This window comes from Pseudopipra pipra, chromosome 28, assembly GCF_036250125.1.
Source record: "Pseudopipra pipra isolate bDixPip1 chromosome 28, bDixPip1.hap1, whole genome shotgun sequence".
Classification (NCBI taxonomy): domain Eukaryota; kingdom Metazoa; phylum Chordata; class Aves; order Passeriformes; family Pipridae; genus Pseudopipra; species Pseudopipra pipra.
The window spans coordinates 1,926,099-1,983,743 of NC_087576.1; the positions used below are offsets into that span (position 1 = coordinate 1,926,099).

Here is a 57,645-nt window from a genome sequence, read left to right on the forward strand (position 1 = left end):
ACCGGGATCCCACCTGGAGCTGCGGGGTGGTGGTGGGAGGGGGGCACATCCCGGCTGGTGATGTCTCCCCTCCTTTCCTGTGGGGAGAAGTGTGAGGTGCTGGTGGTCCCTGGAGCCATCAGGTGTCCGGGATCCCACACTGTGGCCTGGATTGTTGGCACTGGGACAGAGTGGGACACAGGGAGAGCAGCCAGGTTGGGGTGGGGGTCGTGTGTGCCCCCCCCCCTCCCCAGCAGTTCAGCAGCGTGGCTTAGGAGGAGGAGGAGGATGGCAGAGGCCAGGGCTGTGTTTTTGGGAAGCAGCGACAACGCACTGCGGTCGTAGGAACATCTCTGGCTGTGGGGACCCTCTGGAGAGGGGTCTCTGGGCAGGGGTGGGGCTGTAACCCCCCTGTGGCAACAGGGAGAGTGGCCTGGGCACGGCTGGAGCTGCTGTGGAGCAGCCCGGGGGGGGGCTGGGAGGGTGGTGGGCTCGTATGTGAGGGGTGGACACCCTGTTCTGCACCCAGGGACCCCCCAGCTGAGACCCTCCCATTCTCCCTCGCCCCGCAGATGGTCCCTGGGAGACGGCCGAGAGCTGCATCGTGCGCACCTCCGCCAGCGTCTACCGCCGGCTGCAGGAGAGCCCGCGGCAGCCCCCGCGGGGCATGAGCACCCGGGGACCCCCCCCGCGGCCCCCCAGCAGCCCCCCGGCCGGCGGGAGACTCCTCAAATCCGAGTCGGAGGACTCCGGGGTGGAGATGGCCAGCAACGAGCACTCGCCCTGCACCCCGCTGGGCTCCGAGAGCAGCTTCTCCCTCGACGGCTTCGCGGCGGAGAATCCCCCCGGGGAGGAGCCGGGCCCGGAGCCCCCCTGCACCCCCCGGAGCCGCTCTGCCAGCAGGAAGCTGCTGCAGGCAGCGCAGCGGAGCAGGAGGCAGCGATGCCCGCGACAGCTCAGCCGGCGCAGCGCCAGCACAGCCGACCTGGCGGAGCCCCCGCGGGACCCCCGGGAGCCCGAGGAGCCCGAGGGGGCGGCGGCCCCCGCGGCTGGAAGGGCTCGGCCGCCCGGCAGCCCCCGAGACCCCCGGGCTGTGCCCGACGGGCAGGGGCTGCGCTACCTGGAGCACGTCTGCCAGATGCTGGAGCGCCTGGCGCGGCTGCAGCAGGACAACAGGATCCTCCGGCAGCAGGCAGCCGATGCCCGGCGCGCCCGCCCGGGCACTCTGGTGAGGGCCGGGAGGAGGTGGGATGCGTGGATGGGGAGGTTTGGGGGTCCCAGCTCACACCCTGCCTCTCCTCTCCTCGCCCACAGCCCAGCCGGGAGCCCCCGAGGCAAGATTCGGCGGCGTGGAGGGGTGAGGGGTTCCGGCCGCGCTCCTGCTCCGACAGCCAGGCACCAGGTGAGAGGGGTGGGATACGGGAATGGTGGGATCAGGCACCGGGTGAGAAGGGTGGGATACGGGAATGGTGGGATGCGGGGATGGCGGGATCAGGCACCAGGTGAGAGGGGAGGGATGTGGGACGGCAGGACCCCAGACCCTGACAGCTTTGTCCCCCCCGCCCCGTGCAGCCCCCGAGCCGTGCCGGAGGATGTGGGGGCACTCTGCCAGCTCCCCCAGCCTGCTGGACCCCTCCGAGAACGGGGCGGGTGCCCCGGCACCGGACAAGGTACGGCCGGGGGGGGTCGGGGCGCGGCGGGCGGGGGTCCCGCGGGTCCCCCCCCCGCTGACTCCCCCCTGTGCCGGCAGGACGGGCGCTCGCACTGGGGCCGGGTGAAGGTGCTGCTCACCCGCCTCACCCGCCGCTCGCTCCGGGGTGGCCGGTGCAGGTAGGACGGGGGACGGGTCCCGCTCCCACCGATGCGCCTGGATGGAGGGACCGCGCTGTGCTATTGCGTCACACCCCGCCCTACGACGTCACGCCCGCCCGGGGCCGGTCCCCGGCGCACCCCCCCCCCCTTCACCCTTTTTTTTTCTTCCCCCCTCCTCCTCAATAAAGTCTTTTCACTGATAAAGAGGTGAGGTGCTGTCGCGCGTGACGTCACTCCCCCCTCAACCCGCCGTGACGTCACGCGAGGGCGCGTCACGGCCGCATCACTTCCGACGGCTTTTTCCGCCCCTTTTGTCCGACCGGGCCCGTTCCCACGGGCCGTTCCAGCGGCTGCCGCCCCCCCTTCGAGCCCCCTCTCTCCGAGCCCCCTCCCCCGGGTCCCTCCCTGACCCTCCTCCCAGCTCAGCCCCGGGCCTGGGCAGGCTCCCGGGGGGGGGTTCGCTGCCTCGGGAGGGGGGTAAAGCTTGTCCTTCCTGCCAGACCTCCCCCTCCAACACCCTGCTCCCCGCTAGCTGCCGGTGGGGAGGGCGCGCCGGAGCTGGGGAGGGGTGGGGATGATGCTCCCGGGCTCGTCGCGGGTGGGGAGGAAGGAGCGGGTGTCCCTCGGGGTGGTACCCAGCCCGCAGGGGTGTTTTGGGGGTGGGTGAGGAGGGGGTCGGGCCGGGGGTGATGCTGTTTTGGCGCTGCTGGAGCCCCTCATCGTGTCCACGGGTCGGGTCTGGCAGGAGAGGAATACGCAGGTGGTCTCCAACCAGGTATCCCGTTATCCCTTCCCTTTTCCCCCTCCTCCCTTTCCTGGTGTTTTCCTACCGTCACTTGGGCTTCTTCCTTCCCAGCGGCGAATCCCGCAGCCTCTCCAGAGCCCCCCCCGGCACCGCTCCCACCCGCACACCCCGGGGGCATCCTCGGAGCTCCGATCTCCTCCATCCCACCGCTCCTTCCCGGGAAACGTGAGTGCTCATCCATCCTTATGGCAGGGGATGGATCCGGGTGCTGGGGGGGGCAGGGGGTCCCTGGCAGTGCCCCCCGGGAGGGTCGGCCGGGTCACAGCCTGATGAGAGGCTGCTGAAGGGTTTTTGGAGCACCCACACCTGGGTGGGGAGTCGCTGTGTCTTATCCTTGTTCCCCCCCTTCCTGGCATCAAAGCCCTTCCCACTGCCCTCCTCCACTCACCTGAGCCCCCCGGGGGTGAGGAGCAATGGGCACGAGGGACTCAGGGGGTGGGAAAAGGACAGGGATGGGCTGGATCTGTGGTGGGATGGGCATCTGGGCACCCCCCTCCCCTGCTGCCCCTCTGTCACCTCCACCTGGGCTGGCTGGACACCTTCCCCCTCACCTGGGGGACCCTGTCTGCATCCCACTGATCCCAAGGATGCTGAGGCTGGTCCGGGTGATGCCAATTCTCCTTTCAGGACCCAGGTGAGGAGGAGGAAGAGGGAGGTCTGAGCCTTTCTCTCCCACCCCGGGATCACCCAGAGCACAGGAAAATCAAGGTGTTGACCCAGGTGTGTGCTGGTGCTGGCAGTCCTGGCAAGGGTTAATTCACCCAGTTTTTGGGGGAAAAACCTTTGGGATTGGTGCTGCTGGACTGGTGGTGGGATGGCATCTGCTAAACCTCTCCCTGTCCCCTGGGGTCTTGTCCCTTGGGGGCTTGGGGGCTTCGGGGAGGAAGGGGGACAGTTGAGGTGCTGGAACACAACTGGGCTCACTGGGAGCAACTGCTGGGGAGGAAGGAGGGTGTTCCCATCCTGACCCCGTCCCTACAACCACTCCCATGGATCACCCTGGAGCAGTGCATCCCTCAGTGTCTCAGCTGAGAACATTCCACATCATAGAGTTAATTTTCCCTTCCTGCCAACTCTTCCCTATTAACGCCGGGATCTTGTGGGTGGTGCAAAACCCGGTAATTATCCGCTTTTTACTATAAAAGATGGAATTCTCCTCCCCAGCCAGTGTGGAGACTACGCAGAGAGAATCCCTGGGAATGCTGGGGTTAAGTTTCCATGGGTGAGATCCCTCTCCCTGAGGGCAGGAGGAGCAGGAGCTGGGATTTGCCAGCTCTGGATGAAGTGGGATGCTGGGGATGAGGTGGACGGGCAGGTCTGGCTGCCCTGCCCAGGGTGACAGAGTGACACAAACCAAGCCACCAGGTGGGGTTGAATCCAGTGAGGAATCAACACTTCCAGGCCACGGAGAGGCTGCCACGGACTTTTTGCCTGCTTGGGAGCCATCCCAAGGTCTGCAGGGCTCAAGATCCCGCCAGGAGAACGTGCCCCTTGCTCAGATCCCAGGGGAAAACGTGCCCCTGCTCCTGCGTGGCAGTTAAATACATATAAATATATATATTCTATATATTTAGCATCCCTGCTCCGGGTAACCATGGCAACGGGGTTTATTTTGCTTAAACCTGGCCCAGCATGTGATGCAGTTGGGAAGGAACAGCCGAGGGCAGAGGGAGGGATGAAGTTCTCCGTGCTGGGAGCTGGGGAGGAGCCGTGGCACGGGATGTGGCACGGGGTGCTCTCGGGGGGCCTCGCTCTGTCCCTCCAAACAGCCCCACTGGGGCATTCCCATGGCCTGCCAGGGCTGTCCCATTCCCTTTGCTCCAGCTGGGAATGGCAAGTTTTGGGTTTAGGGGTGGGGGTCCAACTCCCTGTTCTCTGCTGGTTTCCCAGGACACCCTGTCTTGTGCAGGGTCTGGTTTGCCAAATCCGGGCACTGGCGGGAAGAGGGGGTGGTTTTCCCGATGTCTGGAGCCGTGTGCCCTCACCTGGAGGCGCGGGAAGCCTCGTGCCACCCCCAGGCAGAGAAGGGACCCCCGTTACCTCCATCACAGCGTGCTTCCAGCCCCTCTGTCCCATCCCAGGCTCCCTGCAGCGCCTGGAAAGCGCCAGCTCAGGCCCAAATTCCCTGTGTTTGACTGGAGAACTGCGCTCCTCGTGCTCTGCTGACGCCGTTTCCTCTCCTCGCCTCCTTGGGGAGGGATGTTCAATCCCCCTTTTTTCCCTTCCCACCCCTTCCAGCCTTCCCTGGGTGCCACCCCCGAGCCCCCCCGCGTGTGCCACCCCCCCGGCAGTGGCGGGCGGGTGACAGCAGAGGGCGGCAGCGGCCCGGCGGTGGCCCGAGGCCACGGCGATGGGCACCGACAGCGACCGGCGCTGCGCTCCCAAAAACTTTATTGGAGAAGAACGGCGGAGCCCCTGTGCCCTCCCCCGGACACCGAGGAGGGGCTGCAGCATCCCCCCCCCCCACTCCCCCAGTTTTCCTTGGATTTTCTCCTAGCTGGGGAAAAAATCCTCCTTTATGGATCTCTCTGCGCTGGGCTCTGGGCTCCCCCTCCCTGGGCACCCCTTGTACCCCCCCCCCGGCTGTGGGGCAGAGGCATTTTGTGCCACTCCCATGCAGAGAGGCAGGGATGCTCGGCACGGGAATCATCACCCTTTCCCTCAAAAACAAAAATGGGATTTCAGCAATTTTTACCCTCCCCTGGGCTCCTAAGGCACAAAATGAAGGGGCATGAGGGTGGGGTGTCTCATCCTCCTGGAGTGGGTCTGGACTGTGGGAGTGCCTGGAAAAGGCCAGCAGCCCCCACCCCATTCCCACCTTCATCCACATGGGACACCTCCCTTCCCTGCTCCACCACACCCCCCAATTTAAGGCAAAACCAGTCTGTGGGGGAGGCAAAACCAACCCAGACGCTGGCAGGGGATGACCCCCGCTGTGCCCCCCAACCCCTTGTCGGGGCAGGAGGGATCCATGCGGCAAAGGGAGCAGTTCCAGCGCCCCAAATCCACCCCTGGGCTGGGAGCTGGGGTCGAGGGGGGCCACCCCCCTCCTCCCCTCAGTCATCAGCCACGATGGAGAGCGCCCGGAGCTCGCTCAGCTTGGCGTCGTTCTCCCTCTCCCGCTGCTCATCGCTCAGCCCGGGCCGGTCGATCTGCGCCGTCAGGTCCCCAAAAATCTTGTGCATCTCCGTGTAATACACAACCTGTTGGAAAAGAGGGATTGGGGAGGGGAAGGGGGAGGGCTGAGGGGGGTCTCCTTCTCCCCCGTCACCCCCCCCTGCCGCGGGTGCCCTCGGCAGCCCCTCTCCGGAGCGTTTGTGTCTAAAATAGCTCCCTCCCATGTGGCGATGCCACCCCCTTGGATTATTACAACTCAACACGTTTTAATAACACGCTGCCCTTCTCCCCGCTCGCTTCCCATCTGGGAGCGGCGCGTGCGGGGCTGCCACCCGGGCACCCGCCACCCTCCTTTTTGCGTCCCCTCGATTATCCCCCCCGGTGTCACACCGGGCGCCCATCCATCCATCCATCCACCCGCGCCGCCGGGATGCTCGTGGGGCGAAGGGTGGGCACGGTGGGTGTCACGCCCGGCAGCGCCGTGCCCCGCCGTGGAGCACCGGGAGGAGGAGGAGGAGGAGGAGGAGGGGTGTTTTAATAACGTGCTAATTAGCACCGCCAATTATCTCCCGGCAGCGAGCAGCGCTTCCCCGGAGCGGGAGCCGGTGGGTCAAGCGCAGGCAGATGGCAGCGGGTTGAGCTGCCTGGGAGAGGGGCTCCGAGGAGGGGAGGGGGCCACACAGCTCTGCCTGCGGGACCCCCGGCGCTGCGGGACCCCCCCGGGGCTGCCTGCGGGAACCCCAGAGCTGCGGGACGCCAGCCCTGCCTGTGGGATCCCCCCCGGGTGTCGTGGGACCCTTGGCACTGCAGGAGCACCAGCCCAAACTACAGGACCCCTGGGCGCCACGGGACCCCCCCCAGCACCGCGGGACCCCCGATCCTGCCTTGAGGACCCCCGGTGCTGCAGAACCTACGGGTGCCACGGGAACCGTGGCACTGCAGGACCCCCAGTCCTGCCTGTGGGACCCCCCTGGCACTGCAGGACTCCTGCTGCTGTGGGACCCCCGGGCACCACAGGACCCCTGGCACTGCAGGAGATGTGGGATCCTGTCCCGGGCATCCCCCCAGCGCCGTCAGGGAGGGACGGGGAGCGTTGCCCCCGTTTCCCAGAGGGGCACAAGCGCAGCCCCAGCATCTCCAGCAGCACCAGTGCGGAGACACACACACGGTCTCCATGGAGACCAGCTCCCCTAATCCTGCTCGAAACGGTGCTTCTTTTGGGCAGGCCCGAGGGGGGGATGTTGGGGCCCCACAGGCCGGGGCTGGCTGCCTGTACCCCCCTCCCTGGGTGGGTCCGTGCCGGGGGTCCGGGCGCTGCTCCGGGGTCTCCCCACACAGCGGGATCCGGGTGAGTCACAGCTCGTTAACACAGTGACTAACGAGCCCTGCGCAGGGCTGAGCTGGCAGGAGCCCCCCAAAATCCCTGCACCCCACCCCCCAAACCACAGCCCCGCAGTCAGACGACCCCAAAAAGCCTCTCATGAGCAAGAGATGCCGAAAACAACCCGTCACCACCCAGATCCCTCGGCAGCGCCGTGGGTGAGCACGGATCCGGGCTGGAGGGGTGCCAAGCGGGTACCAGAGCTCTGGAGCAGCCCCCCGTGTCCCTTGTCCCCAGCCTGGAGTCAGCTGGGCTCCCTTCAGTCACATATGGCCCAGTGGCACTGCCAATTCCGGCACGGAAAAGGCGCCGGCACGTTGGAATGGATCTCGCCGGGGCGGCAGATGCTGCTCCCCAGGACTGACCCCCAGGACTGTCCCCCCACCAGGACTGGCCCTGGGATTGCCTCCAGGATTTCCCCTGGGATTGCCCCTGGGATCCTCCTCAGAATTGCACCCCAAGATTAACCCCCAGGGCTGCCCCCCCCCAGAATTTCCCCCACAGTTGCTCCCAGGATTGTCCCCCAGGGCTGGCCCCTCTAGAATTTCCCCCACAGTTGCTCCCAGGATTGTCCCCCAGGGCTGGCCCCTCTAGAATTTTCCCCACAGTTGCTCCCAGGATTGTCCCCCAGGGCTGGCCCCTCTAGAATTTTCCCCACAGTTGCTCCCAGGATTGTCCCCCAGGATTGCCCTCAGTCCAAACTCTTTGGTGCTGCTCCCCCCCCCACCCACCTCCCGCTGCCACCGAGCCCTTCCCATGGGTGAGCCCTTCCCGTGGGACACGCCGTGTCCCCAGGGCCTGGGGGGTGTCCTTGGGGATGCTCCTCTCCCCCAGAAGGCCCCTGTGCCAAACCAGCAGGGCCACGACCAGCTGAGCCTCCCGAGCTGCACCAACAGAATCCCACTGGCACCGATCCCCCCGTGCTTTGCTCCCATTGGAATACAAGTAAAAACCACCCCTGCCTCCACGGGGGGTCCCAGGGAGGGGCTGCACCCCACACTCGTGGCAGTGACAGGGGGGGACCCTCTGGCTCCACAGGCAGCTCTCCCTGCCCTACCTGCTCCCGGCAGCCCAGTACTTTTCCAGCTATGGATACCATATGCTCCGTCCCCATCCCATCAAATCCCATCTCCAACTCGCCTTTGAGCCCGAGCCAAAGGCCCCGAGTCCACCTGTCTTGAACTAATTCTGTTTGGGGACACGGTGTTCCACGGATTTTCTATAGATCCCGCTCACAACGGCCCGGCCGGGAATGGCTGGCTGTGTTTGGGTCAGCCCTACCCAAAACAAACCCGGGGTCACTGCCAGGGCCGGGCTCCCCCATCCCACAGCAACCCCCCCAGCCTGCCAGCCCCATCTTTTCCCCCCCCCATTTCCTTAAAAACCAAAGGAACATCACGTTTTCTAGCTGGAAAATAAAGCACGAAAGCGGGAAGGAAGTTTGTTCACGCCTCACACCAGCTCCAAAATCCCCCCCTTTCATCTCCGTGTGGCCACTTCAAAGCCCCCAAGCCAGGGAAACATTTGCCTCCCTTGGCTTGGCCCGGGCACGTGGGTGGAGGGAAGAATTTGGAGTTGAATGTTACAGCCCTGCGAGCTCGGGACATGTCCCGGCGTCAGGAGACACCGGGAACGCGGCCAGGCTGTGCCATGGGAACTCGCCCGCCCGGAGAGGAGGCTCTGGAGGGTCTCCTTGGGTCAGAGCCATGGGGCTGGTTTGGAGCAGGGTCCTTTGCCATGGGACAGAGAGGCAGCTGGGCCCTTTCCCAGCCCTTCCCGGTGTCACCGTCACACTCTTGTCTCACTGTAACCCTCCGATTTCTCCAGGGCCAAAAAAATAGGGAAAACTGCATAGTTTTGCCTTTGGATGGTGGGTTTGACCCAGGGACAAGCAGCCCCCAAGTCATGGCCACCAGCACGGTGGCAGCTGATCCCAGCCTCCCTCCATCCACCCCTTTCCTTCAGGGATGCACCTCCAGCCCCATCCCAACCATCGCCCCTAGGAAGGTACCCAGAGGAGAGGCTGAAAACAGAAATTCCATCGAGGAACATGCCCTCCCCCTGAGGTGCTAAATCAGCTCAAGGAGGCATGGAGGGAGGGAAACCCGGGATGAGCGGGGCTGGCTGGGAAATATTCCCACGGGGAATGGGGATGCTCCCGGCAGCCCCCCGGCAGCCCCCGGGATGCCCTTCCCAGGCAGTTGCCCGCAGGTGAGCAGCTCCCCAGGTGAGTCAGGGCTCTGGGTGCTATTCCTGGCTCGCCACTGACTCGTTCCCTTGGGCAAGTCATTTCCCTTCTCCTTAATATTTAAGCCCCTTCGATGGGAAAACTCTTCCCAGAGCTCCTAAAGCGGCAGAGGGGGACACACATTCCGAGCCCTCCTCCCGGCATTCCCTCCCCGGGGGTGGAAGGGTGCAGCCAGTGCTGGGGGAGAGGGATGCAGCTCCCATGGAGGCTGGCAGGGAGGGAGGGATGGGAGCTGCATCCATCTGGGACCAGCTCTAGTCCAGCCTACGGGAGATGCATCAGCTTTGTTGTGACGCTGCCTTTTTTTTGGGGATTAAAAACGGGATTTCGCTCGGCTCTCCTGAGAAACTCCTCACCTGAAGATAAAGCAGGCTGGGAGAGAAAACAGAGGATTCCCGAGGAAGAAGAGGGATATGAATGGAGAGTCTTACAAACAGCCCCAGCAAGGACATCCTGCTGCTCCCTGCTCGCATCCCTGGGTGCTCCGAGCACATCCATCCCAACGTGCCCTCGCCCCAAACTCCCTGGGAATCGGGATGCAAACGGAGTGAGGGACATCGTGGTCAAAGCCAGAGGGGCAAAGCTGCTCTCTGAGGAAACTCATGGATGGCAAACACCCGGAGATGGCAGAGAACCTTCAGGTTTCCAGGTCTCATCCGTGTGACCCGGAGAGGGTCTGCAGGGGGAAAGGGCCAGCGAGACCCCGCGGTGGCTCTGGGAACTGTGGTTATTCCGGCTGTGCCGGGCTGGAACAGGGAGCCCCGGGGCCCATCGCTGAGGGAACAGCAGGAACAGCATCCCCAGCTCCCACCCTGCGGCGCAGGGAGCATCGGCACCATCTGGTAGGTGAATCAGCCTGCAGACAACTCGCTGGCAGCTCCGCGCAGAGGCCCCCCCAGAGTCGGAGGTGAGATGGAACACGTGCTCCCAGCACCTCCCTGCAGCCCCCCCCGCCCGGCACCTGTGTCCCTGCAGCAGCTCCCTTCCCAAAAATACCACCGGGAAACGCCCACGGAGGGAGCAGAGCGAGGTTTTGTCCTCCCCTCCCAGCACGGGATCACCCCGTGACCCGGGGCATGAGGTGCTGGAGGTTCAAAGGTTGAATAGATCCCAACCCTGTCCCTCTCCAGCCTCAGGAAAAGGGCAAAGGGAGAAGGAGAAGGAGGAGGAGGAGCAGCAGCAAGTCCCCAAAGGAGGCTGGAGGATGGAAGTGAAAGCTGTGGGTTATTTAGGCCACTCCTTTCCTGCAAATCCTCAGCATGGAGATGTCCCAGGAGCCTCCTCTCTGCTCACCAGAAGCCACAAGAGACCCTTAAGATGAGCCCTGAGCATCTCAACACCTCCAACAAGATCCAACCCAGAGCTCAGGACTACAAATCCAAGGGGATGACATGCCCAGGTGGATAGAACCATCAAATCCCAGCGGATTATGTACAGCCAGGGCTGGAACTGCAGGACAGGACATGATCCACGTACCAGGAGTGTCCCAGATCCATATAAAATTCCCCTCAGCTGTCCTTTCTATCCAGCACTGCACCACCTGTGCTGGGCCAAGGTCCATCTGAACTCCCACCAGCCATCCCCCTGCTCCCCGTGCCCTCCCACCGGGGTGATGGAATTCCTGGAGGCACTGCTGCGAGAAAGCACCTTGCTCCCAGTGGAATCCCCACCCTGGCGCTCTGCAGGAGGATTCCCACCAAAGGATTCCCCCCTGGCAGTGCCCAGCAGGCAGGAACAGCCTCTCACCTGTGCCCGGACCAGAGACTCAAAGCTGGGTTTGAAGTAATCGATGCGGCTGCTGTAAAATTTGGGCATTTCCTCCAGGAGCTGCTTGTTTTTGGCTTCAAAGTCCTCCTTCACCGGGCGCAGCTCCTCCCGGGCCTGGGAGAGGAGAGGAGAGGCTGTGAGTCAGACACCTGGGAAAACGCTCTTCCTTTGGGAATGCCTTCAAAGAGGCCACCCCGGGACAGAGGAATGCTCTGCTTTGACCTGAGCCTGGTGGGACCCATGGGATCATCCAATGGAACCTGGTGATCAGCTACTGGGACCTGCTGGGAAGCGTGGGACAATCCAACACAGCCTGGTGGGACCCAAGTGACCACCCAATGGAGTCTGGTGGGATCAAGTGACCAGTTAATGGAATAATAGAACCTGGTGGGACTCAGGTGACCATCCAGTGGAGCCTGGTGGGATCAAGTGACCAGTTAATGGAACCTGGTGGGATCAAGTGACCAGTTAATGGAGCCTGGTGGGATCAAGTGACCATCCACTGGAGCCTGGAGGGAACCAAGCTCTGACCCTGCAGAGCCCCGGGACACCCAGAGAGGCTCTGAGCCAGCTGATCTTCCCTCCTTTGGAAAAACATGGACAAAAACTATCCCTAAAGCTCAGTCAGGCTGGAGAACATCCCTGGCCATGGCCATGTCCCCTCTCCCTGCAATTCCCAGGACCATCTCCCCAGGATCCTGCCCCCACCACCCCTTTTGCCCGTGACCTTCAGCTCAGCGTGTCCAACTGGCTCCTTCCAACAGAAGCGTGGGGAGAAAGGGAAATGTCTCAGGGATGGTGTGGAAAAGGGCAGGAGGGGGTGGGCTGTGAAATACTAGACTGGTTCAAGTCTGCCACTTAATCCCGGTGCCATTCCAGAGGGAGGGGGGTGCAGGGGATCCGAGCCCGGCCACGGCGCCGGCCCCGCTCCCGGGGACAGGGACGGAATTCCAGAGGGATGGAATGGGCAGAGCTCCGGGCTGGCAGAGCCTCAAATCACCCCAGCCCCAGAGGCAAATTCATCGTTCCCCACGGACATTGGAACTCCAGGGATGGAGCTCACGGAGAGCAGAGAACTGGGAGTAAAGACCTGATTAAACCTGCAGCTCAATAATTAAACACCTGGATGAGACGAGGCCATTTCCCATCAAATCTGGGCCTCTTGGATACCCCGGGTTTGGGATTGCTGAAGGCTCCCTCCCACAGGTGTTTTAAGCTCATGCAGTGTTTAGTGAAGTTTTATTATTTTTCTTTTGAGGGGGGGAGTAGAATTAGATCAGAAGTTCATTAAGGGGAAAAAATACATTAAATAACTAAACCCTGCTTAATCACCAGGACAAAAGCATTCCCGTTTTTCCAGCCCCAGCTTTAGTCACCGAGGCTGAGCAAAATAAGCTGCTTACTGTTAAATCAGAGGTGTCTTTTGTTCAGGCTGTTCTTTAACACAAAACTTCATTTTTTTTGGGGGGGGGGGGAAACTCATCAGAAAAACACATTTTCTCTGACGCTGGGAATCAATTGTTCCTCCGAGGATCAAGCCACGTGCTGTCGGAGCCCACAGATTTGGTGGAGAAGATTTAATTCCAAAAAAAAAAAAAAAAAAAGAGAAACAAACCCAAACCCCTAATCGTGATTCTGCTAAAATTTGGGAGAGAGGAGGGGGGGGGGAAAAATAAAAAAATCTGGCACAACTTCCCGTTAACCAATTACCGGCGATTTTTTCCAAGACGAATTTTTCGGAACAGGTGGGAAACATAAAGCTGGGGGAATGCTCTGATCTGTCCCTTTTCCCATCCAGCTGCTCCCTCAGACGGGGAGGTCGAGGGGGAGAACCCCCCTGTGCCTCAACCCCGAGCACCCCCCAGCTCCTGGGGGGGGTTTGTGTTGGAAAACATTCCCTTTTATCTGGGAAAAGCGGCTCTTTCGCTTTAAAATCCGCATTATCAACCCGGGGATTTTTTTTTTCCCCCACTGGTAAAAGACACCCTTCCAAACTGTTCATATGCTGCACGGGTGGCCAGCTGCCAAGGGAAAAGCTCTTCCCCAAGTTTTCCCGGGAATGCCGGGTGAGTCTCCCGGTACCTGGTGCAGCTTGGCCAGGACGGGGCCGGTCCTCTCCTTCTCCTCGTATTTTTCCACCTTGGATTGCAGGCGCTTGTAGTCCTGGAGAGTCTGTTCCCGCCTCTTCACTGCCATGTTCAGGCTGGGGAACACGCTGCTGAACCTGGAAAAAGGGTGGGAAAGGCCTTGGGATGGCATATTTTGGAGGGATGCAGCGCCCAAGGCACCCTGGGCCAGGTTCCCACCCAACCCATTCCAGGGCTCTGCGATGGTCACACAATATACTTAATTAATGTGGTATTTTCCCCAATCCCCCTTTGGAAAGGGAATGAGCAGGCAGGGAAGCTGAATAAAAAGTCCATGAAAAAATAAATATGAAATATTAAGTGCAGCCATTTTTTTTTGTCATTCTTCTCTTTTATCATTAATTTTTTTTTCCTTTTTTTTTTGTTAATTTGCTTTTTTTTGGGGGGGGGCAATTTTTTTTTAATCTTTCGCTTAATTTTTTTTTTTTTAATTTTTGGGAGGGCAAATTTTTTTTTTTTTAATTTTTGGGAGGGCAAATTTTTTTTTTTTTTTAATTTTTGGGAGGGCAAATTTTTTTTTTTTTTTTTTTTTGCTACTCTGGGGCAATTCTGGGGTTGCAAACCCAGCTCTGACCTCTCCTCCCAGAAGGATTAACAGCATCCAACAATCAGCCAGGCCACGGGAAGATTCGTGTTACTAAAATGTGTTACAAATTGAGGCAACAACGAACATCTGACGGGGGAGAGGAGAGAGAATAGTTTTGAACGTGACAGAAAAGGGAAAAGCAGGAACTGGAGCTTTGCTCTTGTCTCCCAAATTCCAGTAAATCGAATTATACCAGTGGGAAGCAGGGCTGGGCTGTGGGTTCGTAGCAAACGGGTGATGCTCCCTCCGGGGGATATTAATTTAATATTCATAATTTACAGGGTGGTTTGGGGGAGTCAAAGCCAGGAATGGGTGGTGGAAAATATATCTGAACAGCCTGGTGATGGATTTTACCTCCAAGAGGGAACAAACAGCTTTTCCACCTCTTTAAATGTTTTAAAAAAAAAAAATATATATATATATATATATATATAAAGTGACTGGGGGGCACATTAGCAAGAAGAAAAGACACAAATATCACTTTATGAGTGTAATTTGCTTTAGATGTGACCTAAATCCAGGGTTCAGCTGAAACCACGGGTGTTCCCAGCCGTTCCATCCCCTATTAAAATCCCATTTTTTCCGCCGCCACGCTCGCTCCAGAGGGTGCTGATGTGCTGGACTGGGGGGTGCCCAGGGAAAAACTTTTATCCCTGAGCAAAGGGCAAACGCCAGGAGCGAGGGAGAAGTGGGAATATTTGCATTTGTGTGGAGCATCCCTCGCTGAGGTGCTGGAGAAGGACGTGATCCTCCAATCCCGCCCGGTCCCCGCACGTTCCCCCCCCAAGGCTCTCATGCTTGGCACAGAGCAAATATATACAAATATATATTTATCCCATGATATTCTCCCTCTGACCGATGCTATTGCGACAGACTGGGGCTGTGGCACGAGGAACAACCTGGAAAAGTCATCAGGGAGCTTCTCCAGCTGCCCAGGGTGGATCAGATGCTCTGCCCTGACATTGCTTTTTATGGGCACCGTCCCACACGGCCCCATTATATTTAAATGGGTGACATGTCCTGGAGGCACCGGGCTCCAGGCATGGCCTCACCAGCTCCTGGCCTGCTAAAATATCTCCTACCTCTTCATAAAGTCCAAAAATACGCCGGGAGAGGGGTTAGAGGAACAGGGATGGGAGGGAAGGAGGGTGTGGAGGATGGGAAGGGGTGGTCAGGTTGAGAGGTCTCATAAAAAGATGGTTTGGTTTCATAGAAACATGGAATGGTCTGGGTTGGGAGGGTCCTTAAGGACCATCTAGTTCCAATCCCACTGGCAGGGACATGCTCCACTGGACCAGGAGGTTCCAAGCCCAATCCAACCCGGCCTGGAGCACTTCCAGGGCTGTTTTTAAACCATGTTTCCTCAGTGTGGATGTTTTTTGCCAACAGCACAGACTCGAGGTCGCAGCTTCTGCAGGGATTTCTCCTAATTATTAACGATGGATCCCACCAGGCCAGGGGCTCTCTTGGCTTTTTTTGATGTTCTATCCCTGACTGGGGAGGTTTGCTGAGGACACAAACCCTCGGACCTAAAGCAGGGCAGGAGCAGGGAATAAGGGCCACGGGGGAGAGCTGAGCTGCTCCTCCACAGTGAGAATCCAGGCATGGGAACAGCAGAGGAGATGGCCTGAGGCTGGGAAATCCTCCCTTCTCTGCTGTGCAGCAAGGTGGTCACCACCCAGCACGTCCTGGATGTGGCCGTCACCTCCTGCGCATCCACCAGCTCCTGGAAAACACTTTTAAGAGACGTCCCAAAACCACTGAGCCTTCTGCTGGCACCTAAACCCAGCTTTTGGTGGTGTTCTCCCGGTGGCCCAGCCTTTCCCTGGCACATCCACGGTGCTCCTGCATTCACAGAGCCACGAGACACCGGAGGATCCACACCCATCCACTTCCACCCGCAGGGAAGAGCAAACCCTTTGGCTCAGGGAAGCAGTGAGCGAGGACGCAGGAAGATGATCAGCCACACAGTTTCCATTCACTTTGAAGTCAAATCTGGCTTTTAAAGAGGGAAAACGGCTCGATTTTGATTTTTTTTCTTTTTTTTTTTGTTCCCCTTTCTCATTCCCGGCATCAACCGGGAGCGATTTGGCAGCCCCGTGATGGGAGGACACTGAGCTCCGGCAGAGCTTTGTAAAATATCTACAGGGCTGCATCTGAAGAGGCTGTGACTGTGTAGGCACAGCAACTCCTGTCTCACAAGGAATTTTAATGCACAGATTATACGCTGCATTTCAGAGGGAAGGGGGGGCTCAGCTCCCTGGATCCGCAGCCGTGCCCGGCTCGGAGAGCCCTGAGTTCCTGGGAATCATCGAATCACGGAATGGTTTGGGTTGGAAGGGACTTGAAATCATCTTGTTCCACCCCCTGCCACAGGCAGGGACACCTTTCACTAGACCAGGTTGCTCCAACCTGACCTTGGGCACTTCCAGGGATGGGACAGCCGTAGGTTCTCTGGGAATTCCATCCCAGCTCCTCGCCGCCCTCACAGGGAAGGATTTCCTCCTAATATCTAATTTAAATCTCCCCTTTCCTAGTTTAAACCCACTCCCCATTGTGTCAGCGTGGTGATCCTTCACCTCCAGTGCCAGCAGGAAGGATTGGGTCAGTTGTGGCTCCTCTGGACACCACCAAGGTGCCACCAAGCTGTCCCTGTGCCAGCCAAGCTCTTCCCATGCCCACCAAGCTCTCCCTGTGCCAGCCAGGCCACTTGGTTTAATTTTCATGCAGGATTAGCTCAGCTCAAGCAGGGCAAGATGCTCCTTTCCTTGGACTGCTGTGGATTGAGGCAAAGCTGCCTCCAGCTCCTGAAGGAACGGCTCCACCTAAATTCCAGCAGCTCTGAAATCCCCTGGGATTCACAGACAGCAGGTTTCTTGCCCGTGCTGATGTCCTGCCCAGGTTTTTTCTCCCTGTGTGGACAGAAATACGACCCCAGGGTGACAGGGAGATACAGTGCCAAGTTATTCCTGCGGCTTCATCACTTCACATGTCGGCCCAGTGCCTTCCCAACCATCCCATGCATGTTATTTCCAAATGCTGCTGGTGCAAAGCCTGGCACAAAGGCGCCTGCAGAGCTCCTGCCATCCCCAGGCACATCCAAGCCCTCCAAGAACAACCCCACGGGGATCAAAGATGTTTTCCAAAGCCTCTGGCTGAGGAGTGTGAACCCTCCTGGTGGCAGACGAGGGACAAGGACCAACCTCGGTGCCACGGGAGGGGAGAAACCCCCAAACAGCACCAGCCCCCCTGGAAATGGAGCCTGAACAACTAATCCCAGGATTTTAGGGAGCTGGGGAAAGGCACAGGGAAGCCTCACAATCAAATCCTGGTTGTTTTACTCCCCACCACATGGAGCAAGGGAGACAATCCCTATCACTGTGAGATCCACAGGGGAAAACCCTGGAGCAGATGCGGGAATTTATTATGGAATCAAGGAATCATTAAGGTTGGAAAAGACCTTTAAGATCAAGTCCAACCATCAGCTCAGCACCACCACCATGTTCACCATCAAACTGTGTCCCCAAGTGCCACATCCACGTTTTTTGAACACTTCCAGGGATGGTGACTCCACCCCTGCCCTGGGCAGCCTGTTCCAACAACCCTTTCCATGAAAAAAAAAATTCCTAATATCTAACCTTGTCAATAATCCCAGCACTGTCCTCCTCCCTATGCTCATTCCATATGGAATGAGGGGGTCTGACAGCCATAACCAGCCCCAAATCCTCACCACTGCCCTCTGCTGCTCGAGTTTTAATTTGTTTTACCACAAAACAAAGAAAAATCAAAGCCGACTCGAGTAAAATTTGGAGGGAGCGGTGGTGAAGTGAAGGTAAAACAGCAGCACAGGGGTATTAGAGCCCCAGCCACGAAAGCAGCTTGTGGAATAAGCTGCTGTTGTTCCCTGTCACTTTTTAGGGAAGGCTGCTGAGAGGGGATTACAGCCCAGGCGGCTTAAGAGGAGCAGGTGAGGGGAGATACGCAGGGATAACGAAAAGAAAATACAAATTACTATCTCCCTGCTGCCACGGGGGGGAGAGGGGGAACCTGCCGGTGAACTCCTCTGGGGATGACAGGTTATCCTTGGGAAAACATCTAAATCACCCTGTCCTCTGAATTATAAATCATGCTGCCACCTCGTCTCCACGCCGGCCTCCCTTCGGCTCCCCGTAATTAAAGGATGGGGTTGGAGAGACGCTGCCACGGGAGATAAAAGTGCCCCCCAGGACTCCTGGCACTGCTGGATCTGTTTGTTTGTCAGCCCAGCTGACAAGCCTGGGGCTTGCAAATTGAAAACTTCTTCCCACCTCTCTGCTGGGAAGGCCAGGATGGGGATGGTGGGGACGCTGGAGGAGCGGGAATGTCCCATCACCTCCCTGCCTGCAGCTCTTCTCCTCGCTCTCTCCATCCCAAATCCTCGCCCCATGGCTCCCTCCAGCCCCCATTTTTGGAGCCAGCAATGGGAAAGAGGTGCCAGGGCTTTGGCACAGGGCAAAAAATAACGGTGAAGCCTTTATTTTTTCCCGTTTTCAAGTGTCTCAAACGCTCCTGTTGGCAGCCTGGGAGCTGGACGAGGCTGGCACACAGGTGGCTCTTCCCTATGGCATTATTTTAGGGATGATGGCTTGGATAATGAAAGAAAAAGGAAAGGGGTTGGTGTTGGACAGGGGGGGAAAAAAAAAGGAATAACAGAGCTGGGAAGCCAAAGAAAGTGATGGGAAGCTGGGAGAGGCACCGGGACGGCTCAGGGGATTCCTGCCATTCCTCAGCCAGTGCCCACACGTCCCGTCCACCCACCAGGAAGGGGGAAATTAAAACCAGCCCTTCCGAGGGGAGGGAGAAGGCACAGGCCGGAGGGGGCCGGGCCAGGGGAGCGGCACAGAGGGGGATTAGGCGGCGCAGGGGCCATGTGGCTGCTCTGGCCTCCAAATCCTCATTAGGGGCTCGTTAAGGACATGAAAGCGGCTTTTCCTGCTTCCGATCCCGACACCCCTGGAGCTGCTCGTGGCCCGTGATCGGCTTCGCCCGCCGGCAGGAAAGGCAGTTTATGGGGTTTATGGGATGGTGGGGTGATGGGATGAAGGGGGTGATCCCCTCCCCGGGGATGCCACGCACTCCAATTGAATTTATACATCGATCTGCTGCTGGATCCCACCTCTGGGATGTCCCACGGGGCTGACACACACCCCTGGGTGGTGGCACCCGGGTGGCAGCACCCTCTGGGTCACCAGGACATTCCCGTGGCCAAAACCTCTCCAATTTTGGGAGCATGTACCCACCACAGGGATGATACTGTGCTGGGGTGACCATGACATCCCCGTGGCCAAAACCCTTCCAATTTTGGGAGCAGGACCGTGTACCAGCCAAAGGGATGATACTGTGCCAGGGTGACCAGGACACTCCCATGGCTAAACCCTCTCCAGTTCCCAAAGCAGGAGAATTGTCCAAAGGGGTGCCGGGGTGACCACGACATCCCTGTGGCCAAAACCCCTCCGATTTTGGGACCAGGACCATGTGCCAACTGTTCTCAGGAGCAGGAGCACACTCCAAGGGGGTGATGCTGTGCCAGGGCAACCACGACATTCCTGTGGCCAAAGCCTTTCCAATTTTTGGAGCATGTACCCACTAAAGGGATGATACTGTGCCAGGGGGACCAGGACATTCCCATGGCTAAGCTCTCTCCAGTTCTGGAAACAGGAGAATGCTCCAAAGGGATGATACTGAGCTGGGATGACCACGACATCCCCGTGGCCAAAACCCCTCCAATTCTGGGAGCAGGACCATGTGCCAACCATTCTCAGGAGCAGGAGCACACTCCAAGGGGGTGATGCTGTGCCAGGGCAACCACGACATTCCCATGGCTAAAGCCTCCCTGGTTCTGGGAGCTGGACAGGACTCCAAGAGGACTGTGCCATGCTGGAGTGACCACGACAAACCCATGGCCAAACCTCCCCATGCTCGGAGCCAAGGGAATGGTTCTGTGCCAGGTGACCATGACACCCCCTTGCCCGGGGAGGTTCAGACAGAGGCTGTTAAATCAAGACAGTGGCCCCGAAAATCAGCTCTGAACATGAAAGGCCCTAAATCCTGCAGATCCCCAAACCACCTGGCTGGTTTTAAGCCGCTTCCTCCCTTAAATACGGACGCACAGCGTGGAACACTGAGGTGACACCACCAATCCCTGCCCCTGCCCTGGCTGCTCACCCAAGCCAGAGTGAAGAACTGGGAGAGGGGAAGGAAAAACCAGCTGCTTTTTCTCCCTCTTTGCCCCCCAAAATCCGCTGATCTGGTGTGAAACTACGCAGGCATGTCCCAAAGAGGAGCCGATCCCTCCCGCCCCTGCCCAGCTCCCTGCCCAACCCACCCGCTGAAATATGCAATATTCTCACTGGGCCTTTGCTCCTTCCCCGAAAATAAATGAGTAATTCCCAGCCAAGGGGCTCGAAAAGCCAAATTATGAATAACCCTCCGTCCCCAGAAGGAGAAGGATTTAAACAATACGAGCCTCCACCTCCTCCCCCCCCCCCTCTAAATCTACCACTGCTTTTTTCCAACATGGTTTAACAAATTCCCCAATATTCGCCTGAAAACTCCAATCCCTGGACAACTGAATGGAGATTTTACAGCCCATGTGCCTCTGATTACAATATATTACCACTAATGATAATTGTCTGGATTAAACTTATCTGTTTCTTTGGCTAATAAACTATAAAAGACCACCAGTGAAGATGTAATAAAATGCAGCTGTTGGAGCAAAAAAAAAAAAGCAAAAAGCCTTTTTTTCTAGGTCAAAGCAAATTTGGGAGAGGCTGGGGAGAGCTGCCTGGGCGAGGGGAAGGAATACCTAACTGGAAATGAGAAGAGCTCCTCAAGGCAGCTTTCATTAATCTGGAACTTTTATCCCAGAAACGTCGCTGGGGTTTTATTTGCCAGCAGGACGAGGGGAGGTGCAAACTCTGCACTTCTCTCTCCTGCATCTCATTAGCCTCAAAATGGACCCTTGGGCTCCTCAGAAATGTTCCTGGCCGGGGATGCACCTACAGAGGGAGGAGGAGGGAAGGGAAGGATGGGGTTTTGTGGAGGTGCAGCTTCCCCAGCACGAAACATGAGCTGGTGGAGGGCACCCAGGGATGGTTTGCAGGTGCCGGAGGGCAGGAAGGGGAGTGGAAAAAGGAAATATCGTGTTCTAGGCCAATGGAAATTTAGGAAGTTGGAGAGAATTGCCAAGCCTGGAGAGCAGCCAGGAGGCTGGAGAAAACACCCTTGTGTTTAACTGAAGGGCTGGACAGATAACTGATGGTCCCGTGTCATGGGATCATGGAGTGGTTTGGGTTGGGAGGGATCTTAAGGATCATCCAGTTCCTACCCCCTGCCATGGGCAGGGACACCTTCCACTAGCCCAGGTTGCTCCAAGCACCATCCAACCTGGCTTTGGACACTCCCAGGGATGGAGCATCCTCTGGGAAATCCATTCCAGGGCCTCACCACCCTCACAGGGAGGAATTTCTCCCCAGTATCACACCTAATCCTCCCTCTGGCAATGGGAAGCCATTCCCTGTGTCCTGTCCCTCCATCCCTTGTCCCCAGTCCCTCTCCAGCTCTCCTGGAGCCCCTTTAGGCCCTAGAAGGTGCTCTCAGCTCCCCCTGGATCCTTCTCTTTTCCAGGTGAACCCCCCCAGCTCTCCCAGCCTGGCTCCAGAGCAGAGGGGCTCCAGCCCTTGGAGCATCTCCATGGCCATGGACACATGGAAATTGCCTTTATTCCCCTGAGTTAACCACCCCAGGATTTAAAACACAAGGAAGGTTTGCAGGGGAAGGGATTGTCTTTCATTTCACCAACTAACACAAGCTGGAGGAAAAAAAAACACATAGTATTTCAGAAACACAAGTTCTTCCAATTTTAACAGAATGCTGGAAGAAAAAGTTAATGTATCTTTCATGAGGACAATCTAGATAATAAGCAACAAAAGGCTGGGATTTTTTTTCCTTTTTCTTTCTATCTTTCTTTCTTCATTTTATTTTCCCCCCACCCTTAAATAAGGAAGAATTTCTGGTCGTGGAAAGATGACCGAGGTAAAACTTGAGTCACCAAAACATCCCCCAGACAGGAACACACTGTAACCTCAGGTGCTAAGTGATCCAGGAGCTTTTACTTTCAGATTTGGGCAGAAAACAACAAGTTAAGGGAAAAAAAAGAAACCAAAAAAACAAAAACCAACCCCAAAAAACAAAACCACAACAACCCTCTGTGTGTGTCAAACCTGAACTACAATTGTTATTCAGCAATTTGCAACACTTACTGTCATATTACGGTAATTTCATTTTATTTTTTGCTCCCTCTGCTCTGTTCCTGTAACAAAACAGCAAATCTCAGGATATCAGAGGGTACTGGGGAGAGAACTGAAGGGATCCTTTAAAGGTTTGGGGGCACAACCTGTGACCCTGGGGAAAGTGGGAATTTTGCAAACCAGGGTGACAAAACTGTGGGGTTTGGGTGTTTTCCTCTCTGTATTTCCCACCTCTCTGGCTACAAAGGTTCTGCAACATCTCTCCCTTCGTTGCCCAGATATATTAGTTATTATATATATATATAATATATGTATATAATATATATATGAAATGGTGCTGGTACTTACTTTTTCAGAGGCTCTATGACTGTCTTTTGGATCTGATTCACCTGTGGAAAGCAAAAGTGGACGGTTGGAAAAGCCAGTTTGCACAGAGCCCACCCCGGGGTGGTTTGGGATTTGGGGCACAATACAATGTTCTTTAACCAAAAAGGAGCAGATTTGCCCCAGGTGCTCGGGGTGAGCAGAAACCCCCAGTACAACCAGCCAGGAGGATGAGATTAGAGAGAAACTTGTGTGGGAAAAGCCTTGGGGATGATGATAAAAAGGGAAGGAGGATCTGTCTGGAAGGGGAAGATACAAGGACTCCGGACAAGGGATGGAGGGACAGGACACAGGGAATGGCTTCCCACTGCCAGAGGGTTAGATGGGATATTGGGAAGGAATTCCTCCCTGGGAGGGTGGGGAGAGGCTGGGATGGAATTCCCAGAGAAGCTGTGGCTGCCCCTGGATCCCTGGAAGTGTCCAAGGCCAGGTTGGAGCAGCCTGGGACAGCAGCAGGTGTCCCTGCCCGTGGAAGAACTGGCTGAGCTTTCAGATCCCTTCCGACCCAAACCATTCTGGAATTCTACACCACCAGCACACCCCGCTCTCCCCTCCTTCAGCCCAAGCCAGTTCACCTTCTCCTGGTTGAAGGAGTCCATCCTCTTCATGGCCGTGTCAAAGGCCGTGACCATCTCCAGGAATGCCGGCTCCTGCTCGCACAGCGGGTTCGACAGCAGGTCCGAGGAGATTTTCACAGCAGACTTGGACATGGCTGGAAAAGAAAAGCAGAGAGGGTCATGATGCCTCCCGCTGCCAGGGCTGGCACAAACATCTGCACAGGGCAGGAGGGGCAAAAATCAGGCCCTGCAGCCACCCAGGAGGAGTTCAGCACAGCCTTCCAGGGAGACGCTGGCTGGTGGCTGAGGGAAAAAGGAAGGAAAAGCCACCAATTCATTCATGTAAACACCCAGAGAACTGTTTTTATATAAGTTAAGTCTGAGCCACTCCAATGTGGAGCTTGTGACGCTGCCAGAAATAATCCCAGACTAACAAAAGCGCTGTTCTCTTAAAAAAAAAAAACAACTCCTAGATGGGGGTTTTTATACATCTTCTCTCGACAGACTATTAAGTGTCACTCTCAGCCTCACTACAGCTCTTCCACAATGAGAAAAATCACAGTCCATTAAGTCTTTCAAATGGCTTTACAACCAAAAAAAATATGTATTTGAAGTGGATTTAGTGGGAAAGGACCAGGCTGGCAGGGCTGGAAGACGAGGCTTCTCTTTTCCTCTCCAGCAGCAGGGACACAAGTTAAGCATTTCCCCCCAATAAGCCTAAATTTTGTGCCCGTGGAGAACAAGCCAGGGGTGAATGGAAAGTCCCTTTAGACCCTGGGAGTGCCACCAAGAAGTCCAGAAGCACCAGGTCACGCTCTGATGGGCTTCAGCTCCTGTCTCACTGAGCTTGTTTCCCATCAGACACACCCCTCTTTTTCCAAACACTTGGTCTTCAAAGGGAAAATTCAATCCCTGTGACAGAACCACTACAAAAGAACAAGAAATTAGCCAAGGTACAGAATGGAAAAAAAAAAAAAAAAGAGATGAATAAAAAGGAAAGCATTAGTATAAACAGGGATAAAATAGACCAAAAAAAAAAAAAAAAAGGGCCATGAGTACTTAAAAAAAAAATAAAATGTTCTTTTTCCTCGGTGCTGGAAGTTATTCCAGCCTGAGATCAGAAAGCCAGATGCTTGAGCCGTGCTACGGAGGAGCTTTGGAAAGGCTCCTACTGTACTGCCTCAGATATTCCAAGTTAAAGCCATCTGAAATAATGGGGCTTAAGATCATAAATCAAGGGGTTAAACATTCCGATTTAAAAGGTTACACACAATTATACAGAGAGCTCAGAAGCTGCAGAGCCGGGGAGCTCAACAGCAGAACGAGCCTCTAACTACGGAATAACAAAGCTACCGTATCCATCTATTATCCAAACATTAAGGCTTTAGGCATTTAAACCTTTAAACAGATGGGATATAATCCATATGTGTGACCACATCTGAGGAGGGATTTGTGCCAGAACGGGACGGAGTTGAGGACGGCACAACTCCTTTGGCTGCAGGAAAAATTGAGTTTCCCCTTCACAGGAGAGAGGATTGCAAGTGAACTGCGAGGGAGGGGAGAGGCTGGGAGGTCAGGAGTTGGAGGGAGGGGGATTGGGAATGTTCAAGGGGAATTTAGGTCAGGAATTTCCTCTGCATCGCTGGCCTCACCTGCAGGGTGCTGAAAAGGGGGACGAGGGGGGGTCTGAGGGTCCCAGGGCAGAGGAGAGGAGAGAGAAGAAAGGAGAAAGGAAAGAGGGGAGAGGGAGAAGGGACCACCTGTCCCTCAGGAGTGTGTGCACCACTCTTTGCTCATGCAGCTCCAGCCAAAGGAATTTAGGATTTTACAGTCCACTGCTCGTTTGAGTCGTGACAAAAGTAAAGGAGAAGACTGAGGGCAAACCTGAGCCACAGGGATCCAGTGGGTCACCTGCACCTCCTTCCAATGAGCCACAGGGATCTAGTGGGTCACCTGCACCTCCTTCCAATGGAGACCTTTTATCTCCAGTTAAAGAACATCCTCCTGCTCCTTAAGATCCTGCTTTCTTTGGAAAGAGGGTGGGGAAAGGGGTGAGTGATCTCTCGCCACGGGACAGGGAGTGCTGCTGATATCCCATTCCCTGTTCCAGTCACGCTGCTGCAGCTGGAAGAGCCTCACAGGGATAGTTCTTGTGCAGACGGAGGAACCGGTCTTGTTTTTTGGGAAGAAGGTGGAGACTCGAGCCACCAGGTCCAGTTTGCCAGGGAGTGTTTGCAGGCAGTGAATAACCAACCCCCTCAGCACAGAGGGACAGGACAGGAGGACACAACACCGTGGATGAACTGCCAGCCCTGTCAGAGACGGGGGCTGGACGTTGGCTGAGCAAGCACAGGGATGTCCCCTTGGGAATGGGCACTGCCAGGTGAGGAGAGCAATCCTCAGGGATCCATCTGATCCACCTCCCTTCCCCTCAGCCATCCCTCACCAGACTGTGCTCTGACATCTTCCCCTACACTCACGATTTCATGCCTTTAAATGAGAAATCAGATCCTCCTGGATCTGGCCAAGGCTCATTTGTGACTCTGCCATGTAGCAGAACGGAAAAAGAAAGTCCTCCCACAGCTCCTCTGGGACTTGAAATGCTCCATATAAACAACGCCCACTGCAAGGGAGGGGAGGGGAATCCTTAACAAGGAAAAACTTACCAAGGATCCCTGACAATGACCAGAGTCCTCGGAAAGGGCAGTTTTCACCCTGGAAAAGAGCCCTGGCAGTGCCTGTTTCTGGTGCCTTTCCCACCACTCTCCCTGTGCTGGGAAAGGGTGGGAGAGCACGGCAAGCGCCCGGATCCGTGTTTGTGTCTGGCATATCCGAGCACACACACACACACAAACACACAGGTGAGTCTGGATCATGGGAAGCCCCAAACCTGCCAGCTGGTGGGGCTCCTTCCCACTCGGCTGCCCCGCTGTGACCCCAATCCCACGGGATGAGTGTTGGCCCGGCCCAGCCCACCCCTGTTTGCTCTGGTGCATCAGCCCTGGCTCCCGAGCTGTGGGGGCCCGGCACAAACAGGGACTGCTCCAAACCACATGCTGAGGAAAACCATCTGTGTTTAAAGCAGCTCTTTGCTGCAGGTTCCTGCCCCGCTCTGTTCGATAACCGGCACCCAGTGAATCCAGCTCCCGGTTCCCCTCCAGCGGATCCGTGTCCATGTGGTGTGGGAATGCTGGTTCCTGACTGGAGAAGCTCTGGAGGGAGCAGGGAGGCACTGTGAGGTGGGACAGGACACCTGAAAGGGCAGATGTCACCCCAAACGTGCAGCTGTGTTGGGAACAGGCAGAGCTGAGCTGTTTATTGCTTCCTGCGTCGCCCACTGCCACGAGGAGAAGCCAAAGGAAGCGGCCACCGAGGGAGTGAGAAGGGTTATTCCCGAATGAGAGCTGCCAGGTCAGTAGTTCCTACTGGAAACACGGACAGCCTGTGCTCTGCAGACCCCCCAGAGCCTCGTCCCACCCTCAGTGCCCTTCCCCAAGCAGGTGAGTTACACCCTGCTGACACAGGAGGCTCAGCTGGAGCTGCTCCCGCCCGGCTGATGCGAGAACTGGAATGACGACGCCTATTTTTCACTTTGCAGAAACTGAGGCAGAGAAAACAAAGGGATTTGTCCAAGGCCACAGAGCTCAGGAGACAGGGAGCAAGCCCAGAACACGCTCTGTGTTCCCTGGGCTGAGCTGCTGCTCGCAGCCCTCTCGCAGATGGCCTTGTAACGAAGCAAACTGAGTGGGACTGAGCTCGGGATTTGTTTTCCAGGCTTGTCACACATTACTCATGTGATCTCGAGAAAGTCACTTCATCTCTCTGTGGCCAAGTTCACAGTCTATGTATCCTGCAGTCACTTACCCAAGTCTGCATCTGTGCTTTTCTTCATATCCTTCTGAAGTTTTTTGGTCTGATCTTCCAATCTGAAAGATGGGAGAAGAAGGCAAAGTCGGAATCTTGGAAAGAAAGAAACCCAAGTGTATCATACATGCAACAAATCATTTACGGGCTGAATATGCTGGCTTCTGGTGGGAGTTAAAAATATCCAGGCAAGGCTCTACGAAGTTCAGTGCAGCTCAACCCTTTTGGGTTGTTTTCAGATGGTTTTTTAACCTTTTCAAGTTGGTGATCTCTTATTCATAGCTCACATATTTTCTTCAAGTCCTCACACAGCACAAATGGCAAAGCCAAATGCTTCCAGATGATCCCTGTGAGCTCCTGTGACACAGCCAGGATGGCAAAGCCACTCCTGACCCTCAGAGATGTCGGGCTGTCCAGGGAGCCCACGGTTTCCTGGGAATTTCACACTCTTTTTTAGAGCTGCCACAATCTGCAAACCTCAACCCCACTGCAAATACTTCTTAGGACACCTTCCAACACTCAGCCACCAGAAAAACTCTGAAGAATTAGAAATTATAGGGCAGTGAGTGATTTGCTCCCTGGGAAGAGCATAACTGGCTAAAATTCCCTGGGAAGATGCAGTAAGAGGACAGGAGAGAAGCACGTGGCCGGTCCTGTTTGACCAGTGTGGTTGATACTCACTGCTGCAGCTTTCCATATTCCCTTTCAAAGTCTCTCTCCACCTGTGGAAAGAAGAGATGGAAATCAGCTCCAAGAGACTGCAGGGGAGCCTGGAGTGGCAAACCTTTGCAGGGAAACCTGTCCCTGGGAAATGCCGGCCTGAACCCTGGGAAGCACAAGCTGCAGCTGTAACGGGTTGTTGCTCCAAAAGGAAATGGGGTCTGGGGGTTTTTCAACTCCAGACTCTCTTGGAGCAAAGTCACTGCCACCAAACGTGCCAGCTCGCTCCGAGGATGTGCTCCAGCACATGAACTGGAAGCTGATGGAACAGGAATGCCCTAAAAGCAGGGAGATCACAACTGAGCACAGCTCGAGAGGTGCTGGGGGGACGAGCCCACTTTCTCTTCCAAAAGCTGAGAGAAGCTGCTTCTCCTCCAGCTCCAAAGGACCCCGAGGTGGGTCTGGCCATGGCTGGATGCCAGACCCCCTCCCAGCTGCTTCTTCCTTCCTCATCCTCAGCAAGATGGTTAAACTGCCCCTAAATCCCTCAAGCCACTACTGAGCCCTCCCATCTCTGTATTATTCACCCCCTCCACAGGCTCCTTATCCCTGCCATGGCTCCCTCCCATGCAACCCTTCGGCTGGAGCAACGATCCAAGTGGACTGTGACACCTCAAAAAGGGAGGGGAAACCTGTGCTGGGAGCTCAGAGCTCAGGCACAGCCTTCTCCCGACGCTCCCTCAATGACTGCTCCCTCCTACTTGCTATCTGGCAGCAGATCTCCAGCGATGGGAGATATTTTAGGGAACTTTTCCTTCCATGCTGACTGTTTTAACACACTCGAAACATTCATTCCACACCTCGTCAACCAAAGAAGCAAATGGATTTCAATTGACCAGCCAAGAGTAAATACATGCGCGTTTGTTGTCATGGGACCAGCACCGGGTTCACTTGTGTTGTCAAGCTCCTGTGCTATTAAGGAAGTGTGGAGTGCTGGAGGCAGCCAGGACTAGAAGGATCCAAAGGTTTGTTCCAATTCTCCACGCTGTCCTCGGGATTTCAATCCCGGGCTCCACGCGACACCCGAGCACTTAAATGGGGACGTTTCAAGCGAAATTAAAAGACCCGAATTTTAAGATGGGAGCTCAGAAATCCCAGTTTTCTTGCAACCTCTATTCCTAAGTCTCTTTTTTTTTTGAGGGGGGGGAGGGATGGCTGCACTGGAGCTCCTCCAGCCCAGTGTGAAGGCAGGCAGCCACCAGCCCCGTCCCAGTGGCCAGCTGTCCGCACCATCAGCTCCCACCATCCGGGGGATGCGAGCTGGCTCTCCCTGCCTGCAGAAAAAAAAACACAACAAAAAAAACCCCCACGGTAGCTCCAGCTCCCTTTCTGTGCTGCTAAAATTGGTCGCTGGAGAACGGGAACGGAGCAGTGTGGGGGCAGCTCACACGACTTTGTGCCTGGTGTTCGCGGAGCTGCAGAAATCCGCGGCAGCTGGTGCCGGGAGGTCAGGTAACCGGCACGGGGGAAAGCTCACCCTCCATCCCCGTGGCTGTTCCGGCTGCTAAAATAACCAGGGAGGGCTGCACTCTATTTATAAGCCCTAGGTGTGAATTGTTTTGGTTGCAAACCAGAGAGGGTCGGGCGCGACTCGAAAATATGCCCTTTGAAGGCTGGTGGGGTCGTTCCCTCGGTGTGGAGCTCCAGCCTTCTCCACCTTCTGCAGGATCTTCCTGGTGTCTGCTCGGCAACCAGTTCCTCTAAAAAACTGGAGGGTTTGGTTATGAAACTAAGCTACCTGCAAATACTCAGGGTATCTGTCCCTTCTTGCTGTTAGATTCCCTCCTTTCTGTGCAATAAGCAAAAGGCATTGTTGCTTAATGGATATGGGGCACTTCCAGTGCCTGAAGGGGCTCCAGGAGAGCTGGAGAGGGACTTGGGACATGGGCCTGACAGGACACAGGGAATGGCTTCACACTGCCAGAGGGTTAGATGGGATATCAGAAAGAAATTCCTCCCTGGGAGGGTGGGGAGGCCCTGGAATGGATTTCCCAGAGAAGCCGTGGCTGCCCCGTCCCTGGGAGTGTCCAAGGCCAGGTTGGAGCAACCTGGGATAGTGGCAGGTGTCCCTGCTCCTGGCAGGGGGTGGAAGAACTGGATGAGCTTTAAGATCCCTTCCAACCCCAACCATTCTGGGATTCTAGGATTCATTCCATAAAGGCAAAACTTCCCCATAAGGTGCTGTGAACCCCCAAACCTTCCAGGCTCCCCCAGTCACCCCATCCCAGTGCCTGTGTGCTTTCCACATGGGATCGAGGTGGCTCCACACGGAGACACTTCAGCTGCCTGGCCTGACTCACATCCCCAGCCCATCTCTCCAGAGACAGCTGCCCATGGATTGCTCTTATTTTTCACGCCCACAGGCAGCAACTGGCTCCCAGTCATCACAGTCTGGGAGCTCATGGAGCCTCCCAGTCACCGCCGCTCCCGCCGGCGTCGCGGGAGCCCAGATATCCCACAAATCCAGCCGGGAGCAGAGCGCTCCGGAGAGGGAAAACCTCCTCTCACAGGCTCCCACCGTGCAGACTCCCAGGCGAGGAGGCCAAGCTGGGAACACTCCACAGAGCACACGGTAATTCCTGCTCCCGGGAGCTGCCAGTGGTCACACGCAGCCGACACTCACGGCACAAGGCCGTGGAGAGGATTGTCACGTTAAGAGTAACGAGAACAAGAAGTACAGGCAGGAAAATTACAATATCCTGAAGGGAAGTTTCCGTGATATTAAAATAATCCCACTTCTCCACAGCCTCTCTGCGAGAACTCAAGAAATCAAACCGTGTTTCTGCGCCGAACCTTTTTTTTTTTCCTTCCTTCCAGGCACAGGGAAATGTAAAAAAATCGCTCGACTCGGGGGTTCTTATTTAAATCTACATAAAGAACTACGAGTTCTTGAAAGCTCTGAGATGAAACAACGTCCTTCTTCACCCAGTTATTTTTTGTTTGCAAACACTGGGCCTCCCACCTGCGATAACATCCCTCCTGCTTTAAGGGCGGGATCATAATCACCGCCACGGTTACGAGGCAATGAACCAAGACCAAAGCCAATACTACAAAGAGATGGAAATAAGGGACTGTGATGAACCCTCCTATTCCCCTGAGGTTTATTTTTCTCTCCTGGAGGAGGAGGATGAGCTGATTTCTACATGTTCCTGTGGTCTCAGCCTCTTCGTGGGTCTTGGGAAAAAGAGGAGACCATGTGTTTCTTCTTCCCTCCTCTCCAAAAAAAAAGAGAAACCCATATAATTAGGCCAGAAATTCTGTTATAACCTGGAATTTCTGCTGAGCTTTTGCCATCCCATCAAGCTAGAGATTCAAGGTTAAGCCATGTGGGTGAATATTCACCCTGCAGGGCCCTGAGCCAGAGCAACGCTGCAGAATTCAGGTGGGTCTGGGATGTCATGGACTTCACCCAGCAAGCTCTCCAAACCCCCACTCAGAAAGAAAGCTTTCCAGAAAAGTGGCAGAGGGAAAAAGGATGCACCTCCCAAATGCAGAGACCAGTTTGGTCCCACTGAAAATCGAAGTGAAAACCAGTAAAATGGTTTAACCGGAGTCACTTGATCTCACCCCACCATTTCTGCGACATTCACTCCATTGTTTTGGGATTTCCAGCTCACTGGTGGAGCCCAATGGAAAGGCACCGAGGGCCAGCAGCTGCAGTGGAATCCTCCTGCTCATGGAGCTCCTCTGTCCCACACCCCTGGGGAAGGCAGAGCTGCCGGGATGAGTCAAGGAAGGGAGGTTTGGCAGCTCAGGTCCCGCTCCCTGCCAAGCTGACTCAGCCCAGGTTGGCCAGCGAGGAGGAGGAGGGAGAGTGGTCTGAGTCAGCCCAGGATGGAGCAGGGATGAGGGAAGCAGGGAGGGAGAAGGGATCAAACCCGGGTGATGCGAGGGGCCGCGCTCCGGGCCGCCCCATCCCGAGCACTGGCTGGCTCCCACAGGGAGCTGCACAGCCGGCTCTGCTTCCCTGCTCCCTGCCTGCTTGGATAACCCCAGCCCTGCTGAAGAGCAGGGAACAACCTCGGGGTGACACGGGTGAACTTCAGCGAGCTGGAGCTGCGGGAGAGCTCGGGAGACAAGACAGCTCCGATTCCGTAACCTCCGCTCCGACCGGAGCTGTCCCGAGGGAGGGGAGAGCATCTCCGTGTTGGGTCAGAGCAATAAACGTTGTGCAGAGAGATGTAATTCCAACAGGTTTAACTCCTATCACCGGGCATTAGTTTAATTGGGCTGTGGGGCTGTGTCCTGTGCTGCTCTGCTGACAGCAGGTCCTCGCTGCGTTAGATCCTCCCACCCGGCTCCCGGCAAGCCCGGTGACAGCTGCTCTTTTCAGGGAAGAGGAGGGGAGAGATTATGCTGTCTGGAATTGGATTTGCCCAGGTTAAGGTGGAAACAAAGCAGAGGCATGTCTGGGGAGTGGGAGATCACCTCGGTTCACCAGCTGATATTTTCCAGGGGGGTTTCCTCCTCCCTGAAGAGCTAAACTGTGGCTGACACCGTGCCCTTCTCCAAAGGATCAGAGGCGAGTGGGCCCAGGGAGTCATGACTAATTCCTCGGCAGCCCAGGCAAATTGCTTTTCAGGACTAATGTCGGCCTGGATTTGACACCAGCCCCAGCATCGCTTCATCAAGACAACAAAAAAGCCTCCTGGCAAAGCCACCCCCCTCTCCTGACTCCAGTCCCAGGCCTCGTGGAGAGCCAGAGAAGTCAGATCCTAACAAATGCCTTTTTTTTTTTAGCTTCCCCCTCCCCACCTCCCTGATCCTCTTTTGTGGTCCAGTCCCTGTGAGTGGGAGATCCTCTAACCCACAACCACTTCCCTTCTGATGGGCTTGGGATGCAGCCCTGGAGATGCCACACCTTCCCACTTCCTGCAGCGGGCTCCAGAGCCCAACATCTGGAATATCACAGACCTTGGCTGCTACTGCTGCTCCCAAAAGCCTGCACAGATGGAGCATCTCAGCCCGCAACCAGGAGGTGAATTTGGGGGCCTGCAGCTCGCTGAGGCTACAAAGCAACCCCATCCCTTCCACACCACGACACGGAATGCCTGATCCCGGGGGATATCGGTGGTTTCCTGCCATTTGTTCTGCTTTGAAGAGCTGCACTTTACACTTGCTGTGAAGTTCCAAGGCTTAGGGAGCTTCCTGTTTTCTGCTTTCCATGAATGTGCTGCCTGGAGAGCAACATCATCATCATCATCATCACACAGCAAGTGGAAGCCACTTAAAAATTGGTCTCCAACTTGGGAGTCCTTGACACAAAATCTTGTTCCTGGGGAGCTGAGGAAGGAAGGAAGGAAAAGGAGAAGGCCTGGGAACGCTCTTGCTGCTGAACAAACCTCTGCCTGCCGGATATTCTGAGCTGTTCTATTTAATACACACACATATATATATAAGCAAAGCCTGCCAACTGCTTCAGAACAGCACATTCCAGCAGCTCTGGGGAAGGGAAGATCTCGAAGGTGCCACTGTTCATCTGCAGGGGAGCTCAAGCTCGGGAATGGCTGATTTTGGGGGAGACAAACCTCTCACAACGGCGAATGCAGGAGGTGGTGAGGGAAATCAGCAAGAAAAAATAATACAGTCAGCTGGGATGTGGGAATGGGTGGGATGGGGACGTCCAGGAAAGATGGTCAAGACACCCAGAGCTGCAGAGCAGTTGGGTCTTGCACCAGCCTGGAAGGACACTGGTGTTGGAAAGAGGGTGAGAGGCAAAATGTGACGGAGCAAAGAAAAGTGAGGGCTCCTGGGATGAGCTGGGAGGGCTGTGAACACCTGAGGCTGGTGGCTGTCTCACCTGATGGACCACAACCAGCCAGTGGACCACCAGCCCCTGGAAAAGGGCAGCTGAAGGAAGCAGAAAACCAGAAACCACCGAGGAATTTTATGAGCCCTCATCTTGTCGCCTGCCTGGCTCAAATTCTGTGCTGACAGTTTGGAGCTGTTACAGCAAATTGCAGTTCCACGGCAGCAGACAGCCACCAAATCCTGCAGAATAAAACATGACAATCAAGCCTTAAAGGGAGTGGGGGGATTAGCCCTCTGCCTCCAGGGAAAATGTCATGTCCCAAGGAGAAACTGCCCCACGAGCAGGGGTGCCCACGCATCCTGCGGAATTAGCGGCCCGGAGAGGAAGGATCAGGGATGCTAGTCTGGTTCAAGGGATTAGCTCACCAATGCTGCTGGAGAAACAAGGTCTGCCCCCGGTGCTGCCTGCCAGGGCCTTGGTTTTAGACCAGGTGTGCAGGTGACTTTGCAGGGGCAGCTCCTGGGAGGTTCCACAGCTTTGTTTTTTTGGCACGGGACAAATGCAAAGCCAAGCTGCTTAAGGAGGGAAAATACCACAGGCAGCTGCAAGCAGCAGCAGCAGCACTTGGGGTAGGAGCCTCAAATCCACGGGAATACAAAATGCTTTTTTAATTTGCTTTTAAAGCAAATGCTGTGCAGCACAAATTAATTCACGCCCGAGCACTAAAGCATCTCAGCTTATAAGCCTTTCTTTGGAAACAGTTATATTCAGCGATCTGAACCACTCCTCCTCCTCCATCTGCTCCGAAAGGATGAACAAACAAGCCCATTGCTGGGAGAAGGAAGGAAGGAAGGAAGGAAGCAAAACCCGTTCAGCCATCTCCGAGGGAAAAAAACCGTGCCAGCCCAAAAGAGCTCTTCTCCCCCCCACCACCTCCAAAAAAAAATTAAAAAAATTAAAAAAATATATATATATATAATTTAAACAGATCCCAAAGCAAAATACTCTCCCTGGATGGGGCTCCCCCTCGCTCCTCGCACGAGGAACCGAGCGCTGGTCACACGCGGCAACAGGTTCTGCTGCTCCAGCTCCCTCCCACACTCCGCAAAATGGGACGAGTCAAAGTGCCGGCTTGACTCATCAGCCACATGATCCAAGGCTGGAGCTAAAAAGAGGGAACTGGTTTACTCACTGTCTTGGGTACAATCTGTTTCTTGGGCTGCCCGATCTTGAACGGGATCCTGGAAGAGAGAGAGAGAGAGGAGAGGGGAAGGTGTGAGCGGCGACGCCGCTGGGTTTGAGCAGCCCCGAGGGGTTTGGGGGAGCAGGGATTGTCCCCCGGCACTTTGTGGGCAGTGTGGATACCCTAGAGAGGGAAAGGGTGGAAGAGGAGCCAGAGGGGAGACCTCACAGCGTTCCACAACGAGGGGCAGCTCCATCTCTGCTCCCTGTGAGCAGAGACAGCACCCAGGGAATGGCTGGAGCTGTGCCAGGGCAGGGTCAGGTTGGACCTCAGGGAAAGGTTCTTCCCCCAGAGGGTGGTTGGGCACTGCCCAGGCTCCCCAGGGCTTGGTCACGGCCCCAAGGCTGCCAGAGCTCCAGGAGAGTTTGGACAATGCTCTCAGCACAGGGTGGGATTGTTGGGGTGTCTGTGCAGGGCCAGGAGTTGGACTCTGATCCTTGTGGTTCCTTCCAGCTCGGGATATTCCATGATCCTGTGATTCCCCAAGAGCCACTGTGACCCCTAGGGTCAGCACCTCCAGCCCAGCACCTTCCCCACCCTCCCACCACCCCAAATAAATGCAAGGATGCTCCACAAACAGCTGAAGAACACCCTCTGCTTAAAAACAAACCTGACAGGGAGGATGAAGCAATAATGAAAACCCCAAACAAACCCTGTAAATATTTAGAAAGAGGATATTAAAAAAAAGTAACAACCTGGGTTGTCTGGAGCTGTGAGCTGCTTCAAAGGATTCCTCTGCTCCAGCAGCTGGAGGAGCAGCTCACCTGCCAGCACAGCCTTCATTCTTAAAATCCTTAATTCCCAGGAAAATCTGGGTTACCTGAATGGTTTTCTCGAAGGTGAAGAGTACTCTAAATAAATTACACAACATATGTAAGGGTGGTTGGGTCAGCTGGGTACAGCCACGCTGCCGGCCTGAAAATAATTGGATTTCTTTCACCTAGCAGTATAATGAAAATCCAGGAATTCCACTGCTGTTTTCGGTGTATTTAATTAAGTTAAAGAGGTGCTGCTTGGTTAAAGCCTCTCAGCCAAAATCTCCCAATATTTCTGTGCTGTGGTGGTTTAACTAAACGGAAAAATCCGGGCTCATAATGAAATGTTTCATAATCAAATCAAAGTATTTTTTCCCAGAGATGCCTCACCTGGAGCTCAGCATCATCCCATCCCATCCCACCCCATCCCATCCCAAATCCACGTCAGGTACTTCCTGGGAAGGTGCCCGAGTCCCCTCCTGGACCAGCCCAAATTCTCACACTGATACCCAAGGTTTGACCTAAAAAAACATGGATTTTGGGACTCTGGCTTGGCCTCTGCTCCTGCTGCCTCCCAGTTTGGCTTTTCCCACTGCTGGTTCCCAAACCAGCTCCACTCCCAAGTGCCCCCCCGCCAGCACTGCTCCAACATTGCTCCATCCAACTGGACTCCCAGGAAACATTTTTCCCAGTGTAACTTGCTGCAAAACCCAACTCTGAGCAATGGGAGAAAAGGTCTGTGATGGAGCAAACAAAAAAAACTGGGATTATCCAACTCCCTGATCCCTCCCAGCCTCGCTCTTCCCGCCTTCCCTGCTGTTTTCAAACCACCAGCGTAATTACCCACCGGGAATAATCCAGGGTTGCAACCCCTGTGTCCCTTCCTGAGCAGCTCTGGAGCCAACCTGAGTCACCCAAGGTTTAAATTTAAATTTTTCTGGAAGAACTTCCTGTTTATGGTTCTCCAGTCGGACCGATATAATTTCGGGTTTAACCCTTTCCAGGCTCCTTGCGGCAGCTGAATCACACTTCTTTTATAAACAAACACCCCTCTGGTGTATAATTTCCCTGTCAATAAGTGGGGGTGTGGTGCCTTACAGGAAGAAAACAAAAAATAGACGGATTTTTTTTTTTTCTCTCCTTTCGTGTTTTCCTCCGTGGGTCAAAATATAAACTCAAATGAGGCACCACACGCAGCCAGGTGCCGTCACCCGACGCTTTTGGAAGTGATGGCATCCACTTATCTTGGTGGAAGGAGGAAAAAAAAAATGGGGTTTTTACCCAGGGGAGTGTTATCCCAGTTAAAACCAGTTTGCAGGAGCTGGAGCCAGGCTGGTTCTCACTGGGAAAGGACAATTAAAAATTACCTGTGCACAACCTGCCCCTCCACCTTGTCTGGGGGATTCAGAGAGCAACCCAAACTGGCCCTGGCCATGGGAAAACTGGGTTAAATCAAGGGAATTCTGGTGGTAAGAGGGATGTGGGACAGGGAAAGCTGAGAATCAGCATCAGTTGGGTATCACAGAGCTGAGAGCACAGGTAGGGAAGGCAGCAGGAGCACGAGGGGGTTCCATCCCATCCCATCCCATCCCATCCCATCCCATCCCGTCCCATTCCCCATCTCTGCAGCACCAAGGAGGGGAGTGAACCCCCCAAATCCCGGCCACTTTCTTCCAGAAGCAAAGGGAGTGCTGCAGATCCACTGTGCAGCAGTAAATACCCCTGTGAGTGTCGTGATGCCACTTGGTAATTATGTCTGTCTCAGTAAAACCTCTGTAAAAAATAACCCCCCTGTGCAAGTCAGGTCTGTTCCCCAATTATTGGGGTTTTTTTTTGTTCTGTTTTACAATTTCAGATAATTTCCCTGGTTTCTGAATCTCTGCCTCTTAATATGGTTCTGTGGGGGGTAAAAAAAGAGATGCACAAGCAGGAAAGGAAGCAGTGAGGAAGAAAAAAAAAAAAAACCAAACCATGAGAGGTATGGATTTTTCCTTGGAGGTTTTAAACCCGATTATTTCACCCCACGACTCCAAACTGCTGCTGGCACCCAATGTTTTGTTCCCTTCAGGAATTGTGTCCCGGCCTGCAAAGTGTGTGTGTGGGGGACACACAACGTGCAACCTGCCACAGCAACACCACTCCAAAATTAGGAGGTTGGAAAAATGTCTGATGGGCATCACGTAAATAAATTAGAGGGGGATGAGTCCACATCCAGTTTTGCCACAGATTCCCGGCTCGGATCTCACCAATACCTCAAAAAAAGCTGAGCCCAGGTCTAGAAACACCGAAGGTAAAACCGGAATCTGTGTTTCTTGCCTTTTTTCTTTTTTTTCTCTTTTTTTTTTTTTTTGATCTCTCGTTTCTGCTGAGCGAGAGAAAGCTGGGGTTGTGTTTGGGGTGTGAAATCCCTTGAAATCCCGTTCCTGAAGAGCGCTGAGCGCTGAGTCACAGCCCGGAGCCTTCCCACCCCGTCCCCCCCCTGCGCCGCGGGGCCGGGGGAGCATCCCGGCCCCTCCAACCCCCTCCCCGGGAGGTCACCGGGAGTTTGGGAAGGCAGTGGGGTTCAGCTGGGAGGGAGGAGGATGGAGGCACTTGCAGGGAGGGGGTGGGAAGAGCTTCAAGTAGGGAAAAAAGTGTGGGTGGAGAGAATCCTGCGAGCTCGGCTCGGGGATGCTCAGGAACCCCAGGGAGGGGAAGGTGGGAGAAGCTGTGGCTGATTTTCTCTGAAGTTTCCCCAGCAATATCATATATTTACTCGGCTTTTCCATGTGCAAACCCAGGGCCACACACACCAAAGCAGCTTAATTCTCCTCTGGATGCACAGGAGAGTTGGAAACAAACCTCCCAGGCAGTGGGGGGATAGAGCTCAATGAGGTCTGTGGGGAGCTGGAGCTTAAAACACGGAGCTCCCCCTCCCACTCCCCACCAGTCCCCTGGAACGGAGGCACGAAGGAATTGCCAGCAGGAATCAGACTCAATCCTTGCTAATTTAGGGAGGAGATGGTCCTTTGGCTGGGCTGGGCTGAGCAGGACATCAAATCTTGGCATCACTCCTGGCTCTGGACGGAGTTCAGATAAATCACCGCTGGATGTGACCCTCTTCCCTGGCTCCTTCCATCTGAACGTGGCTTTGCCACCCCTCATCAGGCCCCAGAAGACCCTTTGCTGATAAACAAGGGATAAAACCCAAGTATTTTCACCCACAGCCCATAAAATGCTGCCCCTGGGGATGCTGAGCTGCCGAGCAGGGGCTGGGGAGGGAAGGAAGGAAGATGGAGGGACAAGCAGGAGCAGGAAGAACTGAGGCCGGGGCAGTTTGGAGGTTAATTAATTTGGGAAAAGCGACACTGAGTCCCTGAATTCAATATTTTTGCCCCAGGTGGCATTGGCTGGGGGCCCACAGGAGTCGGTGTGGTATGAACTGGTGGCCACAACCGGTTTTTATCGGCACCACCACCTAAATCCATGTTCTGTGGGAAGCGCCCGCTTCCCGTGGAAAGTTTCAGGGCTTTTTTTTTTTTTTTTTCTTTTTTTTCCTTCTCTCTCATCGAAACCCCAAGCGCCAGCACAGGCTGGATCCCCGCCAGAGCTTCTCACTCCTTGAATTTCCACCAAAAATCTCAATTCCTTCACCGGAAAGAAACCTCTCTCTGCCTGCAGGCAGGAGGACAACACCCAGCCTGTGAAGGTGACCCCGACCCACCAGGGCTGGTTTTCCCAAGGATTTTGGCATGTGGCATGATGAGGGATCCTACAAAACTATTATTTTTACCCAATCCCTCATGAAGCCAAAAACTGCCTCAAAGCTGCCCCAGAAACTGCCCCTGTGCCAGGTGGGGCCCTTCCCTTTTCCAGGCTCCTGATTTGGGAGTGGATTCAGCTCAAGGTGGAACTGCATCCAGGAAATCTGCCTGTTCACGGGGACCAGCTGCTACCCAGGAGAGATCAAAGTGTTCCTGCAAACATCAACAGGAAGGTCGGGAGCACAGGAGGAAGGATGTGAGCCTTCACTTTCTCGCTCTGTTATCGAGTGAACTCAATTCAGCTTCTCCTCCCTCTGCACTCGGGTAAAGCATCCCCATGAGATGGAGGTGTTGGGAAAGGACTTCTCCATGATATGGGAAGGCCAGAGAGTTCAAGGGTGGCTGTGACCTCCATGAGCAGCTGCTGGAGCAGGAGTGGTTCAGTGTTCCTGAGCCTGATCCCCGCCCGGACAGGACCCAAAGAGAGGGAACAAAAGCAAAGGCTTCCAAGGAAACCAACCCTGGAAACCTGGACACAGTTCTCACCCCTTGGGCTCCCTAAAAACAGCACCTGGATCACAGATCTAATATCTTGGGCTCCCTAAAAACACCTAAAAGTGCAAATTCATGGCCATGAGGGCTGTCCTGGAACAAGCCCTCGGCACAGGGGGGATCCCAGCCCGGCCCAGGTGAGCCGGGCTCAGAGGCAGGCTCAGGTTCGACATTCCTCTCCAGCATCGCTCCGGATGCCTCGCTGTGCTCCGTGGTGTCCATGGAAACTGCAGGCACCGTCCCACCCCGCTCCCCCTCGCAGGGAACTCATGGCAACCGCTCCAAACACAGCGCGGAGGCAAAAAAAAAATAAAAAAAAGGGGGAAAAAAACCGATTCCAACGGATCACAAACAGCTTCTGTCGAGGGAGACTCTGCGCCAAATCCCAGTTTGGGTGTTCTCCTCGGCGCAGGCGAGAGGGGAGGTCACGGGGTGGGGTGTGGGGATGCTGATCCCTCGGGAATAAACACTCCCCCCATCCCTCAGGTGTGTGCTCCCACCTGGATTCCAACCCCACCCCTGCAAACTCGCAGGCGCCGAGCCACGAACGGGTGTCAGGGCAGCGGGGGAGAAGGCAAGAAGAGGTGTAAAAAGAAGGTGTAAACATCGATTTTATGCGTTTTTAGGTCAGGCCAGGGAAAGGAGGCACCTTCCTGAAGTTGGGCAGCTCCTGGGAGCAGCTCCCTCCGTGCCATGCCCGGAGCCGAGCGCGGTGTCAGCGCCGGAGCAAATCAAAAATAATGTCAGGATCGGCTCTCCCACCCCTTCCAAGAGAGGAGCACGAGTTAAAAAAAAAAAAAAAAAAAAAAAAAAAACAACGATATTTTACTCACCCATCAAAAGAAAATTACTCACGCCAGGCGCGTGGGCGGGCAGAATTCTGCAGGGCTGTTTTAGGCCCCGACTGTGCTACAAAAATACCCGTTTTGAGCACGGTTGTGAAACACACGGTTGTGGCTCAACCGGAGCACGGGGTGGGGTGTGAGGGGGGGGAGGCCCCTCTGGACAGGACAGGTGGAAAAATTAATAATTAAGGAATAACCGAGGCTCTTCCTGGCTGCTCCACCCGGTTTCGCCGGGATAAAACCCCTGGGATGCTCGAAGCTCCCTGCACGGGCGCTGCAGGTGGAGGGAGGTGTTTGGGAGCCGTGCACGCCCCGCTCATTGCTTTGGTATCCGCTTGCTTCACCCGGGCTAATTTTATCCCGTGCCCATCTCCCAATCCCGGTATCAGTGAAACCTTGGAGGGGAAGGAGGGGAGCGTTGCCATTGACCGCTCCGGAAAAACATCAATATTGGTTCAAGTGGGAAGGAAACAGCGCCCCAGGGATGTGTCTGCGTCGCACCTGCCCGCCGTGGCCGCGGCTCCAGAGCGTGGAAAACACAGGGAATAACCAACAAACCTACTTTTAGGCTACGCCCCGGCTGTGCTGCCGCCTCCTCTTCCCCTGCCACCCGGAGACAGGCGGCTCCTCCTCACCTCCATCCCTAAATATTCCAGAAAAACGCTCAGGCTCGCCCTGGATCGGGTCTGGGAACGCTCCGGGGAGTTCGACATCACGCGACCACCCGTTCCCACCCTGCCTTCCCAGCTCCTCAGGCCACTGGGAGAGCTCCCTGCCAGGAGGCATATGGTCCCACAGCCCTGCCCCGAGCACCACCAGCGCACGTGCTTCACACTCCTCGCTCACCCAGCAACATTTGCTTCCCAGGTTTTCCCCTCCCAAGTAAATAGCAGCTGTTGCAGCGGTGCCGGGAGGCAGCACTCGGAGCTCGAGCTGGCACGCTGCTAAAAAAACCCCTTTTTTCCCACCTGGGGGAGTGGGAAACCAAAGCAGGGGATATTTGGGAGCCTGGTGACGAGCTGAAACCACATTTAGTTTTATGTGGTTTCACGAACCTTAAAAAAATTCCTTTATACAGTTAAAACTGAGGCACTCGGGGAGACAAGGGGGAGGATACAGTAAAAACCAACACTCTATTCCCTGTATTTTTATAGGAGTGATGGCCAAGGTAATCACTGGAGTGTTTTCCTCTCTCTCCTCCAAAATACACAGGAGGAAGAGGGAGATGAGGATGCTTCAAGAGATCCCGATCCACGGCGCAAAATCCTAAAGGAAGCCACGGAGCTCCTCTGAGATTCAGAAAACATCTCATCTGCCCATGCAAGGCTGTTTCCCAAAACAAGCCTACTCCTGCTCTAAATAAAGCTTAGCCTAGAAAGACAGCACTGCCTCGCTGCCTGGGCACAGCAGTTGGGAATTTGGGGGTTTGATCCAGCCTCTGTCACCAGCGGGTCACCCTGAACCCTCGGGAGCAGTTTTCCTGTGATGGTACAAGGGTCACTCCTGTGTTCCTGGGAGTGTTCCTGGGAGTGTTCCCTGTATTCCCAGTCCTGACACAGCACAGAGAGCTCACAAGGAGCGAGGGAAGGCACAGGATTAACCCCACACAACTCGACAAGGCTTTGACCCACCAACAGCCCTTAAATTTCTAGGGACCTCCTTCGCAAAAAAATTAAGGATACCAGTGCCCAGGAGCCAAACTGGAGGCAGAGTTATGTGCAGGGCAGGGCTGAGGATGAAGCTCCATCCTCTTCCTCCGCTGCAGCAGCCAATCCCCGAAAAAAGGGGGTTTAATCCACGCTGCCCTGGGCCTGACGGTGCCTGACGCCGGGCAGACGCACGTGCAAGCTGAGCAAACGCTGCTTCCCAAATCACCCAGGGCTGGAACAAGCCTGGTGCAGCAGCTTCCGTGCCTCCCTGTGACATTTCAGGAGCAGGGGCACGACCCTGGCATGTGTCAGTGCCGCCAGCACGAGCGTAACCCCCGGACGGACGTCACACCACGCCCGGCCCTGCCAGCCGGGCCCTGAACTCCGGCCCCCCGTGAATGCCCCGATTCATCCCGGCTGGGCAGCTCCAGGAATTACCAGCAGGGAGGGTGGACTCTCCAGAGGCTGCACTGAGGGTGATTGTGTGGCTGACACAGCCCTGGGACCCCGCGGGGTCCGAGCCCCTCGTGCGTCAGCGGAGCCGCCACGTTCCGGGCGCTGACGCGGCCAGAGAAGAAAGAGCGGGCTCAGATTCCCCGGAGTCCCCAGTTCCCCCCTCGCCCAGCAGCGACCTTGGATTCCTCCCCAGAACAAGGCAAAAAACATCCCATCTCCCAGCAGAAGCCACAGCGAGAGCCACGTGTGTTGTGGTGACATGTGACAGTCCCCAGGCGAGGTCCCCGGGACCGGTCGGACACTGGGAAGCGCCGAGCTCTGCACCCAAATGATTCCACATCCAACACCTGAAGGCAGTATTTATCCCTGATGTTTTTGGCTCTGCAGCTCCTCCTGGACCAGGAGAGAGCAGCAGGTCTCTTCCAGAGTGTCCATTCCCACACAGCTCCCGAGGGCAGGCTGGGAAAAGGCAGCTCTGAGACCCCTCATAGCCAACACTGTTGCTGTTCTGAGATGAGCAAAGCACAACAGAAGCGATTCCAAAGGACAAATAGTGTATTTTCAACCATTTTTACCAGTACTCGTGTGCACATCATTATGTTACCCACAGCAGGTTTCCAAACCACAACTTCCACCGCTCCCAACCCGAAAAAATCTTCCGTTTCCAACCACGGCAAACTCAACCTCCCAGGCGAGGAAAAAAGACCTTTTTTTAAACTGAATCCATCCCACCCTTCACCCCTCACAACGGCGCTGGATCTCCAGGACAAGCCAGGATGAGAACACCCACAGTCGAGATCAATTAATAGTATTACCAATTTCTAACATAATTCTTTTAAATAACCCCAAAGGCACACAGGTGTCCGGTCCCAGGGCACGTGGGAATTGGGTTTTCCTCCTTTTTGAAGGGAAAAAAGCTTTGCTTTCGCAGTGGTGAGGGTGGGTTTGCAGCGGTTCAGAGCACGGAGCCGCTTTGGGGACCTTTGGGGACCTTTAGCCAGACCCAGGGGCCCACCAGGGCCAGGAACTGGAACAAGCATGGCCAGCACTGGGAAAAGCCTGGTCAGCACTGGGAAAAGCCTGGACAGCACTGGGAAAAGCCTGGCCAGCACTGGGACAAGCCTGGCCAGCACTGGGAAAAGCCTGGACAGCACTAGGAAAAGCCTGGACAGCACTGGGAAAAGCCTGGCCAGCACTGGGACAAGCCTGGCCAGCACTGGGACAAGCCTGGCCAGCACTGGGAAAAGCCTGGCCAGCACTGGGATGAGCCTGGCCAGCACTGGGATGAGCCTGGACAGCACTGGGAAAAGCCAGGCCAGCACTGGGAAAAGCCAGGCCAGCACTGGGACGAGCCTGGACAGCACTGGGAAAAGCCTGGCCAGCACTGGGAAAAGCCTGGACAGGACTGGGATGAGCCTGGCCAGCACTGGGAAAAGCCTGGCCAAGACTGGGAAAAGCCTGGCCAGCACTGGGACACACCAGTCCCTGTCCCGGTTATTCCCGGTGTTCCCTGTCCTGGTATTCCCCGTCATTGTCCCGGTTATTCCCGGTGTTACTGCCAGTGTTCCCGGTCCCTGCCCCGGTTATTTCCTGTGTTATTCCCGGTGTTATTGCCGCTGTTCCCAGGGGTCCCTGACCCGGTTATTCCCGGTGTTATTCCCGGTGCAATTCCCTGTGTTCCCGGGGGTCCCTGTCCCGGCTATTCCCGGTGTTATTCCCGCTGCAATTCCCTGTGTTCCCGGTCCCTGTCCCGGTTATTCCCGGTGTTCCCAGTCCCTGTCCCGGCTATTCCCGGTGTTCCCGGTCCCTGTCCCGGCTATTCCCGGTGTTCCCGGTCCCGGTTATCCCCTGGGGTCCCTGTCCCGGTTGTTGCCGGTGTTATTCCCGGTTATTCCCGCTGTTATTCCCGGTTGTTCCCCCCGCACTCACCAGCTCATGTTCCCCCGCCGCTCCCGGAAGTGCCACCGCCTTTGGCCCCGCCCCTTCCGGGAGCGCCGCGCGCCTTTGAACCCTCCGCGCGCCGCCGTGACGTCACGGGTGGGGGCGTGACGTCACCGTTATCGGTGTGTGATGTCACGTATCGTGTGACGCAACGGGCGGGGGAAGAAAACACCGAAAGACCTCCCGATTTCGGTGCAAAGCGTGGAAAGGGGGCGCGGGGGGGGGGGGGGGGCGTGAAATCGCTGGGAACCGTGGGATGGGAGGGGGAAGGAACGGACTGGGATCGTCCCGGGATCGTCCCGGGGGTCGGCAATGGAACAGGGATTGTCTGGGATCGTCCCGGGGGTCGGCAATGGAACAGGGATTGTCTGGGATCGTCCCGGGGGTGGGCAATGGAACAGGGATTGTCTGGGATCGTCCCGGGGGTGGGCAATGGAACAGGGATTGTCTGGGATCGTCCCGGGGGTCGGCAATGGAACAGGGATTGTCTGGGATCGTCCCTGGGGTGGGAGAGGGGAAGGGGTGCCTGGGATTATCCCTGGGGTGGGAAAGGGTGTGCGTGGGATCCAGGATGCCCAGGAGACCCCCGAGTGGGTGAGGACATGAGCATGGGATGCCCGGGATCACCATGGGGTGGGCGGGGAGAAGGGATTGCCTGGGAGCATTCCTGGGGTGGGCAATGGAACTGGGAGTGGATGCCCGGGACCATCCTGGGGTGGGCAAGGGGAAGGAATTGCCTGGGATCATCCCTGGGGTGGGCGAGGACATGAAAACAGGGTGCCCAGGAGCATCCCTGGGGTGGGCAATGGAAATGGGATTGTCTGGGATCATCCCTGGGGTGGGCGAGGGCACAGGGGGGAGCAGGGCTGCCCCAGCCAAGGAAATCCCGAGGAAGAGCAGCAGAAATGTGCGCCAGGCTTGGAAGAACAAGCACCCATTTCTGTGGGGAAACCCCCCAGCCCCAACCCCAGGAGGCTGGGCAGGGGCGGCTGGGGCAGCAAAGCCTTTTGGGAGACCAAAAAACCGCCCTGTCCCCCAGCTGTGACCCCCAGGGTGAGGCAAAGCCCCCCCACCCCGAGCTCTGGGTGCCCTGGGAACCCCCCCGGGGGTGACATCCCGGTGTTGGGAACGGGCTCGGTGACACCAGGCCGGTGCCAGCACATGCCAGCACACGGGGAGGAGGCCTGGGATGGGTGCCAGGGGTGGCTTTATCAATTAGCAGGTGGAGGTAAATAAACAGCACGGTAATTACAGCCAGGGAGGATGATGCTAAACTGGGAAGGTGTCACCGACACCGGTGAGGACAGGGATTAGCCCAAAAGGAGCAGGGAGGGTGAGGGCAGGGCTGGGGAGGGGGGCGTCAGTCCCCACCAGTTGTCCCATTTTGGGCTGGGATGGGGAGAATGAGCTGGAGGGATTGGTGGAGAGGGGAGGCTGCGAGGGAAAGGGATCAGTTTTTGGGGTACTGGTGGGGTGTGTGGGCGCACCCTGAGCCGGGAGGATCCCACTGCATCCCCCTCCGGAGGGAAGCTGGTGCCAGGAAGGTTTGGCTGGTGGTTCCCGCTGCTCCCGGCTGCCATCCCCACTGTGGTGCCCCACGCTGTCACCTCGGGGCGCAGGGGACGTGGCAGAGCTGGGACAGGCGGATCCTGGATCTGTCATCCCACTGGGGCTCCGGGAGCATCTTCCATGGAGGCTCTGCCCGGTGTGTCCCCCTCTCCCAGGCATGTGCTGAGGGGGGCAAGTCTGGCCCCTTCCCCCAAAACACTCTGGCCAGGGATGGGGAGAAAGGAAAGGGGATCCACACGGTGCTGGCACAGGAAGATGAGGATCAGGTGATCCAGAACCATCCAGACCTTCTGTCTCCTGCCAGGCAGCAGGAGAAGCAGAGCTGGAGCTGGGAAGATCAGGGAAGGATCCCGCCAACATCTGTAGCACCAGCTGCAAAACCAGGAGCTTCTGGGCTGAGGGTCCTCTTCGCTGCCCACCCCAAGCAGGGGGTCTCGGCTCTTGGTGCTCCTCCTGAGCGGCAAATCCCATCCCGTGGAGAGCTCCGGGGTTCACCAACATCCTGCAAAGCCCCGAAGACCCTCAGCAGGGAGCAGCGAGGCGCCGGCGGCCTCCCGGGGACCCCGGCGGTGCCGTCGAGGAGGGGAGAGGCAGCAAGTTGTGTGGAGCTGGTACGTGACTGGAAGCCCTTCCCTCCTCCCCAGAACACAGATAGCCCAGAACGGGGATGGAAAGTGCCGTGTTTCCGTAGCAACCAACATTTTTCGTGCAAGGTGCTGCACGCACTCCCCGCGCTCTGCCACCCAAGGGTGCTCCCGGTGCTCCTCGGCTTCCTGCTCCGCGCCGGGAGGGTCCTGCCCAGCGGGGATGGCTGGGCCCGGGGGGCACAGCGGGTGCCCAGGACCTGGTGGGCTCCTTCCCTCCTCCTCTTCCTTGCCCACGGAAGGAGCCCAAAATGTTGGCGCGGCCTCGGGTGGCTCCTCGCTGTGGCATCTCCTGCCCGCTGCCGGTATCTCCAGTGTCTTCCAGTGTGAGCCACCAGTGGAAATGGGCACAACCACCACCACCACCACTGCCACAGCTCCCTGGGGTGACGCTGGGGGCCAAGGCGGCGCTGGTTCCTGCCATCCACCTCGGCTCATCCGAGCCACACACGGGGACACCGCGGGGACTGGCGGCTCCAAAACCAACTGACAGCCCCTGAGGGCTGCAGGACCTCCCGGAGGGGAGGACAATCCCAGCTCATCCCAGTCCAGCCATGGTCACCAGACACTCAACCACATGGGAATCCACTCAGAGGCACCGGAGCACACCCGACACAGCGCCCGTGGGCTCCAAAGCCAAGTCCCCAATACCACGAGATGCCATCCCTGGCTAGGCCAGGTGGGCCCCGAGCCACCGTCAGCCCTCAAATTCTCCCCAAATTAAAGCCCCTCCAAGCCCAAGGGGCTCAGCAACCCCCTGGGATGGGCAGAGCTGGAGCAGCAGCTCCTCCAGGCCCAACTGCAGATCTGCGGGAAATCTGACAACAATTCCAACGCCTCCGTGCCTCGGGAACACCGGGAAAGACCACAGCGCCAACACCAACCCCCAGCACTGCCAGCAAGGCTTGGCAAAGGGGACACTTGTGGGATGCTCCGGCCCGGCAGAGCTGGGCCCACGTGCGCCAAGGGACCCCCCAGACCCTCACTCTGGGATCCTCCAGCACAATCCCAGCTCCAGCAGCCCCCCGGTTGGAGGGGACGGATTCAACCACCGCGCGCGTGCCACCATCCCAAACATCCAAAGCGCCTCCGAGCTCCTTCTCCCACTCGTTCCTCGTGCCAGCGCCGAAACCCAGCAGGGTTATTTTTATCCCGAGCGATCCGGCCCGGGAATGAAATCCCCTCCGGGCGCCGCCCCGGGGGCGATTTGGCGGGCGAAGGGCACGGGGGCATTACCGGCTGAAGCGGCGCGATCCTCTTTGGCCCAACCGTGATCCGAGAGCCGCGGAAGCCGCCGGAATAAAAAATGGTGCCGGCGGCGGCGGGGTCAGGGCGGCGGCACGAGCGGGGAAAAGCGGGATGCGAGGCCAAGGGCGCGCCAAGGACGGTTTGGGGGGAGTGGGAACGACCGGGAAAAAAGAGGGGGGGACGCAAGAGCCGGTCGCCTTCGGGGTCACCCAGCCGGTCCCGCCGTGCCAATCCTGCGAACAGAACTGAAGGAGAAAGGAAGGGGGGTGGGAGGGGGGGGAAGGCTGAGAAAAGAAGTGGGTTATTTCTTTTTTTCTTTTTTTTTCTTTTTTTTTTTTTTTTTTTTAAATCACATAAAAAAATAATATTTGAGGAAATACAACGCTCGGAGGGGGGGGGAGGAAAAAAAAAAATAAATAAATAAAGGGAAAGAAAAGTCCGTACAAACAGGTTTCAAAGTCGCCCGTGAGGAGACACAGCACCCACTTCCCTGCACGTTTTACAACCCCCTCACACGTTACTGGTTGGTTGGTTTGGTTTTTTTTTTCCTCTTTCCAGAGCAGTATAGATCATTTTTAAGCAAATAAAGATATTTACTACAGATTTTGATTGTCAGCAAACACAATATATTTACTGCATTAGCATTTGCTCACAGTGCAAATGGTACAACAATACATCAGTTCAATATTTCTGATTTTTTCCCTTAAAAATGCTGTATGCATTAACTATCATATTTGCATTACAACATGACAAATGAGCAAATGAAATGTGTGTGAAAATTGTCACCTTTTCACAATATCAAGCATAATTTTTTTTTTTAACCTTAGTATAAGGTACTATAAATCCAAGAAATAAAAACATCCACAAAATATATTACATCTGGTATGATTTTTTTTTTTCTCTAAGTACTCAACTTTATACAAAAGTCTTTCAAAAAATATCATTCCCTTAGGTTTGTGTGGTTAAACCTGATTGTGGTTTGTTTGTTTTTTTCTTTTTTTTTTTTTTTTTTGTTCCTTTCAGTTCACATAAATTAGACTGCATTCTTCCTCTTCTCTTTATTTTTTGTACGTTTTTAATGTGTTTTTTTGTAGTTTTTTTTTTTTCACATGCAGACATCAAACCTGGATAGCACGACCTTTTGGCAACAAAGATTTTTTTTTCTTTTTAAGTCATTATTATTATTTTTGCTTAGTTTAGCTTAAATGTCTGAGCACAGTTTTATTAAAACAAAAGAAGAAAAAAATCAGAGCAGTCATGCAATGACATGCACATACCAGAAGGAGAAAGAAAAAAAAAGAAAAAAAAAAATAAAATAGAGGACTAATTGATTTTTCTCCTCCATAGTTGGGTGGTTGTTTTAAAGTGACCAAATAAAATAAAATAAAAATATCTCACATTATAAAAAGTATTCAGCAAAATACTGGGGTGCTTTTTTTCTGCATTTCTGTAAAGAATTTCCCTTCTGCTGAAAAAAAATAAAATAAAAATAAAAATAACATAAAAAGGAAAAGAAGAAAAAAAAAAAAATAAGAAAACAAACCCAAAAGCTGCTGCTGGGACAACACCCCCGAAGTTGGGGGGACCCGCAGAGCCGCCCCCCGCCCGCCAGCCCGGCTTGGGGGGGCCGAGCCCTCTTACCTCCACCACGGGGAGCCGGTGCTTGGGGGGCACGGGGGGGACACGGGCATGGGGGGGGCAACGGGGGCTCCAGGCCCGGTGAGGGATCGGCTCCTTCCATCCATCCTTCCGTCCGTCCGTCCGTCTGTCCATCCATCCCCACACGGATCCTGGAGTCCCCAGCCCTGGAGGAGCCGGGCGGGTCGGGACGAGGGAGGAGGTGGTGGGGGGAGGCTGATCCTGGAGCACCCAGCCCCGGGGGGAGCGGGCGGCTCGGGACCGAGCCCTGGGATGTGGGTTAGCCGGGATTCCCAGGATCTGCCGCCCGGGCAGCCCGGAGCTGGGCCGGGAGGGTGCGGGCGGGATGTCCCCGGGAGGAGCAGGGTGCAGGTGGTGGGGAGCGGGAGAGCTGGAGCCGGGAGAGCCGAGACTGGGCAATCCAGCCGGGATCCGGGAGGTTCAGGTAATCCAGGTGCGGGAGCAGGGATCCGGGAAGAGGGTGCGGGCAGCAGGGAGCCGGGTGAGCCAGGTGTGGGCAGCCCGGCCCCGGGTAGTGCGGGTGTGAGCAGCCGGGATCCGGGAGCTGAGGGAGCAGGAGGCCGGGATCCAGGCAGTGCGGGCGGCCCGGCCCCGGGCGGTGCGGGTGGAAGCAGCCGGGATCTGGGAGGTGCGGGAGCAGGCAGCCGGGATCCAGGTGGTGCGGGCAGCCCCGGCGCGGGCAGCGCAAGTCCGGGCAATCCGGGTGCGGGCAGTGCGGGTCCCGTCGATCCAAGTGCAGGCAGGATCCGGGTGCGGGCAGCCTGGACCCGCTCAATCCGGGCGCGGACCCGTCGCAGCACAACCCCGGGGTATCCTGAACACCGCGGGGGTTCCCCCCGGAGCGGCGCCGAGAGGGCAAGGGGAGGAGAAGGGGGTGCCACCGCGCCGCCCCCCACGGTCCCTCAAGCGCACGTGGTGACGGCGGGGGCGAGGGCGACGGGGGGCGAGGTGGTGGCGGCGGCGGCGGCGGGGGGCGCGGCGGGGGGCTGCCCGCCCGAGCCCTTCTCGGCCTTCTTCTCCTTCTGCTTGAGGTGGATCTTGGCGTGCCGCTTGCGCTCGTCGGAGCGGGCGAACTTGCGGCCGCAGAACTCGCAGGCGAAGGGCTTCTCGCCGGTGTGGGTGCGGATGTGGGTGGTGAGGTGGTCGCTGCGGCTGAAGCTCCGCATGCAGATGCGGCACTGGAAGGGCTTGTGGCCCGTGTGGATGCGGAGGTGGCGGGTGAGCTCGTCGGAGCGGGAGAAGCGGCGGTCGCAGCCCTCGGCGGGGCAGGCGTGGGGCCGCTCGTGGAGCGGCGTCTTGCTGGGCCGGTTGGGGTACTTGCGGGGTCGGATGGGCTTGAGGGTGAGGGGCGGCTGCGGCAGCCCCCCGAAACCCGGGTGGATCTGCTTGTCCTTGAAGGCCTTGATGGTCTCCAGCGGGGTGATGGGGGGCGGGTTGACGCGGATGGGGTCCAAGCTCTGGAAGGGTTTGTGCTCCGTGATGGTGCCCATGTCGTTGGGGTGGTGGTAGAGGTTATAGTCTGGGATCATGGGGAAGAGGTTGCTGTCCAAGGCGGGCTTGGCCGCCTGGTAATCCTGGGGGGAGTAGGTGAGGCCGGGGTTGCTCTGGGGGTCGTGGAAGGAGACGGGCTCTGGGTAGAGGTCACTGCAGGAGGAGTAGGGCGGCAGCGCGGGGTACATCTGGTCCACCTCGCCCTGCGGCGGCCCCATGCTGCCCGCCGAGCTCTGCGTGCTGGTGAGCGCGCCCGAGGACGGCGGCACCCCCAGGATGCCGGCGCTCATCAGGCTGATGATGTTGTCCTGGCACCAGTTGGAGGGCGAGTCGAAAGCGAATTTCCCCAGGTAGGTGACAGTCTTGTTGCCCGGGGCGGGTTGAAAAGTGCCCGAGTAGGAGGACAATTCCTGACCGGCCTTTTCGTTCGCTAAGCCAATGTCCATAACATTATCTGCAAAGTGCGAGAGAAGCGGGGCAGGGTGAGCCGGGTGGGCCCGGGAGGGGGAGCACCGGGGACGCACCGGGGGATGCTCTGGGGAGCCGGGGATGCGCCGGTTCCCGCTGGCCCCGCTCCCCTCTCTGCTTCCACCCCGCGTATGCGGCGCTGCCTGCCGGGGGTCCCGACGATGCGGGGCCGCCCCCGCCGCCCCCGCGGGGAGCTGCCCTGGGTGGGTGTGGGGGGGGGGGACACCCCACCGCCGCCCCGCCGGGGGAAGGAGGTACCTGCGGCTACAGGTAGGCTTCCTCCCCGTCCAGCCCCGGCAGCGCTGGGCACTCCGCGGAGCCGGGGCTGCGGCCGCCGACGCCGCCCTCGGCGCTCACCTGTGCCCCCCAGGTCCTCCCTTCTCCTGTCCCCCCATCCCCCGCTCCTTTTCCCCCTCAACCCCGCGCTCCGGGAAAGTCGTCGCCGCGTCCCGGGGAGCCCACGCTGCCGCCGCCGCCGCTGCGGGGTGTGTGGGGGGGGCGGCCGCCACGGCCCCACGCGCGTCCGCGGCGCCTCCGCACCCGCGCGGAGCCCGGCGCGGGCGGGCGGCCCCTCTGCGCGACACGGGGGTGCCCCCCGGCCTTTCCCCCCCGGCTTTTCCACCCGTGTCCTCCTCCCCCACGGAGCCCCGGCCGCCGTGCCCGTACCTGCGGCGGCGGCTCGGCGGCGGCAGCGCTCGGCGGAGCCCCTGCAGCGATCGCGCGGAGAGCACGGCGAGGAAAAGGGGTGGGTGGGTGCGGGGGGGGGACGCTCCCCAGCCCCAGCTCTTCCCTTCCCTCCGAGGCTCCATGACACCCTACCCACAGCATCCTCCTCCTCGCCCCACCGGCTTCCACACACCCCCCCTCGCTGCGCCGCTTCTCCCCATTTTCTTTCCCCCCCCCTCCCCTTTTACCTGCAGCCATCTGGTTGTAGTGAGCCACCGAGTCGCTGGTGCTGGAGAAGATATTCAAAGAGTTGGGGATCTCCTCTGGGTACAGATTGTCAGGCAATTGGTTCATCAAAGTGTTCATGGTCCCCGGCAGCTTCTCCAGTAGTTTGCCTGTCATAGCACTGGAGGAAAAGGCTGGTTCAACGTGGCTCCGAGCTCAGCTCCCGAGGAAACAACATCCGAGTGGCAAATCCGTGCGAGGGAAATCATGCAAGAAAAAAAGTTGGGGCGGGGGCGGCGGGGGGGAGGAGGAGGAGGCGTGGGGGGGCGGGGGGGCCGGGGGTGGCCGCGGAGGAGGGGGCGCGGGGGGGGCGCGGTCCTCCGTGGGGTCCCTTGGTGGTGTTTCCTCGAGGGGGAGGGGGGCGATCTGGCTGGCAGATGTGATTGTAGAAGCGGGGTTGGGGGGGGGGGGTGGGGGGGAGGATTTAACCCCTCCTCTCTCTCTCTCTGTCGCCGGCTCCCGGCCCCGCTCCCCCCCGCGCTCGGCCCCGCTCCGCTCGCCCGGTTCCTTCGCTGCCGCCCGACTGCTCCGCCGGGGACTCCGCGGGGCCTTTATGCGGGAGCGCTCCGTGACGTAGCTGCCCATATATGGACAGACAAAGCCGAGCCGAGGCCGAGACGTCACAATGGAAGCTCCGCACAATGGAACGTTTGGAGAGAGAGAGAGAGAGAGAGGGAGAGAGAAAGAGAGAGCAGGAAGCGGCGACCGGCGCGCGCGGGGACGGGGGGACAAGGGGACAGGGCAAAGGGGGCACCACCGGGGACCCTGCCACTGGGGCAAGGGGGACAGGGCGCCGGGCATCCTGCACCGGGAAAGGGGCATCCTGCACCGGGAAAGGGGTACCGGACACCGGGCATCACGCTCCGGATACCGGGCGTCCTGCACCGGGAAAGGGGAACCGGGAACGGGGCGTCCTACACCGGGAAAGGGGTACCGGGAACGGGGCGTCCTATACCGGGAAAGGGGCACCGGGGACAGGGTACCGAGCATCCTACAGCAAGCACCGGCCATCCCGCACCGGGCAAGGGGTACCGGGCACCGGGGATCGGGCATCCTGCACCGGGGAAGGGGTACCGAGCACCAGGCACCCTCCACAGGGCACTGGGCACGGGGCATCCCGCGCTAGGCATCGAGTCCCGGGTACCGGACGTGCATCAGGCATCCTGCACCGGGCATCCTGCACTGGGCACCGGGCACCGGGCACCGAGAACCCTGCTAAGGGCACCGGGCATCTTGCACCGGATACCGGGCACGCTGCACCGGGCCGGGGGTCTCCGCCCCAGCACTGACACTCCCTCACCGAGAGATGCCAGACCCCCACGAAGGGCAGGTGGCGGCGGCTCCAGCCCCTCCCTGCCCGGATCATTCCCCCCGGGAAGGAGCGGGGGCGCGGGGACAGCCCGCCCCCGCCGTGCTTGACCCTGCGGCCGCCCCCGGGGCTGCTCAGAGCCAGGCTCTTACCGGGAGGGGTTTTTTTCTCCGACTGGAGACCAGGAGCGCGGGGGAACCGGCCACAAACCCCATCCCGCAACCCGGGATGGGAGAGAAACGGGATGGCAGCTGTGCGTGGAAAACCACAGCGCCAGGCAGTGGAGTTTGGTGGGAAGGAGAGGGTCAGCGGGGGGGCTGCAGGAGCCTCCATCTCCTCGCTGTGGTGGCAGTGGTGACAGAAGGGATGGCTCTGCCCCGAGCCGCCCCCTCCCCATGCCCCGACTCCCGTGGAGAGCAGCGCTTGGAATACTTTAAAAACAGGTAACACTTGTTGGTCGCCTGTGATTTTAACCTCACCTCCCCCCTTTAAAAGTTTGGCACTTCCAAGGCGTCAGTAATTAGGTGGTTTCGTGCTAAGTGTGCCAACTGATGCTATCTTTAAAACCCTCCGAGTTATATAGCAAATGTATGGAAAAATGCTGTGTTGCAATAGCTCCACTTACCCAATTCCTGCAGGGCCGGCTTTGCCATGGGAGTGAAATCCGGGCTACGGGAGGGCTGCGGCGGGAGGGGACCGGGCACTCGCTGCGGGGAGAGTGGGACGGACACACCAGGGGGGCTGGGGAGGTGCTGCCAGGCCCGGGGTGTGTCGCTCCGCGGTGCCGGGGTGGGTGGGGGGATGCTGCGGAGCGCAGGGCGGGGGGAGCGTGTACCGGGAGCGGGGGGCAGCGAGCCCTGACTTGGCTTGTTTGTGAGCGCGGGGGGAGGAGTGGCCTGTGTGCTCTATCAACTTCAGGGTCACCATTCATTTCAGGGCCCCCCACATCCACTTCAAGGCCCCCCGCATCCTCTTCAGGGCCCCTCGTTCCCTGCAGCCCCCCAGCCACTGCAGCCCCGGCCACTGCAGCGGCGCCCACCCATTGATGGACCCCGATTTCATAAGAAGTGCCACCCCACCCTGGGCAGAACCCCCCCTATCCTTGCAGATCCCCCCCACCCTGCTCAGAACGCCCCCTTATCCTTGCACAGTCCCCCATCCTGCACAGAAACCCCCCATCCTTGCGGAGCCCCCCACCCTGCTCAGAACCTTCATCCTTCGCAGAGCCCCCCCATCCTGTGCAGATCGCCCCCGTCCTGTGCAGAACTCTCCACCCTTGCAGAGCCCCCTTATCCTTGCAAAACCCCCTTATCCTTCGCAGAGCCCCCCTATCCCTGCAGAACCCGCTCAAAGCCCCCAACTCTGCACAGACCCCCCCACCCCTCCCGGAGCCTTGCACCCTTATCACCCCCATCCTTTGCAGGGCACTGTCCTTCTTTTACACCCCCTCTTTGTCACTCTCTCCCCCATTTGCCCCCCCATAGCCTCAAGCCCCCCGCCCTCCCCATCACCCGCCCCGCCCGTGGCCCGGCGCGGCCCGGGGGGAGCGCGGCGGCGGCGGCGGGCGGGGGGGGACCGGGGAGGGGGGAGAGCGGGGCGGCGGCGGGCGGGCGGCCGAGGGGAAGCGCCATACAAGGCCTGGATCCGGCCCCGCCTCCGCTCCCTTCTTTGGCCGCCGGTTCCGGCGCCCCCGGCGCTGCCGAGGTGCGGGGCGGGTGCGGGGCGCGGAGGGGGATGCGCCGCCCGCACCCACCCTGAGCGGCACCGCCGCGGCCCGCGGGGGTGAGGAGGGGATCCCGCCGACCCCCCTCTCGCTCCCCCGAAGTGCGCCCAGCGCCTTTCCCCATCGCCGCGTTCCCGCGGCGGGAGCGCGCCCGCATCCGCCGCGCTGGGGATGCTGCGGGTCCGGCTCCCGCGGCCGCGCAGCCCCACGAGGGTCAGAGCGGAGACCCCCCTCCCAAAAAAAACCCAAACAGAACCACCCCTCCTCGACCATCAGGGGTGTCCGGCACCACCATCACCACCCCGTTCCTCCAGATTTGTAGTGGAGGGGTGTGGGTTTGCTCGGCACCCACGGGCGAGGGTCCCGTGGGGAATTCCTGCTCCGGAGCAAGCAGGGGCTGGCCCAGCTTCTCCCCCTGCACTGGAAAACCCAACATCCCCACGAGTGCCAGCCCCACACTTGGCTCACCCCGCCCCGGGTGGGTGTTTGCCCCCCACGGGTGACAGTGCCACGGCAGCGTGAAGTCGCATCTGTCCCCCCCCCTCCCGACACGAGTGGCACCTGCTTCCTGCTGGGAATGCAACTGTTCCCTGCCAAATCGGGGTGGCTGGGGCTGTGGGTGCAGCGATAACACCCCACACCCTCACGGCGGGGTTTAAACCGGGTTTAAAGCTCCTGAGTCACGAGGTCCCGCCGTTAAACACGGCCGGGGAGAGCGGGACAGCTCAGTTACTAACAGTGGTTTGATGCCAATTGATGGGGAACGGCCCCAAGCCAAAATAAACCAAGGCAGCCTTAGACTGGCACGAAAACGGCCGCATGGGGGTTGGACTGGCTTAGTTACAGCTCAGCTTAATGGGTCGGAGCATCCCGAGCAGAGTTCTTTACCCAGAGGAAGGGGAAAGAAAAAAGAGGCACTCACCTGGGCTGCTCTGGATGGTTTTAAATTACAGCTCGGGCTGGATGGAGTCTGCAGCTGAGAGGTTTCACTTATTTTCATCATCCCACACACCTGCCTCGCGTGAGCCCCATCCCCATCCGGCTGTTTGAGTGACTGTGATCGCTGGCATCTGTGATTCCACGGGGTTTCATGCACGTGGGTCTCCTCTTCTGCTCCACTCAGGGGGGACCCCACCTGCAGAGCTCTGGGGTCCAGCACCAGAAGTATGTGGAATGGCTGGAATGAGTCCAGAGGAGGCCACGGAGATGCTCCAAGGGCTGGAGCCCCTCTGCTCTGGAGCCAGGCTGGGAGAGCTGGGGGGGTTCACCTGGAGGAGAGAAGGATCCAGGGAGACCTGAGAGCCCCTTCCAGGGCCTAAAGGGGCTCAGGAGAGCTGGAGAGGGACTGGGGACAAGGGATGGAGGGACAGGACACAGGGAATGGCTTCCCACTGCCAGAGGGTTAGATGGGATACTGGGAAGGAATCCTTGGCTGTGAGGGTGGGGAGGCCCTGGTACAGATTGCCCAGAGAAGCTGTAGCTTCCATCCCTGGAAGTGTCCAAGGCCAGGTTGGACAGTTCTTGGAGCACAGTGGAAGGTGTCCCTGCTCATGGCAGGGGGTGGAACTGGATGAGTTTTAAGCTCCCTTCCCACCCAAAGCATTCCAGAGCTCCATGAAATGCTGCCATCCCCTCCTCAGTGCCAATTCCAAGTGTCCCACACCACACATTGCCCCTGTGCCCCCTCACCTCAGCTCTCCCCCACAGCCTGTGCAGGGGTTGTGACAAGCCCTGACACTGTTTAGTGCTGCTCAATCCCTGTGACACCCACCCAAGTTTTGGCAGCTTCCCCTCAGCGAGGAACTGAGAGCCCCCAGCTCCCCCTGCTCCCACCCCAGTCCTGCCTTTGGGGCTGTGGGATGCTCAGAGCAGCCCTGTGCCCTTCCCTGTGCCAACACCCTGCTGGTGCCCCGTGGATCTGCCACTGTGCCCCTGCGGGTGCTGTCAGCTGACGGGTGACTTCTCACCGCTCTCAGTCTTGTGACCGGGCCC

General features: G+C 57.4%; 3 protein-coding genes across 5 annotated transcripts; 1 reads left to right on the forward strand and 2 right to left on the reverse strand.

The window, feature by feature from the left end:
* Nucleotides 1–481: 481 nt before the first annotated feature.
* On the forward strand, nt 482–4,188 carry C28H8orf58 (chromosome 28 C8orf58 homolog). The gene is made up of 7 exons (XM_064638144.1): nt 482–1,207; nt 1,294–1,381; nt 1,552–1,649; nt 1,730–2,566; nt 2,648–2,761; nt 3,224–3,316; nt 3,742–4,188. Exons 1-4 carry the CDS (start codon nt 647–649, stop codon nt 1,811–1,813), a joined length of 831 nt encoding a protein of 276 aa, XP_064494214.1. The 5' UTR covers nt 482–646; the 3' UTR covers nt 1,814–2,566; nt 2,648–2,761; nt 3,224–3,316; nt 3,742–4,188.
* Nucleotides 4,189–4,970: 782 nt separating this feature from the next.
* BIN3 (bridging integrator 3) lies at nt 4,971–44,838 on the reverse strand. 2 transcript variants are annotated; one of them, XM_064638145.1, is made up of 9 exons: nt 44,580–44,838; nt 34,600–34,648; nt 27,617–27,657; nt 26,936–26,997; nt 23,090–23,226; nt 22,479–22,519; nt 13,192–13,333; nt 11,089–11,223; nt 4,971–5,799 (listed from the first exon to the last, which is right to left on the reverse strand). In XM_064638145.1, exons 1-9 carry the CDS (start codon nt 44,585–44,587, stop codon nt 5,653–5,655), a joined length of 762 nt encoding a protein of 253 aa, XP_064494215.1. In that variant the 5' UTR covers nt 44,588–44,838; the 3' UTR covers nt 4,971–5,652. The 2 variants fall into 2 exon arrangements, with proteins under 2 accessions (XP_064494215.1, XP_064494216.1); XM_064638146.1 differs by lacking the exon at nt 34,600–34,648.
* Nucleotides 44,839–48,655: 3,817 nt separating this feature from the next.
* EGR3 (early growth response 3) lies at nt 48,656–52,738 on the reverse strand. 2 transcript variants are annotated; one of them, XM_064638140.1, is made up of 2 exons: nt 52,585–52,738; nt 48,656–51,656 (listed from the first exon to the last, which is right to left on the reverse strand). In XM_064638140.1, exons 1-2 carry the CDS (start codon nt 52,736–52,738, stop codon nt 50,614–50,616), a joined length of 1,197 nt encoding a protein of 398 aa, XP_064494210.1. In that variant the 3' UTR covers nt 48,656–50,613. The 2 variants fall into 2 exon arrangements, with proteins under 2 accessions (XP_064494210.1, XP_064494211.1); XM_064638141.1 differs by lacking the exon at nt 52,585–52,738 and adding an exon at nt 52,337–52,418.
* Nucleotides 52,739–57,645: the final 4,907 nt, after the last annotated feature.

Coding starts and splice junctions, on each gene's coding strand:
- C28H8orf58 (XM_064638144.1), top strand. CDS start 647: ATGAGCACCCGGGGACCCCCCCCGCGGCCCCCCAGCAGCCCCCCGGCC. Junction 1,208..1,293: donor GCGCCCGCCCGGGCACTCTG/GTGAGGGCCGGG, acceptor CCTCGCCCACAG/CCCAGCCGGGAGCCCCCGAG. Junction 1,382..1,551: donor CTCCGACAGCCAGGCACCAG/GTGAGAGGGGTG, acceptor CGCCCCGTGCAG/CCCCCGAGCCGTGCCGGAGG.
- EGR3 (XM_064638140.1), bottom strand. CDS start 52,738: ATGACAGGCAAACTACTGGAGAAGCTGCCGGGGACCATGAACACTTTG. Junction 51,657..52,584: donor CTACAACCAGATGGCTGCAG/GTAAAAGGGGAG, acceptor CGCACTTTGCAG/ATAATGTTATGGACATTGGC.
- BIN3 (XM_064638145.1), bottom strand. Junction 26,998..27,616: donor GAATATGGAAAGCTGCAGCA/GTGAGTATCAAC, acceptor CCCATCTTTCAG/ATTGGAAGATCAGACCAAAA. Junction 13,334..22,478: donor GTCATAGAGCCTCTGAAAAA/GTAAGTACCAGC, acceptor CCCTTTTTCCAG/GTTCAGCAGCGTGTTCCCCA.